Here is a 72,089-nt window from a genome sequence, read left to right as displayed (position 1 = left end):
CTTCAGTATCCCACTCTCTGAAGTTAGTCAGCCTTTGTTTGCCTTTGAGTGGCAGGAGCCAGGGGGAGGAAGAAATGGGCAACTTACCTGGACTAGACTGGCACAGGGCTTCAAGAACTCTCCCACCTTATTCAATAAAGCCCTAAGCCAGGACCTGGAGCCCTTTCACAGGAGCCACCCCCACGTGACACTGCTGCAGTATGTGGATGACCTGTTGCTGGCCACAGAAACCCGTGAGGAGTGCGAAGAAGCCATGGGGAACTTGCTGGCTGAATTAGGCACACTGGGATATCGAGCCAGCGCCAAGAAAGCCCACATCTGTCAGAGGTCAGTGGTCTACCTGGGGTATAAAATATCTAATGGAGCCAGGTGGCTAACGCAGGCCATGAAACAAACTATCCTGACTATCCCCATCCCTTCCTCACCCTGGGGAGTGAGGGAATTTCTTGGCTCAGCCGGGTTCTGCAGGCTCTGGATTCCAGGATACGCAGAAATAGCCCGACCGCTATATGAGGCGACCAAAGAAGGGCCGGGCTGGCAATGGAATCAGGAACAACAAGAGGCTTTTGGCAGACTGAAAGAAGCTCTCCTCCGGGCCCCCGCCCTATCTCTGCCAGACCCAGAAAAACCCTTCATCCTGTTTGTAGATGAAAAGAAGGGAGTGGCTAAAGGAGTCCTGGCTCAGCAGCTGGGCCCAAGGAAGAGACCTGTGGCCTATTTGTCCAAGCGGCTGGACCCAGTGGCCTCTGGGTGGCCACCTTGTCTGCGTATCCTAGCAGCCATCGCTCTACTAGTAAAAGAGGCAGACAAGTTGACTTTTGGCCAGAATCTGAGAGTAACAACCACACATACTGTAGAGGGGATCCTCACGCATCCTCCAGGAAAATAGATGACAAATACAAGACTCACCCACTACCAAGGGCTCCTACTAGATTCTCCACGAATTGTCTTCTCTGACTCGGTGACCCTAAATCCTGCCACCCTTCTGCCGGACCCAGATATGTCGACCCCCATCCATGACTGTAGAGACATCCTTTCCGAAATTATACAGGTGCGAGCAGACCTGAAAGACACACCGTTACCAAACTGTGAGCTAAATTGGTACACAGATGGGAGCAGCTTTGTGCAGGAAGGGGTCAGGAGAGCAGGGGCAGCAGTAGTGACCCACGAAGGGGAAGTTGTCTGGAGCGCAGCTCTGCCCCCTGGCACCTCAGCACAGAAGGCGGAACTTATTGCTCTCGCTGAGGCCTTGGAAAGAGCCGAAGGCAAGCGGGCCAACATCTACACAGATAGTAGGTATGCTTTTGGCACTATCCACGTCCACGGTGCCATCTACCGAGAAAGAGGATTCTGTTCCGTGGAAGGAAAGGAACTGAGGAATCTACAAGAAGTCCAAAGACTACTAGCTGCTATCGAAAAACCAAAGGCGGTAGCAGTTATACATGTACCGGGCCACCAACCAAAGAAGACACCTGAGGCCATCGGCAACAACCATGCTGATGTGGAAGCTAGGAGGGCGGCCCTCTCAGACTCTCTTGTACTTGTAGCCCTCGAGATACCCATACCTGAACTGCCGGCCCTGCCACCCAAACCTGAGTATTTCCCTCAGGACCTCGAGTGGATTAGGAAACAAGTCTCGGGGAAAGTGTTTGGGGAAGGAAATTGGGGTAGGGACCAAGAAGGTAGATTGATTCTGCCAGAAGCATTAGGACAGTAATATGCTTGCTAATCTGCATAAGTCCACCCATCTAGGCTGGAAAAAGCTGCTCAGCCTTTTCCAGTCTGCACAGTTGGTGTTTCCCCACCAGAATGAGGCAGCTCATCAGATCATGAAAGAATGTAGTAGCTGTGCAATGCTAAGACCAGCCGCAAGAGAGCTGCACCCGGCAGGTACTCGGGAAAGGGGGAGGGCTCCAGGGAGGAATTGGGAAATAGACTTCACCGAAGTAAAACCAGGGAAGTATGGATATAAGTATTTGCTGGTTATGGTGGATACCTTCTCGGGGTGGGTGGAGGCTTTCCCAACCAAGCATGAGACCAGCCAGGTGGTAGCAAAAAAAATAATTGAAGAGATCATCCCCAGATATGGGGTCCCTGAAGCCATAGGTTCCGATAACGGCCCGGCTTTCGTTAGCAAAGTCCTGCAGGGACTAGCCCTGGCTTTGGGGGTGGATTGGAAGTTACATTGTGCTTACAACCCACAAAGCTCTGGGCAGGTAGAGAGAATGAATCGGACCTTGAAGGAGACCCTTTCTAAATTGTTATTGGAGACTGGCGGGGACTGGGTGACCCTCCTTCCCTTAGCCATCTTCCGTGCTCGGAACTCCCCCTATGTACATGGTTTAACTCCATTTGAGGTAATGTATGGGGCCCCTCCACCCATAACTCGGCGAGTGCAGCTTCCTGGTGCAGAGGACCCGGCCCCTGACTATCTGAATGTGCTGCAAGCTCTTGTTAAAGTGCAGCAGGAAATCTGGCCCCTGATCAGAGTATATTACGAGGGCGGGAAAATTCCGAGCCCGGAATATGGCATAGTCCCAGGGGATATGGTATGGGTCAAGAGACACCAAGTGAGGACTCTTGAGCCCAGGTGGAAGGGACCTTATGTTGTATTGTTTACCACCCCCACTGCTCTCAAGGTTGATGGTATCGCTCCCTGGGTGCATCACACCCATGTTCGGAAGGTCCTGCTTCATAAAGATCCAGGGGCCCGCAAGGAAGAGTGGAAGGTGCAGCAGCATCCTGCGAATCCCCTAAAACTACACCTAAGCCGAAGATGAAGGGGATCCTGCTGATAAGCACCTTAATATGGACCTTCAAGGGAACCACACTCGAAGGCACCAACCCCCCTCAGCCATGGGACCTGACCTGGATGCTGGTTAACGGCGAAACTGGGGAGGTCATCAGTACCACAGAACACACTGCGCCACTCGGAACCTGGTGGCCTGACCTGTTTTTCTGCCTTCGACAAATCAACCAAGGTTACCCTTTGGGGACAGCCCAACGTCCCTCAAAACTTGGCTCACTCCCATGGATTTTATGCTTGCCCAGAAGCAGGTAAAGGAGAGTCATGTGGGTGGGGGCCCTTCTGGTGTGCCAGCATAGGGGACTGTGTGACCTCGAACAATGGGGATCGGAGATGGCCAGTTACAAAAAAGGATGCTGTCAAATTTTCTTATGTCAACCAGGGCATCCCTTGTCACGTGCCTATGGACAAGGCTTGTGACCGAAGGGACCAGGATTGGGTACGAATTCAATTCACCGAGACGGGCAAAAAGACTGAGGTATCGCGTTGGATAAAAGGACTAAAATGGGAGATAAAGTACTATAAATATGGGGGACATGGGGAACATGAAGGCTCAATCCTCACCATCAAATTAGCCATGTCAACTCCCAGCACTGCCGTAGGTCCCAACCCGGTTGTACATCCCCAGACACCTTCGATCCAGGACAAGGGCCTGGGCCAAAGGGACGAGAAAATGTCGACCGGATGTACACCTGAGCCTCACGCCCGGCTCAGCTCCCCAAGGGGCGCCCTGGTGGGCACTGACAGCTACATCCACCGGCCAACCGCCGGAACACATGCCCCGGACCCACCTGTAGTAGTAGCTGGGGCCGTAGCCGTAATAGCCATGGGGCAAGTCGTCGGAGCCGCCATAGCCTGGCCCATAGCCCTGCTGGTACCCGTAGCCCTGGTTCCAGTAGGTGCTGTAGCCCTGATTCCAGAGCCCTCAAGAGGACCAGGTCTGGGTCCCTCCGGGTCAGATAACCCCATGTGGGAAATGGTGCAGGCAGTAGCAGAGATTCTTAACCACACCACTCCCTCCCTCACCGATCCCTGTTGGCTATGCTACCCAGGTTCACCCCCCTTCTATGAGGCAATCAGGATAAATGGCTCCTACACTATCAGCAACTCCCATCCCACTTACTGGGACGGGAAACCGTGGGGACTTACGATTGCTCAGGTTTCAGTCGCTGGTACGTGTGTAGGCACAGTCTCGACGGCCCAGGGCCAGTTATGCTCTTCCTACGCTTACACCATGTGGGAGCAGGAAAAGTGGATTATACCCTCCTCGGGCTGGTGGCTCTGCTCTAAGACAGGCCTCACTCCGGCCCTATCCACCTCTGTGTTCAATGCTAACAGTGAGTTTTCTGTGCTGGTGGCCATTCTACCTCGCCTAATGTATCATTCTCATGAATCTCTCCTTTCTTATTGGGAAGAAAGGCCAAGCCCCCACCGGAGCAAGAGGGAGGTTGTTACCGCCCTGACCATTGGGGCCCTCTTCTCCCTAGGGATAGCAGGGGCAGGCACTGGGGTCGCAGCCCTTGTAATTCGGGAAAAAGGGCTCACAGCCCTGAGGCTGGCAGCTGACAGGGACCTAGAACAACTCTGACAGTCAATATCAGACCTGGAGCAATCCCTCACCTCCTTGTCAGAGGTGGTCCTACAAAACCGAAGGGGCCTGGACCTCTTGTTTTTAAAGGAAGGTGGACTGTGTGTAGCCCTAAAGGAAGAGTGCTGTTTCTATGTAGATAAGACAGGTGCAGTCAGAGATTCCTTAGCCAAACTAAAAACGGATCTAGAGAAGAGGCGTAAAGAATATGAAAGTAACGAAAGCTGGTTTGAGTCTTGGTTCAAATACAAGCCTTGGTTCACTACCCTCCTCTCGGCCATTGCGGGGCCATTAGTCATTCTGTTGTTGTTGCTTACAATCGGTCCGTGCATAATAAACAGGCTGCTTAAGTTTGTACGGGAGAGGATTAACACCATCCAACTTCTGGTCCTTCGTCAAAAGTATCAGGTCCTAAGTGCCGCTGTGGAAGATTCCTCAGTCTGATCAAGAAAAGGGGGGAATGTAAAGAAGTGCAAAGAGCAGCAAAAGTCAGGAAAAAGAACTAATAAAACCTAGCTAAACCCTAGAGCAAGAGCCACCCAGTTTTCGTAGAAACTGCCTGAAGCTAACACGCCTGCCCTAAGTTAGATAACCAGAGGTGGGCAGTCGCCTCGGGACATAACCCGTGATAAGTCCCGTAGACACGCTTGTGTGAGCTAGAGATTACGGGAAGCGGTTAGGTAACTGGGGCGTTCTCGTTTCAACTCCATTGGTTAAAATATAGAATATATAGAATGTGTTTTAAAATTATTGGTTGTAGAAATGCGCGGGCTTCGGTGCAACGGCTGTGAAAACCCTATATAATCCATACCTAAAGTTGCCTAGGGGTCGACAGCTCGGACCCGACCTGCGTGTCAGGGGAGGTGCTGTCGGCCCCAGCTAGCTGGCTGAATAAAGACTTTGCTTGGATTTGCATCTCCGTGCCTGTGTGGTTTGTTCTCTGGAGAAGCCCCGGAGTCTTGGACCCTAACACTACAAACTGAATATTTTGTGTGACTCCCAAATTCACATGTTGAAGTCATAAGCCCAGTGTGATGATGTTTATAAATAGGGCCTTTGGAAAGTAATTAGTGTTATATTAGGTAATGAGGAGGGGACTCTGGTCCCATGGGATCACTGACCTAAGAAGAGACACTAAAGAGCTTCCTTCCTCCCATCCCTCTGACTCCTTGATCTCGGACTTCCCAGCCTTCAGAATTGTGAGAAATAAATTTCAGTTGTTTAAGTCACTCAGTCTATGATGTTGGCAGAAAATCCAATCTGAGATCTCCCTGCATGCTAAGTGGGACCTGAACCTCGGAGAGGGCTCTTGTTTCTGATTGAAAAAGAGTTCATGAGCAGGTCAACCAGTACAAGCAAAGAGTGTAATTAAAGCAAAGTACACACAAAAAGAGGGAGTGAAGGCATGCTCCAGAGATGAGCAGCATGGTGGGAGGCGGGGCTGGGTTGTCTTATAGCTAGAATTTAAACAGGGAGTGGAATAGTCACCTGGATAGGTGGGGTTTTCTTGGAATAGGGAGGTGATTTCCGCATAATAGAGTGACAGCCTCTTTTTGTCCTTATATGGTCTGCCTCAGAACTGTCATGGTGCCAAGGAGTGTGACTTTCAGTACTCCAAGGAGCCTGTGTTTTCCTCCTCCCCCCTGCCCTGCTCATATCTGGCTATCTACCAACTGTAACAATGGTATTTAATTATAGCAACCCTAAAATATTAATACAGATTTTTGGTAGAAGGAGTGGGGCCCTTGGTCTCCCAAAATTCATGTCCACACATACAAAAATACATTAATTTCATCCCCCAAAGTCTTAATTCACTCCTGCATCCACTCTAAAATCTAAGGCTCAAAGTATCACTTAAATATCTAAATCAAGTAGGGGTGAGACTTGAGATATAATTCATCCTGGGGCAAAATTCCTGTCTAGCTGTGAACCTGTGAAACCAGACATATCATGTGCTTCCAAATTACAATGTTGTGACAGGCATATTGCAGACATTCCTATTCTAAATGGGAGAAATGAAAGGGTATCTCGCCACGACCCTCCTTATCCCAGAATGACTCAGGAGACACAGGCCCATGCAAGAGATATTATTATCTGAAAGAGAAAATGGCTGCCCCCAGAGAGAGGAAGCAGCAGCTCGTGGGTGAGGAAGTGCGTTTTTAAGGAGTAAGGGTAGGTGTGTTCTGGGTTGGAGATTGGATCTTAAGGGGTGAGCAACCATCTGGTTGGTGGTGATTGGATCTTAAGGGGTGGGGGGTCTTAGCGTCCCAGAATTTGCCTTCATTCCCATGTTTTTCTTTTCTTAATAGGGCCTCTGGGGAATTGGGCATAGAATCTCTTTCTCTAGCTTCCTGCTGAAAGGGGGTGCAGATTCTGGGGCTAGTGAGGCCATTGCTGTAGAGTTGGGGAAGGGCGGGCATCTTGAGATGATTCATGATATAATCTAGCTGGTTTCATTATTCTTCGTGAGAAGGCCTTGATAGCCCTGGAGGAGTAACTGGTTGACAGTATAGTTAGAAATTTTCAAAATTTGATTTTGAATGAATTTTTCAAATAGGTTAATGAAGCAGGGAAGGAAAAGGAGAATAATAATAATAAAGGTAATAGGGGTTAGGAGGGGCAGGAGCCAACTGAAGGGGTAAGGGAATGGATTGTTAGGGGAGTTTTCTAGGAGTTTGGAGGCTTGTTCATGGAGGTGTTTTGTGTCGTACTGGACAAGACTGGATTTGTTGGTGTAGAAGCAGCATTGTTCTTGGAGTAGGGCATATATGCCACCTGATGCAGCTGTAAGGAGGTCCTGTTTGGGTTGTAGAGTAGATTACTGGAGGATTTGTACCTGTGGAGTTGAAGGTGGTCCCATTGGGATGGAGGAGAATCATGAAGAATGCAATTTTTAGGTCAAGGACAGAAAAGTGAGTGGTGGAAGCAGGAATGGTGGACAATAAAGTATAGGGGTTAGGGACTACTGGATGGATTAGAAAAACAGCTGCACTGATAATTCTTAAATCTTGAACTAGCCTATAAGAGCCATTAGGTTTTTTGATAGCCAGTATCAGGGTGCTGCAAGGGGAATTGGCTGGGCTCTCAAAAGGCCCTTTCATAGAAGGGGTATTGAGATTATGAGGAGAAGGAGGTAGGGTCTTTGAGTTTGATGGTTATGGATGGCAACTGGCGATAGAGGAGGTAGAGGTGTCCCAGACTGTGGGGTTTACTTGCCAAGGGGGTAAGGGAAAAGGGGAGGGAGGTGCATCTGGAATGGTTTGGAGAGCAAGTAGAAAAGGGATCGAAGGCAAGTCAGGGTTGAGGAGTGGGCCAAAGGTAAAGGAGATAAGAGCCCCTAGCTTGGGTAAAAGGTCTCTTCCCATAAGGGGAACCGGACAACAGGGAATCACTAAAAATGAGTGAGAGTAATGCCCTTAAAGAGGCAGTGAAGCATGGGAGTTTGTAAAGCTTGATAAGGTGTGCCCTATACCCCGACTATAGAGGACTGTTGAGAGGGAGGTAGGTCCCCAAAACTCCTTCAGGACTGAGTAGGTGGCCCCAGTGTCCAAAAGGAAAGAGATGGGCCTACCCACTACCACAATGGTTACCCTGGGCTCCTGTACAGTGATGGTAGTGGTCAGGTGGAGAAGTCCCAGGCCCCCTCAATCATCAGTTGCCAGACCCAGAAGGTCTATGTGTGGAGTGTTACAGCTGGATGGCCTGGCACCAATCAGTGTGCGAGGACAGTCAACAACCCACTGTCCCACCTGATGGCACTTAAGGCATGGACCAGGGGGCTTCTGGGGATTTGGGCAGGCTTAGCCCAATGACCCGTTTGACCACATTTGAAGCATGGACCAGGAGGTCCTCCTGGCTGCTTCTTAGGAAGTGAGGATACCCGAGCACCACTGGTTCAGATAAGTTGAAAGGCCTTAGTCAGCATTTGATATTTTTGTTTACGGGCCTTTTCATCTCTTCCATTATATACTTTGAAGGCCACTGCCAGGACTTCTGCCTGAGGAGTTAAGGGTCCCTTCTCTAGACATTTAAGTTTAGCCTTAATGTTGGGGAAACTCTGGGTGAAGAAGTAGGTCATTAATAATTGTCTCCCATCTGGGGTCTCAGGGTCTAGGTTTGTATACTGTAAAAGAGCTTTGGTGAGGCGGTCTAGGAACATTGAGGGATTCTCATTTTTATCCTGAATAACCTCTTGGAGTTTTTCATAGTTAATGGCTTTATTGGCTGACTTCCTGAGACCCGCCATTAGGCAGGTGATGAACTGATCTCGACTGGTGACTCCCCCTGCCGTATTATAGTCCCAATTAGGGTCTCGGTCAGGAACCGCCTCAGCACCAAGTGGATGAGCTGGAGTAGTTTGGTGAACCTCATCGGCATGAGTTCTAGCCTGTTCCCAGACTTGCCTACACTCCTCAGGCAAAAGTGTGTTGGATAGGATCATGTGAATATCATGAAAGGTAAGATCATATGACTGAGTTAGGTACTGGAACTCTTTTATGTAAGTAGCTGGGTTGGAGGTGAAAGAGCCAATCTTTTCTCAATTTGAGATAGGTCGGAGAGAGAGAAAGGGACATGGACCCGGACGATGCCCTCTGTACCCGCTAGTTCCTGTAGTAGGGTTAGGATCTGGGTTCAAGAGTGAATGACTGGAGGGCTTGGCGTGGGACTGGGTGAGGGAAGGGGAACTGGTTGTGGAGGAGGAGGTGCTATGGCTCTTGCAATGGCACTAGGGGAGCTGGGAGGGTTGGGATTTTGATCTTGCAGAGAAGAAGGTTGGGGCGGGAGAGGAACTGGTGGTGAGGGGGAGCTGTAGGGCTTTGAGATCGGTAGGGAGGAGGTTCATCAGCAGGGTCAAAGTCAGAGGACGTGGTGGGAATTGGTGGGTGCTGTGGTGAAGTTTTTTTAGAGCAAGGAGAAGATGTTTAGGATTGCAAGGGAGACAGAGAGCGGGCTTGGTTCAGAGGTAGGAGAAAGCCTGGATATATGGGATCTCTTTCCCATTTGCCCATGCACTCACAGAATTTGTGTAAGTCATGGAGAATTTTAGGATCTAAAGAGCCATTGGGAGGTCATTTAGACGGACTGTCCAAGGAATATTGTGGTCAAATCTCACTACAATAGCGAATAAGCTTAAAAGGTTTGAGATCTGGAGTGAGGTGGAGGGGTTTTAGATTATTGAGTAAGCAGTAAGCACCCTAGTGGTGAATCTGCGGGAATGGAGGGGCCAGATTCCATGGTGAGAATGAGACTGTTCACAAGTCACTGAGGTGTCCCAGAGTGATTGAGAAGGTTGCAGAGAAGACCAGACACAGTTAGGGGGTCGTCACAACCTCTAACCGAGTGGTCGAGACAAAAACGCCAAGTAGGTTTGATACCTGGTACCAGGATTTTGTTAGATGAGGATATCAAACCCCAAAGGGTAGAGATTCTCACCATGGGAAAAGGCAGAAGGTGAGGAAAGGTCAACTATGGGGATCAACAGTGACTCTGAAAGTTGTGGTTGCAGGTGCCCCTGTCCTGGAGGAGCCATTAGGGGTGCCAGACACTCAATGGTCACTTCCCAGGTTCCAAAGGGAGATTTAAGTTGACCATGAAGGGGAGACTTAACAAATTGAAGGCCGGTGTTGGGCGAGAAGACTAGTGACCAGGAAAATGGATGGTGAGCCCGTGGAGGAGGATCGGGCAGTGAGGGTTCCCAAAGAAGCTCAGATTCGCGGAGGAAGAGCAAAGTCAATGGGAGAACCTCATCCAAGTCACGGCACCAATGAAAAGCTATCTCGCTGTGACCCTCCTTACCCCAGAATGACTCAGGAGACACGGGCCCACGCAAGAGATTTTATTATCTGAAAGAGAAAGTGGCTGCCCCCAGAGAGAGGGAGCAGCAGCTCGTGGGTGAGGAAGCACGTTTTTAAGGATTAGGGGTAGGGTGTGTTCTGCGTTGGTGATTGGGTCTTAAGGGGTGGGGGTCTTAGTGTGCCAGAATTTGCCTTCAAGAAACAGGAAAAAAGTAAGGGTGATGGATCATAAGCAAGTCCAGATTTTAGCAATTCCACTAGATCTTAGGGCTCAGGAATAATTCTCTGTGGTTCTACACTCTACCCTCCAGGCCAATTGTGGTGGTAGTGTCACCTTGGTAGATGCAGCTCTTTGAAGGGTGGCCCTGCCCCTGAGGCACTGGATGGAACCATCCTGGTGGGACCCACCCTTTCAAACAGAGGAGGAACAAGCCCTGACCCTTGAGTCAGTGGTGGAAATGTCAGCCCTGATTTCTGAATAGCCTCCAGGGTCATTCTTCCCTCTTCTTAAAGGAAAAAAGCATGTTCGTAGCCAAATAGCTCTATGTCCCATCCTGTAAAATCCAGTAAGTCCAACAGTCTCCATTCTGTCCTATTTTATTAGTCCTCTTTAGTCCCAGCTGGCATTGTTTCTGCTGGTATAATCCCGTCTCTATTCCTGTCTTCTGCTGAGATGGCTGATTAAAGTCCAGGAGCTGCACTCAAGGTTGTTCAGCCACACCCTTTATATTCTCTTCAGAAGAAGTTTTCTCTCCTTTTTTTCCCCCCAAATGGGTTAATAATTTTCCACTTTCCAATTCTAGCTCTTTTTTTTTTTTTTATTGAAGGGTAGTTGACACACAGTATTACATTAGTTTCAGGTGTACAAGACAGTGATTCAACATTTATATACATGATAATTCTAGGTACCAGCTATCACCATACCAAGTTGTTACAATATTTTGACTATATTCCTTATGTTATACATTACATCCCGGTTACTTCTTTAATTTACAATTGGAAGTGTGTTTATATATATATATATATATATATATATATATATATATATATAGTGTGTGTGTGTGTGTGAGGGCATCTCTCATATTTATTGATCAAATGGTTGTTAACAACAATAAAATTCTGTATAGGGGGGTCAATACTCAATGCACAATCATTAATCCACCGCAAGCCTAATTTTCGTCAGTCTCCAATCTTCTGATGTATAACGAACAAGTTCTTACATGGAGTACAAATTCTTACATAGTGAATAACTTACATGGTGAACATTACAAGGGCAGTCATCACAGAAGCTGTCGGTTTTGTTCATGCATTATGAACTATAAACAGTCATTTCAAATATGAATATTCATTTGATTTTTATACTTGATTTATATGTGGATACATTTCTCTATTATTATTATTTTAAATAAAATGCTGAAGTGGTAGGTAGATACGAGATAAAGGTAGAAAACAGAGTTTAGTGTTGTAAGAGAGCAAATGTAGATGATCGGGTGTGTGCCTGTAGACTATGTGTTAATCCGAGCTAGACAAGGGCAATAAAACATCCATGTATGCAGAAGATTTCTCTCAGAACATGAGGGGGGAGGTTCTAAGCCTCACCTCTGCTGATCCCCATGTTCTCATCTGATGGCCCCCTGCGACTGTGCCTGTCTTAGGTTGTTCCTCCCTTGAGGAATCTTACCTGTCTCTGGCTAAAAAGTCATCTTTCGGGGCCATACAGGGAAATCTTAAGTTGGTAAGCGAGAGAGAAGCCTTATTGTTTGAAAAGGTTAGCTTTTTACTTCTTTGCATATTTATGCCCTGTGGCTTCTATGCCCAGCATTTGTCTTGAGGTATCTTTACCACTTGGAAGAATTATGATACTCAGTAAATTTGACATGTGGCATGAGTTCTATTTAAAGGTTGTAATTAGGTAGGAAGAAGAAAAGCTATAGAAGTAGCAGGCAGAAGAAAACCTGGGAAGATTGATTATTTCTTTGACATATCTTCTTATAGAGTAACTTCAGCATGGATAGGTTTTAAACTACTAATTAAATTGTGTGCACACATTAACATAATAGGAGTACAGTTATGTAACCAAAGCATACCTGTAATTACCAGCCATCTCCAGTGAAACCAAGAAAACCAGTTAGGCACCTTAGGCATTTGTGAAAACTTATCTATGATATGGTGGATATTGTCCAACTGAACTTGAACAGTCCGAGAGAATTCAGATAAATTAAAACAACCCATTCCTGGGGACTGTTCACATCCCATATGTTCTTTTAACAGTAAATAGTCTGTGGTTGTAAGATTTTGGAGTGCTACAATTTGCACTGCTCCTGATTCTTGGTTGAGTTCCAACAGTATAGATCCAGTCAAATTTGTTGTTTTACTGTATGCACAGGCCAGCTTAGATATCTCCTTCTTCATTTCCATGGCAAGTCCAGGAACTGGTGGGATGAGTGCATCTACACCTGTGGCAGTGCGTGGATATTTGTTGGGGTTTTTTTTTTGGCTGATCATCTTCTGTCATGAGTCTTCCTGAGAGTGCTGATGTTGGAAGTTCTTTTTCATATCGTACCTTAGTTCATTTTCTGGGTAGCCAAATTAGGCTTTGATCCTCTGTATAAACACAAACAGACCCTTTGCCTACACTTTTATATGCCCTTTATATCATTGTGTAGAACTCATTGGAGGTCACCACAGAGGAACTGCTTTTTTTTTTTTTCAATCATTAATCTACACTTACATGATGAATACTTTGTTTATTAGGCTCTCCCCTATACCAGGTCCCCCCTATATACTCCTTTACAGTCACTGTCCATCAGCAGAGCAAAATGTTGTAGAATCAATACTTGTCTTCTCTGTGTTGTACAGCCCTCCCCTTTCTCCCACCCCCCATGGATGCTAATCTTAATACCCCTCTTTTTCTCCCCTCCCTTATCCCTCCCTACCCACCCATCCACCCCAGTCCCTTTCCCTTTGGTACCTGTTAGTCCATTCTTGAGTTCTGTGATTCTGCTGCTGTTTTGTTCCTTCAGTTTTTCGTTTGTTCTTATACTCCGCAGATGAGTGAAATCATTTGGTATTTCTCTTTCTCTGCTTGGCTTGTTTCACTACGGATAATACCCTCCAGCTCCATCCATGTTGCTGCAAATGGTAGGATTTGCCCTTTTCTTATGGCTGAGTAGTATTCCATTGTGTATATGTACCACATCTTCTTTATCCATTCATCTATAGATGGACATTTAGGTTGCTTCCAATTCTTGGCTGTTGTAAATAGTGCTGCGATAAACATAGGGGTACATTGGTCTTTCTCATACTTGATTGCTGCATTCTTAGGGTAAATTCCTAGGAGTGGAATTCCTGGGTCAAATGGTATGTCTGTTTTGAGCATTTTGATGTACCTCCATACTGCTTTCCACAATGGTTGAACTAATTTACATTCCCACCAGCAGTGTAGGAGGGTTCCCCTTTCTCCACAGCCTCGCCAACATTTGTTGTTGTTTGTCTTTTGGATGGCAGCCATCCTTAATGGTGTGAGGTGATACCTCATTGTAGTTTTAATTTGCATTTCTCTGATAATTAGCGATGTGGAGCATCTTTTCATGTGTCTGTTGGCCATCTGTATTTTTTTGGAGAACCATCACTTCAGTTCCTCTGCCCATTTTTTAATTGGGTTATTTGTTTTTTGTTTGTTGAGGCGTGTGAGCTCTTTATATATTCTGGACGTCAAGCCTTTATCGGATGTGTCATTTTCAAATATATTCTCCCATACTGTAGGGTTCCTTTTTGTTCTATTGATGGTGTCTTTTGCTGTACAGAAGCTTTTCAGCATAATATAGTCCCACTTGTTCATTTTTGCTGTTGTTTTCCTTGCCCAGGGAGATATGTTCAAGAAGAGGTCACTCATGTTTATGTCTAAGAGGTTTTTGCCTATGTTTCCTTCCAAGAGTTTAATGGTTTCGTGACTTACATTCAGGTCTTTGATCCATTTTGAGTTTACTTTTGTATACGGGGTTAGACAATGGTCCAGTTTCATTCTCCTACATGTAGCTGTCCAGTTTTGCCAGCACCATCTGTTGAAGAGACTGTCATTTTGCCATTGTATGTCCATGGCTCCTTTATCAAATATTAATTGACCATATATGTCTGGGTTAATGTCTGGATTGTCTAGTCTGTTCCACTGGTCTGTGGCTCTGTTCTTGTGCCAGTAGCAAATTGTCTTGATTACTATGGCTTTATAATAGAGCTTGAAGTTGGAGAGTGAGATCCCCCCTACTTTATTCTTCTTTCTCAGGATTGCTTTGCCTATTCGGGGTCTTTGGTGGTTCCATATGAATTTTTGAATTTGTTCCAGTTCACTGAAGAATGTTGCTGGTAGTTTCATAGGGATTGCGTGAAATCTGTATATTGCTTTGGGCAGGATGGCCATTTTGACGATATTAATTCTTCCTAGCCAAGAGCATGGGATGCATTTCCATCTGTTAGTGTCCCCTTTAATTTCTCTTAAGAGTGACTTTTAGTTTTCAGAGTATAAGTCTTTCACTTCTTTGGTTAGGTTTATTCTTAGGTATTTTATTTTTTTTGATGCAATTGTGAATGGAGTTGTTTTCCTGATTTCTCTTTCTGTTGGTTCATTGTTGGTGTATAGGAAAGCCACAGATTTCTGTGTGTTGATTTTGTATCCTGCAAATTTGCTGTATTCCGATATCAGTTCTAGTAGTTTTGGGGTGGAGTCTTTAGGGTTTTCTATGTACAGTATCATGTCATCTGCAAATAGTGACAGTTTAACTTCTTCTTTACCAATCTGGATTCCTTGTATTTTTTTGTTTTGTCTGATTGCTGTGGCTAGGACCTCCAGTACTATGTTAAATAACAGTGGGGAGAGTGGGCATCCCTGTCTAGTTCCCGATCTCAGCGGAAATGCTTTCAGCTTCTCGCTGTTCAATATAATGTTGGCTGTGGGTTTTTCATAGATGGCCTTTATTATGTTGAGGTACTTACCCTCTATTCCCATTTTGCTGAGAGTTTTTATCATGAATGGATGTTGAACTTTGTCAAATGCTTTTTCAGCATCTATGGAGATGATCATGTGGTTTTTGTCTTTCTTTTTGTTGATGTGGTGGATGATGTTGATGGACTTTCGAATGTTGTGCCATCCTTGCATCCCTGGGATGAATCCCACTTGGTCATGGTGTATGATCCTTTTGATGTATTTTTGAATTCGATTTGCTAAAATTTTGTTGAGTATTTTTGCGTCTACGTTCATCAGGGATATTGGTCTGTAGTTTTCTTTTTTGGTGGTGTCTTTGCCTGGTTTTGGTATTAGGGTGATGTTAGCTTCATAGAATGAGTTTGGGAGTATCCCCTCCTCTTCTATTTCTTGGAAAACTTTAAGGAGAATGGGTATTATGTCTTCCCTGTATGTCTGATAAAATTCCGAGGTAAATCCATCTGGCCCGGGGGTTTTGTTGTTTGGTAGTTTTTTGATTACTGCTTCATTTTCGTTGCTGGTAATTGGTCTGTTTAGATTTTCTGTTTCTTTTTGGGTCAGTCTTGGAAGGTTGTATTTTTCTAGGAAGTTGTCCATTTCTCCTAGGTTTCCCAGCTTGTTAGCATATAGGTTTTCATAGTAGTCTCTAATAATTCTTTGTATTTCTGCGGGGTCCGTCGTGATTTTTCCTTTCTCGTTTCTGATACTGTTGATTTGTGTTGACTCTCTTTTCCTCTTAATAAGTCTGGCTAGAGGTTTATCTATTTTGTTTATTTTCTCGAAGAACCAGCTCTTGGTTTCATTGATTTTTGCTATTGTTTTATTCTTCTCAATTTTATTTATTTCTTCTCTGATCTTTATTATGTCCCTCCTTCTGCTGAACTTAGGCCTCATTTGTTCTTCTTTTTCCAATTTCGATAATTGTGACATTAGACCGTTCATTTGGGATTGCTCTTCCTTTCTTAAATATGCTTGGATTGCTATATACTTTCCTCTTAAGACTGCTTTTGCTGTGTCCCACAGAAGTTGGGGCTTAGTGTTGTTGTTGTCATTTGTTTCCATATATTGCTGAATCTCCATTTTGATTTGGTCATTGATCCATTGATTATTTAGGAGCGTGTTGTTTAGCCTCCATGTGTTTGTGAGCCTTTTTGCTTTCTTTGAACAGTTTATTTCTAGTTTAATGCCTTTGTGGTCTGAAAAGTTGGTTGGTAGGATTTCAATCTTTTGGAATTTACTGAGGCTCTTTTTCTGTCCTAGTATGTGGTCTATTCTGGAGAATGTTCCACGTGCACTTGAGAAGAATGTGTATCCTGTTGCTTTTGGATGTAGAGTTCTGTAGATGTCTATTAGGTCCATCTGGTCTAGTGTGTTGTTCAGTGCCTCTGTGTCCTTACTTATTTTGTGTCTGGTGGATCTGTCCTTTGGAGTGAGTGGTGTGTTGAAGTCTCCTAGAATGAATGCATTGCATTCTATTTCCTCCTTTAGTTCTGTTAATATTTGTTTCAGGAATGTTGGTGCTCCTGTATTGGGTGCATATATATTTATAATGGTTATATCCTCTTGATGGACTGAGCCCTTTATCATTATGTAATGTCCTTCTTTGTCTTTTGTTACTATCTTTATTTTGAAGTCTGTTTTGTCTGATACCAGAATTGCAACACCTGCTTTCTTCTCTCTGTTGTTTGCTTTACATATCTTTTTCCATCCCTTGACTTTAAGTCTGTACGTGTCTTTGGGTTTGAGGTAAGTCTCTTGTAAGCAGCATATGGATGGATCTTGTTTTTTTATCCATTCTATTACTCTGTGTCTTTTGATTGGTGCATTCAGTCCATTTACATTTAGGGTGATTATTGAGAGGTATGAATTTATTGCCATTGCAGGCTTTAAGTTTGTGGTTACCAAAGGTTTAGGGTTAGCTTCTTTACTATCTTACTGTCTAACTTAACTCGCTTGTTGAGCTATTATAAACACAGTCTGATGATTCTTTATTTCTCTCCCTTCTTATTCCTCCTCCTCCCTTCTTCATATGTTGGGTGTTTTGTTCTGTGCTCTTTTTAGGAGTGCTCCCATCTAGAGCAGTCCCTGTAGGATGCCCTGTAGAGGTGGTTTGTGGGAGGCAAATTCCCTCAACTTTTGCTTGTCTGGGAATTGTTTAGTCCCTCCTTCATATTTAAATGATATTCGTGCTGGATACAGTAGTCTTGGTTCGAGGCCCTTCTGTTTCATTGCATTAAGTATATCATGCCATTCTCTTCTGGCCTGTAGGGTTTCTGTTGGGAAGTCTGATGATAGGCTGATGGGTTTTCCTTTGTAGGTAACCTTTTTTTTCTCTCTGGCTGCCTTTAATACTTTGTCCTTGTCTTTGATCTTTGCCATTTTAATTATTATGTGTCTTGGTGTTGCCCTCCTTGGATCCCTTGTCATGGGAGTTCTGTGTACCTCTGTGGTCTGAAAGGCCATTTCTTCCCCTAGTTTGGGGAAGTTTTCTGCAATTATTTCTTCAAAGACATTTTCTATCCCTTTTTCTCTCTCTACTTCTTCTGGTATACCTATAATTCGTATATTGTTCCTTTTCGATTGGTCACTCAGCTCTGTTAAAATTCTTTCATTCCTGGAGATCCTTTTATCTCTCTCTGCATCAGCTTCTCTGTGTTCCTGTTCTCTGTTTTCTAGTCCATTAATGGTCTCTTGCATCTCGTCCATTCTGTTTTGAAGTCCTTCCATAGCTTGTTTTATTTCTGTATTCTCCTTCCTTAGTTCTTGCATATTTCTCTGCAACTCCATCAGCATGGTTATGACTTTTGTTTTGAATTCTTTTTCAGGAAGACTGGCTAAAGCTATCTCCCCAGGTTCCTTCTCAGGGGAAGATGTAGCAGATGCTGAAGCTGTCTGGGTTAGTTTTGTCTGGATCATATTTTTTTGCCTTTTCATGTTGACAGGTGCTATTGACTGTCGGCTGGGAGGGCCAAAATTTTCACTTGCTACTGGCCTTTCTTTACTGGGACAACTGCGACCCCTAGTGGCTTGTGTTGGGCAATTGCGTGTGGACTGGGTCTTTGTGTCTTGCCTGCCCGGAAGGGAGGAATTTCCCTTTCTGTGGGCGGAGTTTGTCTCAGGCTGCTTCTCTGCTTTCGCAGAGCCCGGTGGGGTAATGGATGGGGGAGCTGTTTGGTATTTACCTCCGTGAGGGGTCTCAGAGCTGTTGCCCAGGGGGTTAGTGCACCTGGTTTTCCCTGTAATTTCCAGCTGCTGGACTATGACCTGTGTTGTTTCCATCAAGCTGTTAAGTCCCTGTCCCTTCAAGACTTTCAAAAAGCCCCCGCTTCTCTTTGTCACAGGGGCATCAGCTTTGGCACCCGCTCAGAGGTCTTGTTGCCCTGTTACCCCAGTATCCAGGGTCCCCCGCCCACGCACTGTGTCTGTGCTCTGGTGGGGGTGGCTGGGGCTGGGAGTTCAGCAGTCTTGGACTCCGTCTCCCTCCCGCTCTGCCTATTGTTCTCCCACCGGGAGCTGGGAGGAGGGGCGCTCGGGTCCCGCCGGGCCGGGGCTTGTATCTTACCCCTTTCACCAGTCGCTGGGTTCTCGCTGGTGTAGCTGCAGTCTGGCCACTGTCCTGCTTCTTCTGGTCTCTCTTTTAGGGCTAGTTGTGTTTGTTGTATTTTCAAAAGTATATATGTTTTTGGGAGGAGATTCCCACTGTCCTACTCACGCCGCCATGTTGGCTCCCTTTCCTTGCTCCTTTTTACTTAACAGTTCTCCTCTCTCCTCTTGCATTTTACTATAAGCAGTAAGGATGACCGAACAGCACCTTCAATACTTTGCTTAGAAATCTACTAAATATCCAATTTCATCACTTGCAAGTTCTCAAAAAACACTAGAACACAATTCAGCCAAGTTCTTTGCCACTTTTTAACAAGGCCCACTTTCCTCCAGTTTCCAAGAACCTGTTCCTCATTTCCATCTAAGCCCTCACTGCAATGGCCTTTAACATCCATAGTTCTACCAACATTTCTGTTTGTTACTATTTATGCACTTCTATAAGAAGATAGAAGCCTTGTTTCCACCTCTACTCATTCTTTCTGAGTCCTCATCAGAATTGCCTTTAATGTCCTTATGCTTACCAACAGTTCCTCCACAGCAATCTTGGCTTTTTCTAGCATGTGCCTCACAACTCTTCAAGCCTCTACCCATCACACAGCTCCAAAGCCACTTCTATATTTTTAGGTATTCTTTGAACAGCACTCCAACTCCTGTTACAAAAATCTGTATTACTCAAGTTTCTCCAGAGAAAGAGAACCAATAGGATATATATACATACACATATATCTCCTGTTGGACATATATTTATAAAAAAAGATTTATTCTAAGGAATGGACTCATGAGAAGTCCCACAATCTGCAGCTGGCAAACTGAAGACCCAGGTGAGTTGAGGGTATAAGTTCCAGTCTGAAAGCTGGCAACCTTAAGACCCAAGAGCAAATGCCTCATTCAAGTCCAAAGGCAAGAAAAACTCAATGTTGCTGCTCAATGCAGTCAGGCAGTTCAATTTCCCTCTTACTCAAGAGAGTGCCTTTCATGTAGCAATGACAATTGAGGGGACAGAATATTACAATTTTAAAGTTATAAGGACACTTAGGCAGAGGTACCTATGGTTACACATACAGTTCAGTAGTATTAAAATCTAGAATAAAAACTCAGGTCTTCTGTATCCAGTCCCACAGATATTCTATTCTTCCTCATTCAACTACCTCCTAATGCAGACCAGAGAAGACTGAAGAAACCTTCATCTATTGTGTTCCACTAATCTAGGAAGAATAAGAAAACTTCTGGGTTAATGTAACTCTGGGGAGAGGAAATCCCAGGGCAAAATACCTCTAAAATCGAAATCAGTCAAAGGGAGAAATAAAGTTTAAAACCCATTTATTGCTTACAAACTATAGTCCAGGGCCATCTCTTTCCTGCTCTGGCAGAAGCAAGCAAGACCTCCCCCTAACCTCTCAGGTTCAGATAAGCCTGTGGTGGCCCAGGTAATTACCCATTGATATGGAGATCAACTACTGTTCTCCACCCCTGAGGAACACCTGTTGATATGCAGATGCACTAAAGCCAGATATTCTGGAAATATTACAATTTTACCCACAGTTAGGATATACAATATTTCATTTTTTTTAGAATGGAAACTTTTTTTTTAACTTCTCTCCTTTCAAATCTAGAAAAACAGAATTATGCATAGTGTCTACTATTTTAACAAACATTACACTAAAAATACCTTATATATTATTTTAAATCTTTCATATAAAGATGTGAGAGGTGTGTGTTTCATTATCTCACAGCACAGAAATTTATGCATCAAGTCAGTAAGGTCACGGAGCTAGTGAAATTCTTTCATACTCAGTTTTACACGATCATCAGTCAGGAAAGGATGGAGAAAATACAAGAGGGTGAATAGGCCAGAGAATGGAAATGAGATTTTTAACAAAGTATAAAAGGAACAAGAATTAATTCATTTACTGATACACAGCCTTAAAAATAAAACCAAAGCAACACTTTAAATATTAGTTAATTAAACAAAATGTTTCAAGAAACTCTCACATCGATTGCCTTTGGAGAGAGGAACTGGTTGGCTGGGGCCAGAATTTCAAGGGGACTTTTCACAGTAACTTTTAGATTGTGACCCTTTGTAACTTTTAGATTGCAACAATAACAATATATTACCTACTCCAATAAAGAATTTTTTAATTGAAATGTATCAGTTCCTACCAATAGTTTTGTACTTACTAGCATTCTACCTAGGCTGCAGAAAAAAAGAAATTTCAGGGAAGAAAAATACTAACTGTTCTGAAAAGGGAAGGGAGACATTATGCTAAGGGAGAGGAGTTTCTTTTGGGGATGGGAATCAGGAGGGGAGAGAAGCAGATTGCCAAAAAAAAATCACTATTTGATTAACTCAGTTCTGTTGCTATTATTTTTAGTTCACCATTTTAGTCCGTTGCTAAGGAACCCTATTGCTTAAAAGCAATTTACTAACAGGAACCTACATAAAAAAGCAACGATCATGAAAATTTCAATAGCCATTCTAATTAAATCAGTCTATTTTGGTTCCACTTATTTTTCAGTCTCTGTGTATCGTTATGCTGAACATCCTCTGTTGTACCCCGAAGCAAAATGAGCACTTGTAAATTAATGTAAGGGTTTGCAGATCAGTTTACCTGAAATGGGGAGCTAGTTCTAGATCCTGATTCTCTATTAATACTTGTCAATTTTTCTTGAAAATACTATATATTCCTTGCAGAGAAAATTTCTGTATTTTAAGTCTGGGTGCAGAGCATGAGGAAAGGACTTGATAAAGCTTTTAGATATATAAAAGCCATGAATTAAATATTTGACTTGGGGATGAGGCACGAGACCCCAGACGACAGTGCAAAACAAGCAGTGGGCGGATCAGAACACTGAGGTGGGCGCGGGTGCTCCGGAAGCATGAATGTGTCAGAGTCCAGTACAAGGCATAAATACTTAGAGGAAAGCCGCAAGCAGGTGGATCTCTGCCTTTTCACCCACTCAAACGTCATCGCTTTCGTAATCGGTGCATTTGGTGAGCCACAGGGACCCCGTTCAGGCCAACCTAGATTTGTCCGTTTCCAGTCTGAATTCTGCCATCTGCTGTTGCCCTCAGTAACCCCAGATTCGTCCAAACTAAAATCTGCCCTTAGCAAAGAGAATCGGTGATACAACAGGTTCTCTTCAGCTTTTAACTCTTTCCTCGCATATCTTTAAAAGGCCTGCTAATCCGCTGGTTTCCAGAACACGCGGAGAGAAAACCAAACCCAACCCGGGAACCCTAAAAGCCAACGTGGCCATAAGCAGGAAACGAAGGTTCAAATTCCACCAATAATTTGAGCCGCTACCCCGCCCACCAATCCTGCCAGCCAATAACCTTCACCACTTTTCCACCACACCCGTCCCTTCTTTGGGACGCTACAGAGCCTCGTCCTGGCCCTGGTCGCCTCCGCGCCGTACCACCGCTGTATATGCGCCCCTCCTACGCTCCGCTAGAGGAGAAGGCCTTCTGCCCTTTTTTCCTGAAGGCTGAGGGAACGACATCGGCTACCACTGGAAGCTCGAGACCCCAAAAGTTCGTCTCACAAATAGCGGGGCGGAGGGGGGGAAGGAAAGAGAAAGGGCTGCCCAGGACTCCCACTCACTTCGTTTTCCTTAACCCGGAAATGGTTCTCCTCCGTCTCCCCCTCTGCTGTTGAAAAGGGAAGAGAATGACGGCCAGGTCTGGCCCGGCATGCCCTGGGCTTCCGGTGACCTCTGGCCCTTTTCTGTCGTCCGCTCTCGCTTCCTAGTGTGCTCTCTAGCTCACTGTCTTCCTACTCTCCCTCAGTTTTCTTTCGCACGCCGCCTGGTGACTTTGGCGCCCGCGACCAGGAGAGAGGCGGTGGCGTAGGACACTCGTGATGGCCGCCTCTAAGCCTGTGGAGGCGGCGGTGGTCGCAGCGGCTGTGTCCGGCTCTGGGAGTGGGGTGGCCGGTGGCGGCGGCGCGACTGTGGGCCCGGGCACCGGGGGCCTGCCGCGGTGGCAGCTAGCGCTGGCGGTCGGGGCGCCCCTTCTGCTGGGCGCGGGTGCCATGTACCTATGGAGCCGGCAGCGGCGGCGCCGGGAAGCCGGGGGCCGAGGCGACGTCGGCGGCCTGAAGCGCAACAGTGAACGGAAGACCCCCGAGGGCAGGGCCAGTCCCGCCCCGGGCACCGGACACCCCGAAGGCCCCGGTACTCACTTGGAAATGGTGAGAAGCAGCCCCGGGCAATGGAGGTGGAACCCGGTGGGTGCAGCCTTTCCTGGACTGGATGGGTTTCCTATCGGACGGAAGCTGCCAGGGTGCAGCACATGGGTTTAGGGAAGCTAATCTCTGACTGCCTTTATGGGGAATGGAGAAGCCCGAGGGCACAGGTTGGCGATATTCTTTGACAGTTTACTTTTGGTTTCAGAAAAATAATTTGCTTTTCTTTGTGACACAGCATTTATCCTTAGCGTTTGTGGGTACGGGGATCATTTGCAAGGTGATCATTGTGTTTAGTGAAGGAATCTAGTTCTATTAACGATTGGTACATTGTGATTGATACAACTGACTTTCATTATTTACAAAGTGTAGAACTGAATCGGTAATAACCTTTTAATAACGAGCCACCCCATTTTTAAAAATGTTTTAGGGTGGGTGTTAGGTAAATAGAGTGACTGTTTGTTGACAGTAAAATGGTGTTCAAGTAGCATCTGTTTTTTCTTTTTTCTTTTTTTAAATTTTTTATTAAGGTATGATAGATATACACTCTTATGAAGGTTTCACATGAAAAAACAATGTGGTTACTACATTTACCCATATTATCAAGTCCCCACCCATACCCAAATAGCATCTGTTTTTTCATCTGTGTGAGCTCTTAAACTTTTTGGGTAGAAACATCTTATATTCATTTTTATGTTTTACCTGGACACTTATATGACCAAGACTGACAAGCATGACCCAGATTCTCTGATGTTAGGCCATGCATCAGAGTATCTGGTGAACTGCTTTGTATGGTTTTGGTGAACTGGCTTATTAAATCCTTTTGTTATCTGACAACTGTTACTGGGTATTAGCCTGGCTGCATTAAATAATAGTGGGATAGGGTGGGGTGCAGGATTTTCTCATATTTGGGTTTGTACATTGGTAGTTTCAGAGTAAATCACAGTTCAGAGAAACCTTTCGTCAAATAACTACCAGTTATATATATTTATAAGTCATTTCCACATTATACTACTTAAGTTGAAGACATGTTTTTACCAAGTGGTGACATAAGCTTTAATGGAAGTTTCAATGTGGGAAGTGCCTACTGTATGTCAGGCATTGTGCTATGCCATGAGAGAGCCAGATAATCTTTCTAATGGGAGAGTAAAATATTGCCCTTTTAAGTATAGAAAAGATGCAGTACAGTATGCTGGAGGAACCCATGGACTGAGAACTAGGAGATGTGCACTTTATATTGGGCTTTCTAGCATAGTTATCATGGGAAAGTCATTTCATCTCTTTGCCCTTAGTGTTATCACTGTAAGATAAGAGAATTAAAATATCAGATCTCTTATATTTCTTTCAGCCCTAAAAATTGTGATTCTGTGTGCTGCTGATGGGAATGGTAATCAGGGAGATCTTTGAATTAGTAAGTCATCACTTATCTTATGTCATTTTCACATGTCTGAAATTCTCTGGTCATTTCCTATTTCATTTGTTAGTTTAATTTTAATCGTAGAAGAATAGTAGATGAATGAAAAATACATAAAAGTTCTCAGTTCCATAATAATCACCAAAAATAAGCATAATTTTTATACATGAAACTCGGTTTTGATATTTAATTGCCATTTCAAATATTATCCCACCTCCTCCTGTTTGGCATTTTACAGAATTTGTCAAACATTTTAAATTTCCTAAAATTCTGTTTTCAGTTTTTCAGCATTGTCTGGGTCAACAGTATGATGATTTTTAAATTTCATGGTGTTTTGTAGTTTTATCAGAACAACTTCTTTATTTGCCTGACTGCCTTTAAAAATTAGGCTTTAAGATTGACTTCTTTGTGTAATGTCAGCTGCTTTAAAATGATTTATTTGGACCCAAAATAAAACAAAACACTTGTATATACTGCCGTTTACTTTGTGGAGGTTGTGGGCTTGTACCTGTAATCTCCCTTTCAATTACTAGATGATTCTTAGGTAACACAATAGTAACATTGTCTTTGCCATTTTTAGTGGAAATTGGCAGTTTAACTGATTGTAACCAGTAAATGCTGAAAGACTATTTTTTTCTTTTCTAGGCAGCCCTTAGAATTATTATTGTACTGTAAATATAATTGACCACTGATTGTAATTGACTTACTATCTGTGGTTGGAGAATATGCTTTTTATTTGAATAGTACCTTTAAATTGTCAGCTTAAGTGTGTTTGGTAAATAAAGGATATTTGTTTCAAGTGATAGAAAAGCTGGCACACTCCTGATGCCCTAACTGTTCTTTTTGCACCCAGGCAATAGCTATAATTTGTAAGGGAAAGGACAGACACTGTTCAGAGTTTGATACCATTGAATAAAGTGGAAAATCAGTGGTTTTGTATGTTGGCTTATATTTGCCTTAATGTAGAATGAACTAATAAAACTACTAGGCTTCTATCAGGTTTGAGATTTTCATGTGCAATGTAGACTATATCCAATTATCTTTTTTCTGTAATAGCAAACACTTGTAAAGCAAAAACAAAAAACTCGTGTTTTTTTTTAATTAATGGGAATTTTAGGATTTCACTAAAGAAAATCCTCTACATTTTACAGCATTTGAGATTGAGGTACTTGAACTTTAAATCCTATTCCATTTGGGGCCATTATTTTTTAAAAATCTACCATTTTGCTTCAGTACCTTTTTAAAAAAACTTGAAGAATTACAGATTTTCAAAATTGGAAAAGTTCTTTGAACATCATCTTATCCATACGGCTTCTTAGTCTCTGAGCCTGAGTTATCATAAAGGACCAACCCCCCCACATAACCACTAAGCATGGTATCCTGGCTGTACAAAAGTCTCAAGTGTTCCTTTTTTTAAAATAACCTGTTTTTTTTTTCTTTATGTGTGTTTGTTAAAAAGTATTATTGACTTTATAGTAGCTTCTTGTCCAGTTTTTTAATTTGATTTTTAAAAATATTTATTCTAGAATTCAAATATTTTTAGGAGTTGCACAGGAGTTATACCACATGAAATATTTAGAAACCACTAATGTAAGCCTTCTAGAATGAGAATGGAGAAATGTATGTAAACATTTTAATAAAGGGATCAAAGACTGAGCAACCTGCTGCTATCAGTCATCTTTGAAATGAGATAATGCTGTCCTCCCAAATGATTGGTTTCTAGTCATTTTTTAAAAATCGGGGTCACCAATGACGTTTCTATATAATTAAGTGCAATGAACACCTCATTTTTTATTTTATCCTTGGCAATATTTCACATTGCCTTCTTCTAATTTCATAACTTTTCCTGTGGCTACTGAGACTACTCTGAATTTCTTTGCATTTTAAAAACTTGCTGATACCTCCCCTTCTGATTCTTGTCAGTCTCCTTTCCAGGCCCTTTTCTCTGCCTCTTTTTGGTGACTGTGGTTCTTACCATAGGCATTCTTATGCTCTGTACCTGCACTGGATGCTTGCTAACCGTGCGGCAGCTTTTCTTATCACTTATATACTGATGGTCCACTAGTTTCTTACTGATAGCCCAGACCTCTCAAAAGGCCCAAATTTGAAGGGGATCTTCACTTCATTGACTGCCTCACAACTATTTGATACTCAGACTCCTATTTTTCCTGAGACTACCCCTTACCATTATTGTGCCTCATCTAACTGGTTTCTAAGCCAGAAACTTAGATATCATACTTTTTGCTCCTCTCATGTTCTCCACATCCAATCTAGAAGAATATCCAGAAAATTTTTGCCTTAAATATCTGGCTACCACATTCCTACTGCCCTTAATTCTTGACTAAATAACTGCTACTCTCATTATTGTCTTCCTTCAATTTATTTGTCACTACCAGCATAAATTCTGACTATCACATGCTTAAAACCTTTAAGTGCTGTTCCATTCACTGCCCACAATATAAAGTTCAAACTCATCAAGACTTAAAACCCTTCACGAACTTGATCCTGCTTACCTCTTCAGCTTCATCTGTTGCCACTTGTGGTTGTTTCTCCCCTTTGGATGTTCTTTGAACGGTGCACAGTACCCCTACCTTCTTATCCTTCAAGTCAGGTCAGTTAGCCTTTTCTGGAACCTTTCTCAGCCTATGCACACCATTATGTGATTACATAACAATTGAACTTTATCCTCCCATGGTAGTAATTACGTGGTACTCTTCATGTTTTTCCCACTGTACTCGAATCTGTGAAGTCTGGGACTGGCTGGCTCTATGTTTCTCACCACTGTATTTTTAGAACCTAATACAGTGCCTGCCACATAGCAGGTAGAGTGAATGAGCCAGTGAAGCTTTATTCTTTGACATCAGTTAAGTTTATATGTGTACGTATTTTGATTTCACAAGTTGGGTATTTTTTCAAAATATCCAGTTTTTTTTTTATTCTACCAGTTGATCCTAGAAATTGGTTTGCCTCATTTAGGCATTCTTTTTATAAATCACTTGGTCTTCCATGAACTACGACCATATTACTACAGAAACAGTATTCTTAAAAGAGGGTTCTTAGGTAAAAAGTGTTATGTATTCTGATTTAGTAGGTGGGGCTGGTTGTAGATTTAAAATTTTTCAGAACAAAACATGGGAAAGGACTTTCTTACTAGGTATTTTCTTACCATTCTAGGTTTGATTCATATAAATTTAACAGTTGGTCAATTAAGTATTAAAAAATATTTCTCACTCAGTATAGGTGTTCCAGAGTTGATTGTTACTTTTGTAAAGCTAGGATTCAAATTTGAAAATAAAGCTTTTGGAATTTGGAAAACTTGAGTGAATAAACTCATTTAAAGAGGAACATTATTGAACCATCTTGTATATATTTTAAGTTTTCTAAATGCAATTGTGGTAATGTTAATAACTATTTTATTTTCTCATACACAGATTAATGTACCTAATTGTAACTAATTTTCTTTCACAGTGATCATCTGAAAAATCTTTTATAAATACTTGCTAAGAATTTGTAATGATACCTTACTGCCAAATGTTTATCCTTGAAAGCTTTCTTCTGTAATGTAGGCATGTTACATTGCAGGACTTGTTTTAGAGCTCCTTTGCTGGTATCCTGAACTTCTGCATGCTAAATAGCTCTGTTAGGGTTGTTTTCCTCCTTGGGGTATATTCCTGACTATCCTTTGTTAGTCATCTTTGTTCTAGAGCAGATTTTTCTAAGTAACCTTCACTGATTATCAAACCCTGATTGTTCTCCTACTTTGTATTCCACTAAATTTACTGTGATTATACTGTAATACCTGTCATTTTGGCCTTTTAAAACTTGTTTTCCAGAGTAAATTAGCCTCTGTGAGACATGGGAGGCACGTGCCTAGGTTTTGCTTATTTGGCACGTTTCAGCAGTGTTTGTTGAAGAGAGGAAGGATATGTATTTACTATGTTTCTTATTGTTTCCTTTTAGATACATTACCTGACTTACTGTTTTGAAACCCTTGTATCTTATCCAAATAGTTTTGGATATCTGTGTGTGTGTGTATGTGTATGTGTGTGTGTGCAGTTCCTATCTTTGGACTAATAATTTTCTGGTTATTAGCTATACAATTTACTGATCACCTAGTGTACATTTTCTTAATGTGAACTATGGTTTCTGTGCTTTGATCAGTGGTAGTTCTTTTGAGAGGCTGCCGGTTTACTTGTTTGTTTCCTGTGCTGCCTCCAGTGTTTCCTTCAGGATGAAGACTCCTATAAGTCAGTGTAGAGTGGAGTCACATCAAATACGCTTTTAACTAAAATGAATTCAAGTATATTGATTGGCAAAAAGAAATAAAAAGATATAATTTTGTTGATGAACTTTTGTCTTTTCACTAAATGACCTTTGCCCTGGATTCAGTAATCAAGGTATTATACCTGAATCTGTTTCCTTTGTTTCAGTTCCATTGTGAATCTGGGTATGACTCTGGTGAGACTCATATTCTTCATAAAACATGGTTGACAATCCATGCAGTATAGAGATAAAATTTACAGCAATTTGGAGTTAAGATTTCTTGAATTTGAACCATGCCTTGGGCGGCAAGTTTCTCAATCTCTCTGGGCTTAAGTTGTATGTAAAATGGGGATGATAATAGTACCTACCTTGTATCTCCAGTATGGTGCTCTTCTAACAAATTTTCAGAAATAATTTTGACAAATTTCAGGATTCCTTATAAGATATGGCTCCAAATATTTGTTGAATTCATTGAGCACAATTACACGGAGTCATGGAATTATATGAAGAGATGGGAAGTTAATTCAAATCCTGGATGGAAAAAAACTAAGTTTTCTAGTAGATGATTCTAAGTGTGTGACAGGCAGAAATGAATGTCTTTCCTAATGAATGAATTCCCTTTTTTTTTTTTGGTATCATTAATGTACAATCACATGAGCAACATTATGGTTACTAGACTCCCCCCATCATCAAGTCCCCACCACATACCCCATTACAGTCACTGTCCATCAGCATAGTAAGATGCTGTAGAATCACTACTTGTCTTCTCTGTGTTGTACAGCCCTACCGGTGACCCTACATTATGTCTGCTAATCGTAATGCCCGTTTTTCCCCCTTATCCCTCCCTTCCCACCCATCCTCCCCAGTCCCTTTCCCTTTGGTAACTGTTAGTCCATTCGTGGGTTCTGTGATTCTGCTGCTGTTTTGTTCCTTCAGTTTTTTTCTTTGTTTTTATACCCCACATATGAACGAAATCATCTGATACTTGTCTTTTTCCACCTGGCTTATTTCACTGAGCATAATACCCTCTAGCTCCATCCATGTTGTTGCAAATGGTAGGATTTGTTTTCTTCTTATGGCTGAATAATATTCCATTGTGTATGTGTACCATGTCTTCTTTATCCATTCATCTACTGATGGACATTTAGGTTGCTTCCATGTCTTGGCTATTGTAAATAGTGCTGCAATAAACCTAGGGGTGCATATGTCTTTTTCAAACTGGAGTGCTGCATTCTTAGGGTAAATTCCTTGGAGTGGAATTCGTGGGTCAAATGGTATTTCTATTTTTAGTTCTTTGAGGACCCTCCATACTGCTCTCCACAATGGTTGAACTAATTTACATTCCCACTAGCAGTGTAGGAGGGTTCCCCTTTCTCCACATCCTCACCAACGTTTGTTGTTGTCTGTCTTTTGGATGGTGGCCATCCTTACTGGTATAAGGTGATATCTCATTGTGGTTTTAATTTGCATTTCTCTGATGACTAGTGATGTGGAGCATCTTTTCATATGCCTGTTGGCCATCTGAATTTCTTCTTTGGAGAAGTGTCTGTTCAGATCCTGTGCCCATTTTTTTATTGGATTATTTGCTTTTTGTTTGTTGAGGTGCATGAGCTCTATATATTTTGGATGTCAATCCTTTATTGGATATGTCATTTATGAATATATTCTCCCATACTGTAGGATGTCTTTTTGTTCTATTGATGGTGTCCTTTGCTGTACAGCTTTTCAGCTTGATGTAGTCCCACTTGTTCATTTTTGCTTTTGTTTCCCTTGTCCAGGGAGATATTTTCATGAATATGTTGCTCATGTTTATGTCTAAGAGATTTTTGTCTATGTTTTTTTCTAAGAGTTTTATGGTTTCATGACTTACATTCAGGTCTTTGATACATTTTGAATTTACTTTTGTGTATGGGGTTAAACAATGACCCAGTTTCATTCTCTTCCATGTAGCTGTCCAGTTTTGCCAACACCAGCTGTTGAAGAGGCTGTCCTTTCCCCATTGTATATCCATGGCTCCCTTATCGTATATTAATTGACCATATATATTTGGATTAATATCTGGAGTCTTTCTTCTGTTCCACTGGTCTGTGGCTCTGTGCTTGTGCCAGTACCAAATTGTCTTGATTACTGTGGCTTTGTAGTAGAGCTTGAAGTTGGGAAGCAAGATCCTCCTGGCTTTATTCTTCCTTCTCAGGATTGCTTTGGCTATTCAGGGTCTTTTGTGGTTCCATATGAATTTTAGAACTATTTGTTCCAGTTCATTGAAGAATGCTATTGGTATTTCGATAGGGATTGCATTGAATCTGTAGATTGCTTTAGGCAGGATGGCCATTTTGACAATATTAATTCTTCCTACCCAAGAGCATGGGATGAATTTCCATTTGTTAGTGTCCTATTTAATTTCTCTTAAGAGTGTCTTGTAGTTTTCAGCGTATAAGTCTTTCACTCTGTTGGTTAGGTTTATTCCTAGGTATTTTATTCTTTTAGATGCAATTGTGAATGGAATTGTTTTCCTGATTTCTTTATCTGTTAGCTCATCATTAGTGTATAGGAAAACAGATTTCTGTGTATTAATTTGGTATCCTGCAACTTTGCTGAATTCAGGTATTCTAGTAGTTTTGGAGTGGATTCTTTACGGTTTTTTATGTACAATATCATGTCATCTGCAATAGTAACAGTTTGACTTCTTCTTTATCAATCTGGATGCCTTTAATTTCTTTGTGTTGTCTGATTGCCGTGACTAGGACCTCCAGTACTGTGTCGAATAACAGTGGGTAAAATGGGCATCACTATCTTGTTCCTGATCTTAGATGAAAAGCTTTCAGCTTCTTGCTGTTAAGTATGATGTTGGCTGTGGGTTTGTCATATATGGCCTTTATTATGTTGAGGTACTTGCCCTCTATACCCATTTTGTTGAGAGTTTTTATCATGAATGGATGTTGAATTTTGTCGAATGCTTTTTCAGCATCTATGGAGATGATCATGTGGTTTTTGTCCTTCTTTTTGTTGATGTGGTGGACGATGTTGATGGATTTTCAAATGTTGTACCATCCTTGCATCCCTGAGATGAATTCCACTTGATTCTTGATGTATTTTTTAATTCAATTTGCTAATATTTTGTTGAGTATTTTTGCATCTATGTTCATCAAGGATATTGGTCTGTAATTTTCTTTTTTGGTGGGGTCTTTGCCTGGTTTTGGTATTAGAGTGATGCCGGCTTCATAGAATGAGTTTGTAAGTATTCCCTCCTTTTCTATTTTTTGGAAAACTTTAAGGACAATGGGTATAACGTCTGATAAAATTCAGTGGTGATTCCGTCTGTCCCGGCAGTTTTGTTCTTGGGTATTTTTTATGTTACCAATTCAATTTTGTTGCTGGTAATTGGTCTGTTTAGATTTTCTGTTCCTTCCTTGGTTAGTCTTGGAAGGTTGTATTTTTCTAGGAAGTTGTCCATTTCTTCTAGGTTTTCCAGCTTGTTAGCATATAGATTTTCATAGTATTCTCTAATAATTCTTTGTATTTCTGTGGGGTCAGTCATGATTTTTCCTTTCTCATTTTTGATTCTGTTTATGTGCGTAGATTCTCTTTTTCTCTTAATAAGTCTGGCTAGGGGTTTTTCTATTTTGTTTATTTTCTCAAAGAACCAGCTCTTGGTTTCATTGATTTTTTTCTGTTTTATTCTTCTCAATTTTATTTATTTCTTCTCTGATCTTTATTATGTCCCTCCTTCTGCTGACTTTGGGCCTCATTTGTTCTTCTTTTTCCAGTTTCAGTAATTGTAACTTTAGACTATTCATTTGGGATTGTTCTTCCTTCTTTAAATAGGCCTGGATTGCAATATACTTTCCTCTTAGAACTGCCTTCACTGCATCCCACAGAAGTTGGGGCTTTATGATGTTGTTGTCATTTGTCTCCATATATTGCTTGATCTCTGTTTTAATTTGGTCATTAATCCATTGATTATTTAGGAGCATGTTGTTAAGCCTCCATGTGTTTGTGAGCCTTTTTGCTTTCTTTGTACAATTTATTTCTAGTTTTATACCTTTGTGGTCTGAAAAGTTGGTTGGTAGGATTTCAATCTTTTTGAATTTACTGAGGTTCTTTTTGTGGCCTAGTATGTGGTCTATTCTGGAAAATGTTCCATGTGCACTTGAGAAGAATGTGTATCCTGCTGCTTTTGGGTGTAGAGTTCTGTAGATGTCTTTTAGGTCATCTAAAACCTGTGCCAGTTACATTAGTGTGTAGTTCAGTGCCTCTGTGTCCTTACTTATTTTCTGTCTGGTGGATCTGTCCTTTGGAGTGAGTGGTGTGTTGAAGTCCCCAAAAAGGAATGCATTGCATTCTGTTTCCTCCTTTAGTTCTGTTAGTATTTGTTTCACATATGCTGGTGCTCCTGTGTTGGGTGCATATATATTTATAATGGTTATATCCTCTTGTTGGACTGCACCCTTTATCATTATGTAATGTCCTTCTTTATCTCTTGTTACTTTCCTTGTTTTGAAGTCTGTTTTGTCTGATACTAGTACTGCAACACCTGCTTTTTTCTCGCTGTTGTTTGCATGAAATATCTTTTTCCATCCCTTCACTTTTAGTCTGTGTATGTCTTTGGGTTTGAGGTGAGTCTCTTGTAAGCAGCATATAGATGGATCTTGCTTTTTTATCCATTCCATTACTCTTGTGTGTTTTGATTGTTACATTCAGTCCATTTACATTTAGGGTGATTATCGATAGATAATTACTTATTGCCATTACAGGCTTTGGATTCATAGTTACCAAAGGTTCAAGGGTAGCTTCTTTGCTATCTAACCATCTAACTTAACTCTCTTATTAAGCTATTATAAACTCAGTCTGATGATTCTTTATTTCTCTCCCTTTTTATTCTTCCTCCTCCATTCTTTATATGTTAGGTGTTGTATTCTGTACTCTTGTGTTTCCTTTGACTGCTTTTGTGGATAGTTGATTTTATTTTTTGCCTTTATTATTTGATTGGTCTGCTTTCTTTGGTGTGATTTTATTTTCTCTGGTGACATGTATTTAGCCTTAGGAGTGCTTCCATCTAGAATATTCCCTTTTAAATATCCTGTAGAGGTGGTTTGTGGGATGCAAATTCCCTCAACTTTTGCTTCTCTGGGAATTGTTTAATCCCTCCTTCAAATTTAAATGATAATCGTGGTAGATACAGTATTCTTGGTTCAAGGCCCTTCTGTTTCATTGCATTAAATATATCATGCCATTCTCTTCTGGCCTGTAAGGTTTCTGTTGAGAAGTCTGATGATAGCCTGATAGGTTTTCCTTTGTAGGTGATCTTTTTTCTCTCTCTGGCTGCCTTTAATACTCTGTCCTTGTCTTTTGATCTTTGCCATTTTAATTATTATATGTCTTGGTGTTGTCCTTCTTGGGTCCCTTGTGTTGGGAGATCTGTGGACTTCCATGGTCTGAGAGATTATTTCCTTCCCCAGCTTGGGAAAGTGTTCAGCAATTATTTCTTCAAAGACACTTTCTATCCCTTTTTCTTTCTCTTCTTTTTCTGGTATTCCTATAATGCTGATATTCTTCCGTTTGGATTGGCCACACAGTTTTCTTAATATTCTTCCATTCCTAGAGATCCTTTTTTCGCTCTCTGCCCAAGCTTCTCTATTCCTGTTCTCTGATTTCTATTCCATTAACAGTCTCTTGCAGCTCATCCAGTCTGCTCTTAAGACCTTCTATCGATTGTTTTATTTCTGTTATCTCCTTCCGGACTTCATCCCTTAGCTCTTGCATATTTCTCTGCAGGTCCGTCAGCATGGTTATGACTTCTATTTTGAATTCTTTTTCAGAAAGATTGGTTATATCTATCTCACCAGTCCCTCTCTGGGGCTGTCTGAGTGATTTTTGACTGGACCAGATTCTTTTGCCTTTTCATGGTGACAGAAGTGGTCGCAGGCAGGTAGCATGTGTGTCAGCTGGGAGTACAAAGTCCCTTCCTGCCTGTTGGTCGCCTTGCCTTTCTCTGCTGCCTGTGTCGGTTACCTGCACACTGCGAGGCATTCTCTGGGACAATCTCCTGAGCTACCTTGGGTGGGGCCATGCTCAGGCTAGCCTATTGCACTGCAGGGGGTCGCTGCTGTGCCGGGTGTGTTCTCCTGTGAGAACGGCGCTCCTTCATGCCTTCCGGACCTTTTTCCGGCTTCTGCTGCCTGTGCTAGTTACCCGCACAGTAGGAGGCAGTCTCTGGGACAATCTCCTGAGATGCCATGGGTGGGGCCACCCTCAGGCTAGCCTAGAGCTCCGCGGGGGGTCACAACTGTGCCAGGTGTGTTCTCTGGGGAGAATGGCGCCCCTTTGTGCCTTCCAGACCTTGCTCTGGCTTCCGCTGCCTGTGCCAGTTACCCGCACACCGGAAGCAGACTCTGGGACAATCTCCTGAGCTGCCGTGGGCAGGGCAGCCCTCAGGATATCCCAGCGCACTGTGGGTTTGGCAGACATGCTGGGTGTGTTCTCCTGCGAGAACGGTTCCCCTTCATGCCTTCTGGACCTTGCTTTGGCTTACTCCGTCTGTCCCGGTTAGCTGCGTGCTGGGAGGAGACTCTGTGTGGTTGCTGTGGGCAGGGCTGTTCCCCAGCTGCTTGCAGTGCTGGCCTGGGTGAACAAATGGCAGGCTGCTTATCACCTTGAGGAGCTTCGGGCCTGCTTTACCCCCCAGGGGGCTAGGGGGCCTGAAGTGCCTCAAGATTCCCAGCCTGTTGGGCTGAGTGTGCTGGGATGACTTTGTCCAGCTGTTGAGCCCTTGTCCCTCCAAGACTTCCAAAAAGTGCCCACTTTTCTTTTGTCCCAGGGGAGCCGGCTGTGGGGAACCACTCACAGTCTCCATCTCGGATTTTACTTTTCTGTTTCTCTAATATCCAATACACCATGCAATGTGTGTCTGTGCTCCCTGTGCACATTACTAGGGCTGGATATTTAGCAGTCCTGTGCTTCCACTCCCTCCCCACTTTGACTCTTTTTCTCATGCCAGTGAGCTGGGGTGGGGGGAGTGCTCGCAGATGTAGATGTAGCCTGGCTGTTGTACTGTATCTTCTGGTCTCTCTTTTAGGAATAGTTGTATTTGTTGTATTTTCAAAAATATATATGGTTTTGGGAGGAGATTTCTGTTGCCCTACTCACACCGCCATCTTGAGCCCCCTCTGTGCTTTGAATGCCCTTTCTTTTTCATAATTCATCTGTATTCTTACCAGCAGTCACAAAATTTAAATTTATGCCCATGTGTTGTTTGTGGAAATTGAATACATAGTACCTTATCTTTTCAAACTGTTTTTTTTTTTAAGGAAGAAATTTAGTATTTTTGACCTGCTAGAGTAGCAAGAGTGGCTAGAGTGGCTTAAAGGAAGTATGGACTTACGAGTTTGGAAGTTGGAGGATTTTGACCAGGGAATGACATAATTCAGCTTGTTAAAAAGATCTTTCAGATCATGAGAAACTAATTTGTTGTAAGAAATGCAGAGGAAAGATGCATTTCACAGAATTTTAATGTAAAGTATTATGGAGTGTTCAGAACCTTAGAAAGACTACCAAAACTAAAAGTGATTTCCATTGACATAAATGGCTTTGTAGTTTTTTAAATCTTCTTAGTAGATTTGAGATATGCAAATAGACCACATGAAAAGGTAACTAGCATTTCAGGCTGTTTTCCTTGTGTTTTAGATTCTAGTGTCTTCATTTCTCATCTTTAAAATATGCTTTCAAAACTGTCCTTTGTCCTGTTTTCCAACTTCAACCTTTAATTCTTGAGAAAGTAGACTGAGGCTGGTGAAGTAAGTGAAAAGCAATGCAAAGGATTCTTGAAGGATGGAATTAAAATCCCTTATAAAGAATTGATAGTTGTATATTTTCTAACTTAAACTTTTTCCTGTAATGCATTTAATTTCTGCCTGGTCTTGGCCTCAAAGCTTGTGAAAATAGGGTCTAGTTTATGATATAGCAGAAAGCTGTTGCAGATTGATAAGCTGGTATGCTAAACAGCTTTTTGTCCTAAATTTCATCAGTTGGCTGAAATAATTAGCTTTTCTGTATTGCCTCTTTAGTGATGGTATTCATTGTCTGCATTTTTATTAATGAAGAGAAGTGGTTGGACTGAAAGTAATGGAGGCATGGAGAGCAGTGAGTAAAGGTGGTAAGGATATTAATTGAATATGCTGTCTGAAAATGGAGTTTGGTTACTTTCTGGAGTGGTAGTGAAGGAGCAATGGCAGAACATTTGGAATTTGGTGATTTGCCTGTGTAATTTGATCCTTTTCCACACAGTGTCAGTCAGAGCATCATTTTTTTTTCCATAGTACAATAACAAGAAAATTAACCAGACTCTGATTTGGCCTAGGAGTTAAAGAATTTGTAATTTTTAAAACAAAGCCATTATAAAACTTGACTAAATGGAGGAAAATAGCATATTTCAAGGTTCAGTTGGTTTTAGGTTGATTTATACTTTGCTGAATAAAATTAACAAATATCCATCTTTCTTCGGAGAGGAAGCCTTGTGTTCTTTATCTCCAGATTTCTCTCTGTTCTTTTACCTTGTCAGCCCGCAATGATTGCCTCTCCTTTTGTATTTTGTGTGATATCATTTAGCCTTAAACTGCTAGTAGATAGGAAAGGGTTCATTGCCTGTTGTGCTAGTGAAGCAAGGTTGTTACTCTGCCCAGATAATGTTCTTTTTATTTAATCTGCAAATCTTCAGTAAAAATACTAAATAAATCTCAAGTGTTTGTAGTCAAACATATTTCTCCCATCCATTTAATATGCCAGATTATTTTCTATATAAACAGTCACTGGCATTTCATGGTATTTATTAGTCAATCTCAATGATTTAGAAACATTGTAAACTTTTTGCAAGAAAGCAAAAGAATGTTTTTCTTTTCTTTATATTTAATGTAAAAGTAATAGGGTTTTATCATCTTGAAGTTTTATTAGACACATTAAGCTTTGTAACTATGTTTTCTTGATGGATTGCAACTTTTATCTATAAAATTGTCCTGTGTTCTGAGGCTTTTAATGATACTTTGTCTGATACTGACTTCTTTTTGTTAGTATTTTCCTTCTATAACTCTTATACATTCTTTTTTTAACCTGTGATTTTAAGTCATGCCTTACAGGCAGTGTGTAATTTTTTCTTTAAATAGTTTGAAAATTTCTTAATATGGAGGTTTATGCCACATTTATTGTTGTTATTGACATGTTTGATGATTCCTGCCATATGTACCCTGCTTTTTTGTTTCCTTTACCTTCTTCCTGCTTGTTGTTTTGATTTCTGCCCTGCTTCAGGATTTGTTTTTAGTAGTAAGTTGTACCACCTACATTGCTGCTCTTGTGTTCAAGCTTAAAAGCTAGTTTGGCTAGGTATAAGATTTTACATTCAAGATAATCTTTCTAAAGAACTTTTAGATTGCTACTTTTTTTTTAATACATAATGTTGGTGACAGTCTGATCCCAGTTTAATTGCTTTTCCATAAAAACTTGCAGGATTTTTGTTGTGAAATTTCAGGATATGTCCAAAAATATGTGACATTTTTCTTCAACTCCAAGAATTTCTAATATTTCCTTAGACACTCCTTTCTGTGCCTTTCCTTCTAAACTTCAGATAGATAGATGTTGGAACTTCAGGATTTTTACTCCATGTCATTTAACTTTTCCTCCAAACTTATCATCTGCCTATTCTGTTTTCATTGCGCTTCATTGACAGACTTATTTGGCTCCACCTTCTACTTGTTAATTTGTCAGTAATGCCCATTCTAATATACAGTCCATCCATTGAATTAATTATAATAACCCTTTTTAATTATCAAGATGTTTGTTGGTGCTCTTTAAAAGCAGCCTTTAAAAAAAAAAGATAGCCTGTCATTCCTCTGATGTTAAATTTTCTGTTTGGTTTATCCTACTTTTTCAAATACTAGTTTTCTATTTGGGGGCCTCTAATGGTATTGATTCTCCTTTATGCTAGGAATTTTTGACAATGTGTCTTGGAAGACAGTCAAGGTATGCCTGTCATTTGTCTCTTTGGTGTAGGGGGATCTTCACTTCTGGATGACACAGCCCTACTCCAGTCTGACTTCTGCTTCTCTCAGTGGAGTAGTAGGACTGTTGAGGTTGCTTCAACTGCAGTTTTCCAGCAGTCAACTTGACAGTCTTGCCCACCACCCCAATCCACAGCTGCATAAGAGATTCTTAGTTGTCTTCTTTTATGGATGTTTTATGTCAAGCGTTTTCACTGTCAAAGTTTTTGGAAGATGATTCAAGCTGTTGACAAGTGGAAGATTTTATGTTCATCTGTTAATTTTTTTGTGCTTTATTTGGGTTCTTTCGTTCTTCCACATCCTAGTTTTACAATATGCATGTGCCTTGTTGACAATGTGTGGCTTTAATTATTCGATATTCTGAACTTGGAGTTTCCTACAAGTCCTTCTTTATACTCTGTATTTTATAAAAATTATAGTCAAACTAAAGGAGAAAGGAAAAGAGATAAATAAGAAGGAAAAAGGAGCAAAGAAAAATGAAGAAGAGTAAGGGAGAAAAGAGCCGATAGAAAAAGTGTTGTTGTCTCATCTCTTTGTGACTGAGGTGCCCTGGGTCCTAATTAACTTAGCTTAAACTATTTGTGGGGGTACTTCTTCTGCTTGGCCAGTGCTTACCCGTTGGAGATACATGGATTCTTTCATAATCACATGTTTGTTAAAGCTGGATGGTGTTGACAATAAAGTTTTGGGCTAAAACATGCCACAAAGCTCTTGGACCTAGTAGCTAGAACCTGGATAACCAGATTTGTCTACAGAGTTACCTTTTAAATATTAATTGAAATATTCACAACTGTCCCCAGTGGGTTTTAACTACCAGCTCTTCCATATTGTACACATGAAATGTGTAAGTTGGGTCCTCCACGAGACAGGCTCTGAGACAAAGATAAGAGTGCAAAAAACACTTACCTTTATTAATGAGCAAGGAGTAAATTTGGATAACAGTTCTAATGGAGATGGCGAAGTGCTTCTAGTATCTATCCTGCATGTTCACTAACAGCCTAATAGAAAAATTGCAACACCCATGGATAAGTGGTTTTTCAGAACAAGGAAGCCACAGGGCCAGTAAACATGAAAAGATTTTCAAATTTCATTAACAGAAAAATGCAAAGTATAATAATATTGAATATTACTTTATACCAGGGTTTTTCAGCCTTGGCACTATTGACATTTTGGATCTGAAAATTCTTTATTTTGGGGGAGGCTGTCCTGTGCATTGTAGAATGTTAGCAGCATTCCTGGTGTTTACCCACTAGACACCAGTAGCACCCCCTTCCCCACCCCCAGTTCTGACAATCAAAAATTTCTCTAGACATTGGAAAATGTACCCTAGCAGGAAAAACCACCCAATTGAGAACTATTGTGTTATACCCATTAGACTAACAGAAATTTAAACACCACTGTCATATCTCTTTCTGGCAGGAATGGTAGGAAAGTGGCGCTTTAAAGCACTAGTCTTTTTTTGAAGTCTTGAGTGTTTTTAAAATTAAAACTATATAAACCCTTTGGTTCAGCAATCCTTCTCCTGAGATTCTATCCCATGAAGACACTTACATGAAACGGCTTGCCTTGTACATAGCCATTCTACCTTCCCATCTTTGTCAGTTAATCATTTAATCACTTCAATCTGAGTGTATTCCTGAGTATCAACAAGTGTTTAATAATTGTCTCCTCTCATTTCAGAATTCCCTTGATAGAGCCCAAGCAGCCAAGAACAAAGGCAACAAATATTTTAAAGCGGGAAAATATGAACAAGCTATTCAGTGCTATACTGAGGCTATCAGTTTGTGCCCCATAGAGAAGAATGCTGACCTTTCTACATTTTATCAAAACAGAGCTGCAGCCTTTGAACAGTTGGTATGTATCCTAGGTTTATTCTGTTCTTTTTGTTTCTCTTTATTTGCATAATGTTTCAGTTAATGCCACTCAAATAAGTAATAATTATTTTGAATGTAATTACAGGAATTATTGATTTGTTTTTATATCCTTTAATTACATAACTAACTTTCCAAGAAGAAATTTTAATTCTGGTTGTTAAAAGTATAATCCAAAGTTATATGTATAATAAAATAATCCAGATAAAGTTTCTGGTGATGCCATCCTCCTCAACAGTTTGAAGCAAATGCTTCCATTTTTTGTCTCTATATATGTAATCGTGGCATATATGGAGGGAGGAAGGCCATAGATGAATTCCTATTAAACATATTGTTTGTACCATATTTTTTCAGTTGCCACTATATCTTGGACAGCTTTTAATAGCACACACAGATCTGTTTCATTCTTTCAAAAGGCTGTATGTAGTAACTGTTGTAAAGTTATATAATGGAAAACATATTTCCCATTGATGAACATTTGGACTATTTCCTATTTTCTCTAATGCATTCAGTGTTGCAGTAAATATTTTTAAGTATTTTTTATGTACTTTTGTGGGGGGATAAAATATTACAATAAAATTCTAGAAATGGAAATACGGAGAGATAGTATCAGTACATATACCCAATAATAATATATGAGTATGATTGTTTTCCAGTATTCTCAGGATTACTACCAGTATGAATAATAGCTGCCACTCTAGTAGGAGAAAAATACTCTCTCTTATTGTTTTAGCTTGCATTTTTTGAGATGTTAGCTAAGTTGACCATCATTTTCTATGATTATTGGACATTTGTATTCTCTGCATTTATTCAGCCAAATTTTACTGACTTTCATATGTGGAAGGTTACTATGGTAGGAGCCGGCTTTATAAAAGCAAACAGTTGTGCATAGAACTCAAGGATAGCAAAACTGAACTATTAAAAGACATTTTTGATAAATGCTTTGAAGAAGCACATGATTCTGTAATGGAGGAATTACTGGAGATGGAGTTGGTGCATAAAACAGTGAGTATTAAAGAGAGTATTAAATGGAGGACATGGTAGGTATAATTTCTTTGAGGCAGGAAAGAATTTGGTGTGTTTAAAAATGTATAAAGAATACTGGACTATAGAGAGATAAAATTGAAGCAGTATCAGAAACCAAATGACACAAAGCCTTGCAGTGGTAAGGAGTGTGGATTTAATTCTGAGTGTAATGGGAAATACTTAAGGGTTTTAAGTAGGGCAGGAACACATCTAATATTGCTCTCACTGTTCTGTCAAGAATATATTGGAAGGAGGCAAGAGTGGAGGTAGACAAAATGAAGGGTATTGTAATGGACTTGGTGAGACATGAAGGAAAGCTTCTGTTCTGAAAACAGCTTTCTGTTGCACTAGAAATGAAGGATAAAGAAGAACAGGAGTTTTAATATCAGTGGGGTAAGGAAGGGGTAGGCAGCTAAGTAGAAATTGAATTGAAAAGTATCTCTTTTAAGAGAGTAGTTTAGGCTAAAGAGATAAATTTGGGAGTCATCAGATTTTAGATGTTCTATCATGTCAGGACAATAGATGTGATCACCTCGGGAGAGAGAAGAGAGAAGGCCTTGGAGGTTCCAGTGCAAGATGGGGTTAGAGAGGCAGAATTCAGTGAAGGAAACTGAGAAGTAGCAGCCAGTGAGGTAAGTGGAAATCAAGTTGCATGGCAACTCTTCGGGGTTTGGCAATAAAGAGGAGCTGAGAAATGGGGTAGTAGCTGCAGAGAATTAAGCTATCAAAGGAGGGTTTTTAAAAGATGGAAAATACTAGAGCATGCATTTCTATGCTTATGGATATGAATCAGTAGAGAAATAGATTGATGCAGAATGAGGAGAGCTAACAGAGTGAAGTCAAGTCGGGAGAGTGTGGATCCAGATCACAAACGGAAGGTTGGCTTTTGATGGAGAGGGGCACCTCCTTAGTTTGAATAGGAGAAAAAGAGATTATACAGACTTAGGTAGGTTTGTAGATTTGGTGGTAGAAAGATGGCCTAAGTATGTCCTTTGCCAATTAAAAAAAAATCAGGTTGCTTACTGTTATTACAGATATTTACATGAACTATTTTAATGTATAGTGGGTATTAACTCTTTGATGTATTGGTGATATATTTTTTTCTACTGTGGGATTCTTAATAGTCCATTAAGTTTGGAAAACTGATTTCTGTTAAAAACAGTGCTTCCTTTAGTTTGACTTCTTTTAATACTTTCAATTACAGCAAAAATGGAAAGAGGTGGCACAAGATTGTACAAAGGCTGTTGAACTTAATCCCAAATATGTGAAAGCTCTGTTTAGACGTGCAAAAGCCCATGAGAAACTTGACAATAAGAAGGAATGTTTAGAAGGTGAGGGTATTTTTGTGTTTACATATGAAAATTACTAAAGGCTTTGTAGTTACTGGTAAATTAAGTAGAAAAATCAGTTGTATTTAAAATTTTGACTCTTCCCTAATCAACAGTTTGTTTTTTAATTTAAATGGAGATTACTAATATTTTAGTATTGTCTCTGTTCCCAACTATGGAATTAAATTAGTATTAAGATTTGGAAATTAATGAGCATCTGTGTTAAGTCAATGAATAAGAAATCAGAAGAGGCTTTAGTAGTGATAATATTTCTAAGATTCTACATATTTTCAGTTAATATCCCTTGTAAGTATGAAATAATTTTGAGATGAATCATTGAAGAAAACATTTGTTTTTTGCCCTTGGGATTTTCATACATTAGAAATTATTTAATTGGTATAAAGCACCAAGTGAATTTGCCATTCTCAGTAAAAACTATAAATATTCTATAGCCTCTAGTTGACCCTATCTGTTGCCAAAACTTCAGTTAGACTATAGGCCACTGGCTTTTAAAGTACATTCTTCTAGGTCATATGGAGCAAAAGCTAAGTGTAATTTCTACAATCTAAAAGTGCCTTCCACTACAATTTTTTTCATATTACTTCCTTTCTTTATTATTAAACTTTGTTAAAACCAACTTTAGTTTTTAATTAAAAATTTCTCTTTATATTGAGGTACATGCTATAAAATGCACAAATCTTAAGTGTACAGCTTGATGAATTTTGGTGTATGTAATGTAATCATCACCCAGATCAAGGTACCAAACATTCTCACTACTTTTTTTCCCCCTCACCTATTTCCCTCATTCCCTCTGCCATCCCCCTATAGTAACCACCACTACATATTTAAATCTGCTTTAAAAGCATCAATAATCAGAAGACTTAGTTATAATCATTTTTTTTAATTTATTTTATTAAGGTATTATTGTTATACACTCTTACGAAGGTTTCACATGAAAAAACAATATGGTTACTACATTCACCTCTGTTACCGTGTTCTCCTATACCCCATTGCAGTCACTGCCCATCAGTGTGGTAAGATGCTGCAGAATCACTATTTCCCTTCTCTGTGCTACACTGTCTTCCCCTTGCATAATCATTTTTTAAAAGTAACATTATTACTTAAAAGGAAAAAGCTGTTTTATTTTTTAAATCTGGATTACCAAGTAAGAGTGGTTTAGAAAACATTTTAGAAAAATTTGAGGTTTTGTGAGTCATATACTTTGGTGGTAGGTGGAAGTAGTGTTGCTTTGGAAAAGAGAATTCTGAGTTTTGAACCAGACCTTGAAGTTATTAACAGATAATTGTAGAGATGAGATTAAGTGGATTTTAGATAGGCAAAGTGGGATAGGAAAAGACACTGACATTGGCACTAGCCAGGTTAACAGGGGAACATTACAAATTGACTAGTTTATAGGAGCAGGGAGCTGGAATTGTGGGAAATAGAGTTCAGAAAAAAGGAATAGCCATTGTTTGACTACTTTGAATAAAAGGTTGAGAAGTTAAGGGAGTGCTGATCTTTTAATTTCAAACCATTGTACCTTAAGCTGTGGCATAACCAGATTAAATGGCTTTTTTGAAGCAGATTTAATTGAGAGATATGTGGCAAAATAGCTTTTCAGACAAAGAAGAACTCTTGAGGCCCATAAAAAAGACCGGACATGAGAGAGCCACATTATGTCAATTTGGCCAGAAGAGAAAATTCCTAGATTCCTTACTTGCTATGTAGAATGTTAGAGTGATATAAGACATCACAAATCACAAATCATGCAGTACAATCCCTTTCATTTCACAGGTGAGGAAAGTAAATCCCAGAGAAGTGGAGTAACTTTCTGAGATTTTAGTTTGGTCACAGAGTATAGAAAACTAAAGTGTTAAGAATCAATTTATTAGAAATGAAATTGATAGCCACATGAGGCATCAGGGTAGTAAGATGCTGTGAATTCTTTTGGTAACGTGCTCATTCTATGCTGGTAATCATCTTGGCAATAATGTCATCCTTACTCTTGCTTTTTCCATCATTTCTAGATGTCACTGCTGTGTGTATATTAGAAGGGTTCCAAAATCAACAAAGCATGCTGTTAGCTGATAAAGTTCTTAAACTTCTTGGAAAAGAGAAAGCCAAAGAAAAATACAAGGTAAATTAATCTGATTTGGTTAATAGAGGGAGTATACATTGTGAAGGGTCATTTCTGATTTATATTGCTTAAATTTGGGCATGATCACAATGGTAACAACTGAAATCAGATCTGGATTGTACTTTTTTTTCCTGTAATCTCTTGGGCTTTTTTGGCTTATCTTTTCAAAATAAGAACATAGGCTATGCCCAATATTGTACCTGGAGAATACTAGAAGAATATTCATCTATATAAGGGGTTGCCAAACAAGTGGCCTGTGGGCCAAATCTAGTCTGCCTATTTTTATAAATTACATTTTATTGGAATGCAGCCACTCATACATTGTATTGGGCTGCTTTTAAGCTAAAACAGCAGAGTTGAATGATGGTGACAGACTGGTCCATAAAGCCTGAAATATTTACTATCTAATTTTTTACAGAAAAAATTTGCTAACCCCTGTTCTATATCATTGGTTTTTTGTTTTTTATATCATATACAATCACATGAGCAACATTGTGATTACTAGATCCCCTCCATTATCAAGTCCCCACCACATACCCCATTATAGTCATTGTCCATTAGGGTAGTAAGATGCTATAGAGTCACTACTTGTCTTCTTTGTGCTATACTGCCTTCCCCATCTATCATTAGTTTTGAAAGGTATACTGTATAAATTGGCATGGGTTTTGGGCAGTTAGTAGCAGATGGTTTTAATTTAAGAAATATTTATTGAACAGTGCTCCATAGTGGGCATTTTAGAAGGCAAAGTACAACGACATGGTTCTTGCCCTTATAGATTACAATTTAGTCAGACCATTAATAAGTATAAAAGGTGAAATATGATGAAGTGTCACGGGATATGAGTGCCCTGGGAGTACCACAGGCATCACTAAACATTCCTGTAGATTTTCTGCTAAATTTCAGAAATATGGAGGCAGTTGTTCCTTTTTTCTTTAATAATAATTTATTCTTCTCTTAGGTTGATTTTTAATAAGCTGCATGTATGTTTTATTTTGCATTTCTGAATATTAGCAGAGTTAAAACAGATTTCTTCACTGTAGGATTTTTGTGTGCTAGGATGTGTTGTGAATCTTCAGGGGAAGTATAGCTCAGGAGTGGTTCTCAGCCCTTTTTTATTTTCCTCCTTCAAATACAAAGACATTCAGTCTACCAGAGTAACATGTGACATTCTTAAATAACATTCTTAACCTCTTTTATTTGCCTTGAGCATCTCATAGAACTGGTGTTCCTGAAAACGCTTGTAAAATGTCTCACAAATTGAACCTCAACAGAACCTATTGTTTCTTGTTATTGTTGAGCTGGGTGGACTACAGCATAGTAAGAAACTATAAGATAACCTACATTTACAAAGGTTCCAAGTCAGTTTGTACCTATATTTTCTTATCTGTTTGTATGCCACTTTGTAAATACCCAAATTACTTTTCATATTGTTTTTATTTTTACAACAACCCTGTAAGATAAATAAGGTGAGTATTTTTATTGTCATTGTAGAGGTGAGAAAACTTCATGACCTGTGCAAGGTCACATAGTTAATAAGTGGCAGAGCTGGAATTTGTATCTTTGATACATTCCTTTGATACTTTAGTCCATTCTTGTAACATTGTTTTCCTTTTAAATTTGTAACTCCTTGTCGAGGACAGGGAGATGATAGCTTCATTTCTAAACTGAAATAGGAAACTAAAAGACAGTAATGAATTACTCAGCCTCTAAGTGCTATTTAAATTTTTATTTATGCCTTTCCTATAAATTGGTAAAATGATTGCCACTATCTCTTCCTACTCAGTCTTTAGTGAAATACTGAAGTCAGGCATGTTTGTCATGTGATGGGTGACCATGTGATTTAAAATACTTATTTATGTAATCCTAAATTAAGACATATTCAATCTCTCCCCAAATGAGCAAAAAATAAATAAATAATGGGTTTTCCTTAGATTTCCTCTTTGGTTTTCTTCGTTCCCAGTCTCATCTATCCTAGATTAGATCATTTATGAAGCTAGGGTTGTTGTTTTTTCCTCCTTCAAGACGTTAAATCTACCAAAGCAATAGAAATTACATTCGTTATACATAAAATTGAGAATATGTATTTCCATCTTTAAATCTTTGGGTTGAATTTTGTAGATAACGGCTCCACCATATATTATGAGAGTCCTTTGGCTGTGCTATTCCATCTTCCCTCTTTCAAAACTTCATCATCTTAATTGTTCTATGAGGAGAAACAAAATACTGCTGTAATTATGGATTGGGTTGCCAAGACAAAAAGTAATAATTAAAACAGGAAATGTGATTTCATTCTGACTTTTAATGGCACTTACTATAATGGAGGTCTGCAGATGCAATACAACTGGAGGACAGATGAAAACCCACGGTAAATGGACTTGACGTTTCAGTACCCATGAAAGATTGGGCTTGAGTGGTAAATTAGATGCTAATCTTCTGGGATAGACACCAGAAGGAGATAATTTTAACTCAGCAGTTAACTTGCCTCCTGTGTTCCAGATTTCACTGTTTATTTTACTTTTAAGTACATCTTTGGGGAGGGGAAAGGCTCTCATTTAAAACCTGCTTTGAGCAGCTGAGACTGGCAACTTTACCATTTCTTCTCTCTTGTTCTGTGGTTTGGAGTCTAATATTCTTCAGTTATTTGAAAATGAAATTTCAATTTTTTAAACAGTTGTTCTCAGTATTTTACAAATGTACCTGCTTCTTTGGTCAGTGTTTTCTCATTTTGGTGTGTTTAAACATGGTTAAATTTCAGAATCGTGAGCCTCTGATGCCATCTCCACAGTTCATCAAATCTTATTTCAGTTCTTTCACGGATGATATAATTTCACAGCCCATGCTTAAAGGAGAGAAGTCTGATGAAGACAAAGACAAGGAAGGGGAAGCCTCAGAAGTGAGAGAAAAGTAAGTGTGCCAGGAATGGTATCTGCTCAATGTTTTGGAGGAGACTTTTTGGGTTATTTTTTTTGCTGCCATAGAGCCCAAGTGGGGCTCTGAGTCATCTCAAAAACAAAACTACCTATCTACAGATGAACATAAAAAATAAATGTTATGTAACATTATTGTAACAAAAATACTTCTCTTCTCACATGTACCTGTTATACCCTGAGAGTTAATTCTCTTGTGATTCAAGTTTTTATTGCTAGGGGTCTGCCCTTCCTTTATGGTCCTGTATGATGCTCTAGAGGCTCCCATTGAGTCGAGTTGTTGACTATCTTTGAATAGAGGTACTAACTTAAAAATAATTGTGTAGCTCAATCCAAATATTTTAGTGCAGGGAAGTTTATAAATTATAAACTATGAGATATTTAGGAGTGCCTGGAAGAAGGACTTTTTAAAGTTTTCTGCTAGCCTAGGAAAATACCATATTTTGGGCTTCTTGTGTTTGCTCCTATGGAGAGCTGAAACCAAAGTACAAGATGCTGCATTTACAACCGGAGAACAAGTGATACAATGTAGTGCAGAAGCCATCTAGTTTGCTTTTCTGTTTAAATTGGTCAGTATTGTGGTTTGCTGTGAAGGCTAGCTCTCCTCTGTAAGAGAAGGTACATTATTATTACCAACATGACATTTTTGAAAGAGTTTGAAGAAAAGGGAATATTGTTCCTGTAGCAGAGCATAGTTTTACATCTATAGCATATTGAAGGTTTGGACTGCTTTTGATTTTTTATCTCCCAATTTTTCTGCCATTGTTGGCCATCTTTTAAGGGAAGTACTATTCATGATTGTACCAAGATTTACAAATTTTAGTTAGTTGATGCTCAATATTTTCATAAAATTAGTTGGGACGTAAATATTTAAGATGATGTCAGTAATTTCTTCTGGTTAGTAAATAGTCCTTGTCCCAGAAAAACTACTGTAAAAGTTAATACCACTATTATAAAGCTTTATTGAGGAATAAGACATGGCTACTGTTCACAAGGACACTAAGTGGAAATGGACTCAAGTTTTTGAACTCCATTTTACTCTGAGCCTTAGTTTAATCAGTTTTTAAAATGGCACTAATTATACCTTTGAGGGTTATTGTGAGATTTAGAGGTCATGTTTGTGAGCATCTTAGCATGTAGGTTCTCAGTAAGTAGGAACCTTCATTTCCAATCTGATTTAATAATATTTTTTTAGCCTGGTGAGCTGAGGAATAAAACTGGAGTGCAGAGAATATTAGAATGTAATTGTGGTAAAGGTTAGCACAGAGGTCATAAGGTTTTGACCAACACAATTTTTAAGTTACTTGCTGGTTTTCTTTATCTAGATTATGTAACAAATGAAATAAGAAAATATATTTTAATTTATAGTGCCTTATATTTGTAAGACCCCTTAAAGGTCATCTACTGCAAATTTTTTTTCAATTCAAAAAAATCCCCTTCTACAAGCATCCTCAGTAAAAGTCATCATCTTAGAAAAAAAATATTGTGGTCACCACATTTTAAGTAGGGAAGGGTGCTTTCTTTAAAATCTTATTTGATGGAAGAATTCCTTTAAATTTGCTTTGATATTTCCACCTATTCTCTCTAAGTCTGTTCTTTTAGGTAAAACAACACAATTTCTCAGGAGAGCCCTTCAGATATTTCCCTGCCTCCAGTCTTGCTCCTTTATACTCCATTTTCCACAAGGCAGCCAGAGTGATATTTACAAAGCAGAGCTCAAGTCATACCTCTTCCCTTGGCTCCTGTGACCCTAAATTTTCTTGAGTATTTCCTATTTCTCTCTTCTTTCTGTTAGTCATAAAATAACTACTGGGTGATACCAGTGTGCCATAGATAATGAAGGTGAATAAGATAGGATCTTTGCCTGTGTTACAGATCAGTATGTCGTTAGCTCGTCTTTTCACGTATCTGAGTAACCGTAGGTTCCTGCCATTGACTCTGCTGTTTCCTTTTTTAAACTAACTCTCTGTAAGGCATTAAAAGAGCCCAATCAAAATCAAAAATGCTAAACTGTTACCTCCCTGTCCCACTCCAGTTCCACACTAGCTGACTAACCAGTTAAGGGGAAATGGATAGTTGCTTAACTGAGGTATACTAAATGTGGGAACTTTTAGCATTTGATCCTTTCTTAGTAAATAAAGTCCTGTGTTCATTTTTATTTTCAGTTCTGGGTATTTAAAGGCCAAACAGTATATGGAAGAAGAAAACTATGATAAAATCATAAGTGAATGTTCAAAAGAAATAGATGCTCAAGGCAAATACATGGCAGAAGCATTGTTACTACGAGCCACCTTCTACTTGCTTATTGGCAACGCCAATGCAGCCAAACCAGATTTAGATAAGGTGATCAGTTTGAAAGAAGCTAATGTGAAGGTACGTTTAAAAGTTTTGTGTGTGTGTGTGTGTGTGCATAAAAATAAAAATGAAACTTTTAAGACATGTTTTGCCAGATTTTTTTCATTTCAGTTGCCATTCTCCAAAAGGTTGTTTTTGCTTTGGAAGAAACTACACCTAATGGTGATTGAGTTGGTACAGTGAAACTGAAACATAAATATCAATGGTAGTCATCTTTAAAGAATTGTTTTTCCTATAGCATCTAGTAGCTCAAGCTTCCCCTTATATAACCTACTGTATTGCCTATGTGTGGTGAGAGCAGTGTTATAGGTAATACTGTAACATGCAATATGGAGTACAGGATTATAAAATGCATTTAATAAAAGTAAACACACTTGATATATTCTGAAAGATTTTGTGTTATGTGAAATAAAAGACAGGTTCTAAAAATGGTATAGAAAGATATTGAAGCACACAAAAAGTTTTTGCGGTTGTATGGTTGGAACAGCTTTTCATTTTCCAAGTGTTCTTATGTGTATGTAATTATTTTCATAATTAATTAGGGGGAATCTGTTGAATTATATGGGCCTTCTACACAGTGTAACAAGAAAAAAGCTTAGCCACCAGTTAACTACATTCCTTGCTGGTTTCTTAAAATCTCTGTGGCCTGTTTTCTCATTTAATTAAGTGTACTCTGGCTTTTTTCACCTCCACATGAATCATCCATGTATTCTGTGGAATTGAATGTTGTTTTCAAGGTTTAAGTATTAACAAATTGTCTTAACTTCTTGTAAATAAAAATAGATAACAATTAACTCCATTCAAATGTTCCTTTCAAAATGAGGTTTAAAACTGAAAATACCATAGTAATATTATCTTTAATTTTATTTCCTGCTGATTTCTTGATGATTACAAATACATACTATTATGTGTTATTGTTGTAATTATGGATACATTACTGTTCATTTCGTTAAGGAAAACATTTATATGTACTTTTGCCCTAGAAAAAGAATTCTGGAGAAGAAAGGTATTTCTTGCTTCATGATCACAACTTTTTGTTTTAATGGCAAGTAGTAATGATGCCTATCATATGCACTGTACAAAAAAATTAACTCAGAATGTATCAGAGGGCTAAATGTAAGAGCTAAAACTCTTAGAAGAAAATACAGGAAGAAATTTTTATTCCTTAGTTTAGGCAGTGGTTCCTTAGATATGACACTAAAAGTGTAAGCACTCCAAAAGAAAAGATTCATCAAAATTTAAAACTTTTGTGATAGAAAGGGCATCATCAAGAGAAAATAGATTCCACAGAACGGAAGAAAATATTAATAAATTATGTACTTGTTAAGGGGCTTATATCCAGAATATATGAAGAGCTTCTAACAGTTCAGTAATAAAAGGACAAGCCAGTTTAATAAAGAGGCCAAATACCTGAAAGACATTTCTCCAAATATATACAGTGGTCAATAACATGAAAAGTTGCTCAGCATCACTAGCTGTTAGGGAAATACAAATCAAAATCACAGTGAGATAATCACTTTACACACACTAGGATGGCTATAATTAGAAAGATGGACAGTTGAAAGTATTGGTGAGGATGTGGAGAAATTGGAACTCTTGTATATTGCAGGTAGGAATGTAAAATAGTAAAGTCCTTTTGGAAAGTAGTTTGAGAGTCCCTTAAAAATGTTAAACATCGGGTTATCATATGACCCAGCAATTCCCCTCTTAGGTATAAGGCTAAAAGAATTGATTACACATGTCAACATGAGAACTCGTACATGAATATCCATAGCAGCATTATTCATAATAGCCAAAAAGTGGAAGCACTCAAATGCTGATCAAGAATGGATACATAAAAGTGGTGTATCTCTACAATGGAATATTATTCAGCCATTAAAAAGAATGAAGGACCGACAAATGCTACAACATAGATGCATCTTGAGAATGTTATGCTAAGTGAAAAAAGCAAAACACAAAAAGACCACATATGATTCCATTTATATGAAATGTCCAGAGTATACGAATCCATAGATTGATTGTTTCCAGAGGCTGAGGGTTAGTGGGGGAAATGGCAAGTGACTGCCAATGTATGTCAGGTTTCTTCTGGGGATGATGAAAATGTTCTGGAATTAGGTAATAATAATGGTTGCACAACTCTGTGAATATACTAAAAATGACTGGTACACTTTAAAAGGGTGAGTTTTATGTTAATTATAAATCAATGGAACTGTTATTTTTTTTTAATTGGAATAAAAAGTAGTAATGATGAACCTTTTCTCATTTTGGGTTTTCAGCTTCAAGCAAATGCTCTCATCAAAAGGGGTAGCATGTACATGCAACAGCAGCAGCCTTTGCTGTCGACGCAGGATTTTAACATGGCTGCTGACATCGATCCTCAGAATGCAGATGTTTACCATCACCGGGGACAGGTAAAGTGCTGACCCTGGATTGAGGAAGTTGATACCAGTTTTGAGACTGTCTTAAGATTTCCTGTATCACTTCTGATAGCTGTGAACAACGTATTGCAGTGGTTTACAGTTTGGGTTGTCACTTACTTAATCCCTTCTTAAACATTTGTTCAAAATCTTGTAATTTTGGCATTTATTTATAAAAAAAAGGAAGGCTATAAAAATGGGCTTGCCAGTTCATGTTTGTTTTTCAGATGTTTCTGGCTCATAGGTTTTCAGTTAGTAAAATATTAAAAACATTAGTGAGCATTTTGAGTTAATGGTAGAATCAACAGAATTTTTGTAGGCTTCTTGCTTAAGGAAATAATTAGCCTGGACTAGCCAAACAGTACAAAACAAAAAGCAGTTCCCAATTTCATTCTCATTTGGGGAAAACATGGCTTTTTAATCTGCTTGTTTAACATGGCTTCTTGGAATGCATTTGGATAGAAAGTGTAAGCTGTCCATATACTAGCAGAAAGGCTGCAGATCTTTTTATTGGAGAGTTTTACCTAATATTTCTGTCTGAAGGGTGTTAAACGAAGTGTTGAGATAACCTCATAAAATCATTGACATTTTGATCTTAACTGGTTGTATCTTAAGATTAATTAGAAAGGTAATTATTTGATGCCTGATCTGCTTTGAAATTTAAAGGTACAGAGGAGCTGTTTAGTTTTCTAGAAGCAGTTTCCTAAGAGTGATCAAATTCCAGTGCAAAACTGGTGAGCTCATAGTGCTTTTTAAAAAATTGGACACTAGTTTTAAGGTTTAGAATCTTTCCTTTAAAATTGTAAGATATTCTTCATTCAGTTTCTAGAAGGTAACTCTATATTGAGTAACTACTATATGCTTAGCATTCTGAGCTGTGATAAGGGCCACAGTGTGTACTGAACTGGTGCACCTATTATTCTGAGTTGTGTTTATGTATGTATTTTTTTCCTTAGCTGAAAATACTGCTTGATCAAGTTGAAGAAGCAGTGGCAGATTTTGATGAATGTATTAGGTTAAGACCTGAGTCTGCTTTGGCACAAGCCCAGAAATGTTTTGCATTGGTAGGTTCCACTTTCTTTTTTAAAATTTTCCTAAAAATCACTTTTATTTACATTGCTAACAAAGATAAATAAATCACTGTCTACAGAAGTTATTATCCCTCCAAAGGAAGACTGCAGGAGGAAAATGTGTTAGTTCAGAGAAACAAGTGTATATGCTAATTGAGGTACTACTCCTATATTTCTCTAGATCTTTTATTTGAGTTCATCTTGATAGATGTTTGTCCCTGACTGAACAGCACTGTTTTTCCTGCTTCTCTATCATAAACTAGTACAAACAACAAAAGCATTTTGAGGAAATACTCAGTGATCATGGTATCACATACCTGCTCTCTCACCATCTACAAATAGCCTTTGTACAGCTATTGATATTCAGAAACAGAGCTAAGAAACAGGTGAAATAAGTCCATTTCTAGTGAACTGAGGTACTTCCAGTCAGTCCCATAGCCTGAGGCCTGAAACCACTTCCTTTTAAAGAAAGAAATTGGGTCACAAACACATTTATATTATAGATGAAAAATGTTATTGGATGAAGGAGCTTTGTAAACACTTTCAGTAAAGTGATAATACGGTTTTATTAGATTTAATTTTCCCCCATTTATATGCAAAGTTAACTTCGTACATGTTAGTATGCTTTCTTCTAAAGTACTGGACATCCTGAAATTGTATAGTGGCAACAAAGGTCCTAATTGTACATAGCCTTTGGGTCCCTGCTCTGGAGATGTTCCTTTGGAACTCCTCCAGCTGAAGCAAATTATGTTAGCAAGTCACTGCTTTTATAGAAAGATTTATGTAATTGTGTGTGACTTTTGTAATATATTAACATTCTATGGGTTTTTGAGTTCTTGATTTTACAGATCTGTTCTGATTTTTAAAATAGTATCGCCAAGCATATACGGGAAATAATTCTTCACAAATCCAAGCAGCTATGAAAGGTTTTGAAGAAGTCATAAAGAAATTTCCAAAGTGTGCTGAAGGCTTTGCACTATATGCCCAGGTAAATGTGATTTTGCATATTTTATCAGTTGCCATTCCTTTTTTAATAAGCTGCATTCATATGCTGAATCCCAGTAAGAAAATCAGAAAACAGTGCTTCTCTGGTTACAGCTTCTGTGGAAGTAGATGATTTCATTTCTGCTTTGATTCTCCTGACTCCCAGGATGGTCTTCAGTCAACTCAGGAGGGACTCCTATGGTACAATAATTAGAAAACCATGGCCCTAAATTCATAACAGAGAAGCTTAAGTGGAGTATTTCCCTCATGTTTTCATTTGGATTCTATTTGCAAAATTTAATTATCTTAGGAAAATGCAGTTGGAGGGGAAGATGTCCATAGAAAGGGTTTTCTATTTGATCATTATCTTTTTAATGGTTAGATATATGACAGCTCCTTTTAATTTCTAAATGGTTTGTCTAAAATTCTTGAAGTGTTCCCTGGTTTAGGATCAAAGCTAAGGAAAACAATTTAAGTATGAATTACTTTAACTTTTTAACTGTAGTCTGAAGTCTTTGAAAACATTAATTTTCAATCAATTTCAAAGAAAACAATTAGCTTCTTATAGCCACAGTTATACTTCTTTCTCCAACTAAATAACATCTGAAAGTTGCTTTTGGTGTCTACATAAACTAGCCATCTCAGTATCTTTTCTGTGTATTTTTTTTTTATTCCAAATGTTTTTCCCACCCAAACATCACAGAAATGCTAAATATTTGAAAATGACCATTTGTGTAGACTAACATCTCCAAACCATCCTTTAGGTTGCTTGTATTGTTTTTAATTTCCTTCACGCTCTCTTTAGTCAAGTTATAAGAAGTTCCACAGGGAGAAACTTTTTTGAGGGTTTACTGAGAAGGAACTATGAGAAGATTGGTTTGTGTTGGATCTATTCTTGAAAACCCTAAATATCACTGCATTGTTAGGGATTGAAATTCTAGGATATGAAGTACAACCCAGAAATTCTTTAGCTTCAGTTTGAAATCATCTTATCTATTCAGTCTTTGTTCTTACGACTGTGACAATAAAGAAATGAAAACTGGTTGCTGATTATACGTGCTAATTGTGAAACAGAGACCAAATAGAAAAATTTATAGTATATATAGAAGATACGACAAATGCACATTATAACTTTATGACATTTGTACTGAATAGGCACACTCGGATTTATGCCTTATATTAGGAATAAACCAGAAGGGTGACAACACCATCCTTACCACTAAAATGAAATTCCGAAGGGCTTTTTTGGGGCAGAGGCAGCTAAAAGAACAAAGGCCACTGAATAGCTTTTAAAGAACCTAATACTAGGTACAATCTTGCAGAGGCTTTGTAATTGCAGTTATTTCCCTCTCACTGTGCTGCTTTCAAAATAGGTTTGAACTTACTTGACCTGTCTTCTCATCAGCACTAACATTATTAACAATCTGCACTAAAATTACTGTCTTCTGGTCTCTCTCCTGATTTTTATTTATTTATTTATTTTTCTCTCCTGATTTTTGCTTCACTATTATGTAGTTATATATTTACACACACACACACAGCTGTACGTAGTGACATAACTTTTCAACTCTCAAGCTTAAGCTTAGATGCTGGCCAACTCTCAGAGTTACAGTTGGAGCCTGATCTGGTATCCACATAACCAAGGTTTCCATGTCTGCCATGGGATTTGTCTTAAAATAGTTGATTGTAGCTGTTTTTTTTTTTTTCTCTCACCACTCATTTTGAAGGAATGACTCTGGTAACAGTTAACATACTTACTTGAAATTATCATTCTAAATGAGTATTGTTTTTAAAGTAATTCCCTTAGGATGTATTATGATAAACTATGAGTAAGTGAGAATCTAGAACTGACAGGAGTGGGATTTTCTGTATTCTACAGTTCAGTAGATAGCTGTTGTTGCATGTAACTACTTGGCAAAAAGAAACAGCATAGCATTATATATAATGTTACATAGAAAAGAAACAGTAATTAAGGGGCAACATTTTAAATAAGTTTGTAACCCAAAAATACCACAATCTGTTAATGAATGGATAGTTTTAATAATTAATAAGCAATGTACTTTTAACTGTGTAGGTTAGCAGTTACCTTAATATAACTGAATTATACCCTCACAGGCATTAACAGATCAACAGCAGTTTGGTAAAGCTGATGAAATGTATGATAAATGTATTGATTTGGAACCAGATAATGCCACAACATATGTTCATAAAGGGTATGTATTTTTGTGGTTCTGTTTGTTCCAGTAAGAAACTAAATTTCTTAAGATGGATTCCTTTGGTCATTTAGGAAGGGGGCTGTGGCATAGTATTAGTAAGTTGGCTGTTTTTTTTAATGCTGTGGAGCTTTTCTGTTAATTTTGTAAGTTTTACTTGTGTTTCATTCTTATACAGCAATTAGTAAGTATACTATTTTCATTCTAACTTACGGATTTTGGTTCTGAACACTCTTACTTGTATCATAACAGGAAACTTGTGAAATAAGTTTTTCCTGTCCTTGTATACTTGAAATACCATTAAAAAAAAAACCCTTGGCTTAAATTTATACAAAGTAAAAAATTAAGCTATATAAGTTAGTAACAGAGTCTAGACTTTTTGGACATTTTTTTTCACCTTGAGGAATTGAGACTACTAAACCAAATTGAGGGGAAAAAAGTTCTTATGTTGATTACATACTGTTTTAGGTTTCATTTTTCCTTGTAAATTATGAATTCACTGAGGGCAGAAGTTGAGTCATCACTTTTATTCCTGTTGATATTGGACTATGGTCACATCTGACTGCCTTTCTGCATTTGCAGTTTACTTCAACTTCAGTGGAAGCAAGATCTCGATAGAGGTTTGGAGCTTATCAGCAAGGCTATTGAAATTGACAATAAATGTGATTTTGCATATGAAACCATGGGAACTATTGAAGTACAAAGGTAAGTTCCAAAGTCTGTTCTTTAAAAAATTAAGGTACCTCCATAGATGATAATTTTTTCATTCTTACTATAGTATGTTATTACAGAATATCCACTAAATTTCATTTTAATGTTATGCCTTTTGAGGCAAACTTCCATCAAAACTACACAACTTTGATGTTCCTTGTTTTATTTTTCCAGTTTAAAAATCGCACTGACAAAAATCAAGTCAACCATATGCATTGGAAAGGGAAACTTGATCTAATATCTGTTGTGTGTGTTTCTCTTTTCACCTGCAAAGTATTGGTAGCCTGTTTGCCAGCAGATCTGGATCCTGTACAAAGAAGTTACCAGTCAAGTGACAATGCAAGTTGCAGTATCATCTCTCAGCTCCCAAGTTTTCTTAAAAGGGAGTTGAATAAGATACTTTGTGACTCTGATTTAACTGTAACTTTTTGTTTTGTGTAAATGTTTATCCAGAGTTACAGTTGAGATCTACCATTAACAGGTGTATGCCATAGAATTTAGTGTAGTGTACCATCTTAATACTGGCATTGTTGTCCATTTGAGTACATATACTAGGCCAAGTACTTAACTTTAGGTAATCTCCCAAATATTATTTCAGTTGATCTTTATCCCAGTCTTTATAGAAGTGGAGATTATATGATCCTCAGTTTAATTGAAGGGTGTAGAAACTAATGCCCAGACTGGTTAACAAGGGTACATGGTAAGCCATTAGTAGAAACAAGGTTGAGCCCACTATTTCACAGATGCCAAAGTAACTGTTCTTCTCACTATCCCTTGTCAGGAGCCAGTACAATTCTCTGTAATGCAGCCAATCCTGGGGTCCTCTCTCTTTGCTGCCCAGTAGGCAGACTATACATAGGTTGTTGATTTCTGTGATACTTTTGAACCATTCTATATTGACAATTGCATGTAAATATTAAATATTTAATTGCCAAATTGTTAATGTGAATAAAATATTCTCATACTAGAATGGGATGGGGTGGTAGTTCTTTTTTTTTTTTTTTTAGCAAAGCTGTGTATTTTTCTTAGACTAACATATGTATAAAACTACTTAGGCTATTGAAATTGACAATAATGTGATTTTGCATATGATTTCTCATGCATTTAATTTCTCATAGGACCCCTGGGTTAAGGACCCCTGATCTATGGGATTTGATGGATTTTGTGTTGAATGTACTCTTAAGAAATCCATTCTAAATCCTGCCATACAAACACATAAATGAATGTGAATGAACGATACTGCCTATTACCCTAGGATTTAGCAAACCTACTGTCCAATATCTGAATGTGCACTTTGAAAGAAGTTACTATTTAAGAAAATTAAGTCTGTCATGTAACCATATATTGTATTAGGAGGTTAAATAGTTATGCCAGAGACTTATTGTAGAGTCTAATTGGCATATGTATAGTGGGGAATTGATAAATATTTAAGATTACATGCATGTATGCACATATACATAACTAATACTAGTTATGTAACATAGTTCTTGGTTCTTAGCAAATATAAAAACTCCAACCACCCTTACACTGTAAGAAATAAATTTTTATGACCAAACATATTCATTCTTTTACTTTAAAAAAAGGTACTAATTACAGGCATTGTGCTAGATTCTGGAGAATTGAGAGATGTCTGTTAAGGATCTAATAAGACTGTGGTATAAACATATATATATTCATCAGATTGTGCACAGAATAACAGTAGAACTATGGGAACATTGGGAGGGGGGGCAGCCAATTCCCATAGGGAAGAAGGAGAAAATACATTCATGAGGATACTACATTTGAACTGGACTTTAGAAAACTGAGGATTTGACTAGAATCAGGCAGAGAGGTAACAAATAATCTGAGCATTATGTACAAGTGTGATGTATGGCATAGTCAAGGAACCTCAGACCTATATGACTGGAGTGGAGGTATATGGCGGTAAGAGATGAGGAAAGAAGAGGGACATATGCAGATCTGTGGAGGGAAGGCCCGAGTACTGTTAATGTTCTCTGAGGCTGTCACTACTTTCTCAAGGAGCCCCGTCATAAGAGTAGAAACACCAGGACTTAGGAACTAGACAGGATTATGATTTTAAATAAGGTGTTTAATTTCTGTGGTCTTATATTCTTATTAGAACAAATCACTAGAGGTATAATGTAAGGAAATAATATAATGTATTTGTAGTTGTAACTAACATTCATTGAATGCTATTTTATAAAGAGTGGTCAGACTCCATGTAGCACAATTTAAAAACTTCATCACATTCTGTGAAGTGCTTATTGAAACAGACATTGAAATATTTTGTTCTTTTAGAGGAAACATGGAAAAAGCCATTGACATGTTCAACAAAGCTATTAACCTGGCCAAATCAGAAACGGAGATGGCTCATCTGTATTCACTCTGTGATGCTGCCCATGCCCAGACAGAAGTTGCAAAGAAGTACGGATTAAAACCACCAACATTATAAAATGGGGGGGTAGGTTTATCCCCTCTTCAACTGAACCCTAAGGACACTGTCATGAACTGTGTTGAATGGTGGAACTTAGTATTTCTGTTTGTGCTGTTGTCATTCGTTACATCTGTTGAAGTATTTAGGTGTTGTAGGAGTGGCTGTTGAAGGAAGTACACAGTGTTGCAGCTTTTATTCCTGTGCAACAAAAGCTTAGAACTTATTAAAGGGACATTAAAATTAAGTTGCAAAGAGTACAAATGATAATTGGCCATGCAAATAAAAACTGATTAGTTGACTTGGCTTTTTTTTTTTTGGTGGTGGGGAGATAATTTTCTCTGTGTGTGTGTGTGTGTGTGTGTGTGTGTGTGTGTGTGTAATATCTAAGTATTTTACAGCATGTTGGTTTTTAAATTAACATAGTAAGTGCTGAGAGCATACATTTTAAATTAACATAGTAAGAAACATAGGTTTCTTTTAGATTCAGTTTAATCCCTTTCAGCTGATTTTTTTTTACGTGAGTTGCTTAAATGGGGATTTTATTTTTAAGGCATCAAAATTAGACCCATTAAACCAGGACATGTACAATGCCTCTGACTGTGCAGAACATTAGAGAGACTCAATGGCAACTCTTAAGCCTTTTGACACCTTTCAACTCTAATGGATAGTGTACATTGTTCTTAAAGTCCACAACAGCTGATCTTCATACAGTAAATTATGCAGAAGCAAAATATTCTGATATATGTGCTGGAAGGTTTGAGTATTAATGGGAGACTGGACCAGTCAAGAGGTAAGATGAAATGGAAGTGTGTTTATGATTGTTTGTGGCTAGTTTCTGTAATAGGTACTGTTTAATAGTATATGTTTTCAAAAAAGTATAGGTTGGTCCTGTGTAAAAAGATGAAGTGTGATAAGTGGAAATATTTAATTTGCTTCAAATTTCTAGTGAAGAAAATGTGGCTGAAGGTTCCAAAAGCAAGATAGTCTTGGATCTAGAAATAACATTTCCTGAAGTGACAAGTTTAGTGCCTCAACCATGGGTGTGTGTGCTTAAGAATTTTGGGTATTTTCAAAGATGCTGAGGACACATGGAGTGCTTTTTAGTGTTGAAGTAACCTTGGTTTCTAAGGCCTGACTGACTGCCCATGTCTTAGTCTTCACTAGGGATACTGAAAGCAGATTTGTTGTTTTGTCCATTTTATCTTTACCTCACTCTTTTACTTAGAAATCACTTTATGGTTTTCTTTCAACTGTCATTTTATAGACCATCCTTTTGCTTATATGATGTACTTTTCTGGTTGGGGGACAGGTTTTGTTCTCAAGCAGTCTCTTGAGATATATGGGGTTGGTAAAGGTTTATTTAAATCTGAGGTATAATAAAAGTACAAATTTTCAGTTATACTTTTAAATTAAATCTAATTAAAGGAGCATTTTACCCTTCTTTAAAAGGGTGCTTTATCCTATTGAAACCAAAAATATTGTCTACAAATATTTTTTTTAGAAACTCTTAGAAAAGATTCCCTTCCAAAGTCAGAGACTGGAAGATATGAAGGGGCAGTTGATATAATTTAAGATGACTTGGATAATGGTAAGTTTGAGAGCTCTGCATTTTAGTTTTTAAATTATGTACCTACTATCATGGTCCCTGAATACAGAAATGTTCTACATCTCTGAATAACCTCTGATGTAAAGTTTTTATTTGCATGGCTGTATTTACATTAACACTGATATTTCCTTCTACTCCTCTTCCTTCCTACCCTTTAAGGTTGGGTAGAAAAACACACAAAGGAAACTGAAGCATGCGCCATTCAATACTGTCATTCCAAATCCTCATGGACTATTGCCTGTTCAAAAAATATTTGAGACTGCACTGAAAGCTGCATTTGTCTGTATCGTTTCTTTTGTAAATGACCTCATGTAAATTCACCAAATAAATACTACATTCAGGCTTTTCTATCTGTTCTTTAAATAGAAAGATAGGTAGTTTATTCATTTATTGTAGTATTGGGTGAATTATAGTCATTCTCTTATGAGCTCAAACTAACTTTGAAAATAGGGACATACTGGATATATTAGTATAAAAAGCAAACTAAATTTCTGGTATCAATGGTGGAGTTTGCTGAGAGCATACATTTTCCTACTAGTGAAACAAAGTTATAAGAAAAGCTACTAGAGCCAACTTAACTTTCTAAGCAAGCCTTACCCATACTTGTGTGGCAACCTGAACCTTGTGACCTGCATGCCAGTCAGACCCAAACCTTGTGACTAAGTTTATCTTCAACAGAGTTCATCAGTGAGTCTTGGTCAGTTTTCAGTCATTCTTGAGTCTTACTGAAAGGATGTCTGGAATAATTATGCTATAAATAGGGAATAGATCCCAAAACATCAGTAAAAAGCTTTGGTTTTAAAATACAATTCAAATAGGCTAATACCTATCCTTCTTGAAGTGTTCCAAACATTGAAGATGGAGGAATGCTTCTAAATTCATTCTATGAGAACAGCATTAACCCTGTTACAAAAACCAGAAAAAGACACTATAAAAAAGAAAGTTACAGACCAATATCCCTGGTGAAACACAGATAAAAATTCCTCAACAAAATATTAGCAAACCAAATTAAAAAATACATTAAAAAGATCATTTGCCATGACCAAGTGAGATTTATTCCAGGGATAAAGGATGGTTCAATATCCACAAATCAGTCAATATGATACACTACATTAACAGGAGAAAGGAATAAAAACCATATAATCATCCTAAAAGATGATGAAAGTACATTTGACAAAACTCAGCATCCATTCATGATAAAAACTCAACAAAGTGGGTATAGAGGGAACACAGAACATACTAAAGGCCACTTATGGCAACCCACACTTAACATCATACTCGATGGTGAAAAGCTGAAAGCTTTTCTTTTTAGATCAGGAACAAGACAAGGATGCCCATTCTCACCACTTGCATTCAACATTTAGTACTAGAAGTCCTAGCTATAGAAATCAGATAAAAAGAAAAGACATCCCAGTTGGCAAGAAGTAAAATTGTCACTATTTGGAGATGACTTGATACTATACATAGAAAACCCTAAACACTCCTTCAAAAAACTTTTAAGAATAAATGACCTCAGTAAAGTCACAGAATACAAAAATCAGTATGCAGAAGTTTGTTGCATTTCTATATACAAATAAATTAAGAAATCAATTGTTTTGATGTACAATTGCATCAAAAGAATAAAATACCTAGGAATAAATGTAACCAAGGAGGTGAAAGACCTGTACTCTGAAAAGCATAAGACATTGATAAAATAAATGAAGGCAACACAAGTAAATGGAAAAACATTCCATGCTCACAGATAGGAAGAATTAATACTGTTAAGGTGGCCATTCTATCCAAAGAAGTAAACAAATGCCATCTCTATCAAAACACCTATAGCATTTTTCACTGAAGTAAAACAAATACTAAAATTTGTATGAAACCACAAAAGTTCCTAAAAATCCAAAGTAATCATGAGAAAGAAGAATGAAGCTGGTGGTATCATATTTCCTGGTTTTAAACTATACTGCAAAGTTATAGTAATCAAAACAATATGGCATTAGCAGAAGAACGGACAAAGATAAATGGAACAGAACGGAGAGTCCAGAAATCCACACTTACATGGTCAGTTAACATGCCAAAGAGGACAAGAATATACAGTGGAGAAAAAATAGTCTCCTCAATATTTGGTGCTGGGAAAACTGGACCACTTCTTACACCATACACAAAAATAAACTCAAAGACCTAAACATAAAACCTGAAACCATGAAACTCCTAAGAAGAAAACACAGGCAGTAAATTTGAATACTGGCATTAACAATTTTTTTCTTGGTGTGTCTCCCCAGACAAGGAAAACAAAAGCAAAAGTATGTGGACTTCATCAAGCTAAAAAACTTATGTACAGCAAAACAAACCATTAACAAAGTGAAAAGGCAACCTATTGAATGGGAATATATTTGCAGATGATATATCCAACAAGGGATTAATATCCAAAATATATAAAGCCATCAACACCAATGAAACAAGTAATCTGATTAAGAACCGGCAGAGGATTATTTATCCCAGCAATTCCACTGTTGGAAATTTATGCAAAGAAAAGATACATGTACTTCTATGCTTATCATGTCATTACTTACTATAGTCAAAATATGGGAGCAACCTAAAAGTCCCATCAATAGATGAATGGATAAAGAGCTTGTGGCTCATATACAATGGAATATTACTCAGCCATAAAAGAAAATGAAACCTTGCCACTTGTAACATGGATGAAGCTGAATAATATGCTAAGTGAAATAAGTCAGAGCAAGACAAATATCATGTGATTTCACTTGTATGGAATCTAAAGGTGAACAAACAAAACAGACTCATATAAACAGAACAGACCAGTGGTTGCCATAGGAAAGAGGGTAGGGGGATGGGTGAAATAGGTGAAGGGAGCAAAAATAATTATTAAGAATGTTATCTTGATCTGGGTAATGGTTATTGTACCATTAGTGTACATATCAAAATTCATCTAGCTGTATATTAAGATTTGTACATACATATATATAAACACACACACATGTATATGTATAACATCAGTAAAGAAATGGAAAAGAAAGACTATCTGATAGTATTTTAAATTTGGTGAAAAGTATAAACCCAAGGACACAAGAATCACAAAGAACTCCCAAGCACAAGACACAAGAAAACATTAAAGTACATCATAAATTCTGTAAAATAAGTGATGATGAGAAAATCTTAAAAGTACACAGGGGAAAAATAAGACATTATAAAGAGAATTAAGGGATAAGAATGACAATACACTTTACCTCTGAGTGCAAGCCAGAAGACAGTGATGCAGCATATTGAACGTAATATGCTGTTCAAAGGAAAAAAAATGGTGAACCTAGAATTCTATAATCAGTAAAAATGTTTTTAAAAAGTAAAAACTTTCCAGACATTCAAAAGCTGAAAGACTTAATCACCAGCAGACCTATGCTACCAGAAATGTTAAAGTCCTTCAAGCAGAGGGAAAATGGATCTACTCTAAATGAGGAGTACTAAAGATGGTAAATATGTTGGTAAACATAAAAGACTTTTATCTACTTTTTAAATCTCTTTAAAAGATTACTACATATTTCAAAACAAAAATAGCCATGTATGATGGGGTTCATACTTATGCTGGAGTACAATGCATGACACTACAAAGGGAGGGTCAAATATGCTGCCATAAGCCTCTTAAATGCTGAGTGATGAATTGCTTGAAGGTAGAGTGTGATATATTAAGGATGTATACTATAAACCTTAAAACAATTAAAATAGCACAGGAAAGAATTACAGTTTATAATCCAACAAAGGAGATAGTCACAGAACAATATTCAGTTAATCAAAGAAAAAGGAGAAAACAAGGAAAAAAGATGGTAGATTTACATCCAACAACAGTTGTCATGTTAAGCATAAATGGCTTCAACATCCCAATTAAAAGGCAGAGAATGTCAAATTGGATAAAAATGCATGACACAGCTGTATGCTCTGTATCAAAACAAATATTAAAGACACAAATAGGTTTAAATTAAAAAGAATGATAGAAAAAGATCTATTATGGTAATAATCAACAGAAAGCTGCCAGTATCAGAAGGTTGCTCTAGAGCAAAAAGTAACAGGTAAGGATTATTTCATAATGGAAAAAGGGTCAGTTCATCAAAATTATATATGAGAGTCCTAAATATTTAGGCATGTAATGAGAGAGCTTCAAAATACAGGAAGCAAAAACTGACAGAATGGTAATAAGAAATCCACAAATCCATAATTATACTCGGAGATATTAATACACCTCTTATAACAATAGAAAAACTAGACAGAAAATCAGTATAGAGAAGACAAAAATACTTAAAAAATCAGATAGAGAAGACTTAAAAATACTATCACCCAATGTGGCCTAGTTGACATGTACAGAACACTCTACCTAACAACAGCAGAATATACATTCCTTTCAACCGCATATGGAACATTCACAAGATAGAGCACACTCTGGACCACAAAACAAGCCTCAACAAATTCAGAGGATTCAAATTACACAAGCTGTGTTATCTGGCCAAAATAGAATTATGCTAGAAATTAATAATGCAAAGATTTGGAAAATCCCCAAATTTTCAAAAACTAAACATTAACAAACTTGGATCAAAAAAAGACGTCAAAATGGGACAATATTTTACCTTGAGTGAAAATGAAAACAGCATATCAAAAATTGGGGGTGTAATTAAAGCAATATTTAGAGGGAAATTTATAGCACTGAACACCAATGTTGGAAAGGAAAAAAAGTTTTCAATCAATGACCACTAGCACACTTCAAGGAACTGGAAAAATAAGAGAAAATGAAACTCAAAGTAGAGGAAAATAACACCAGACAACCCTAATAGATAAAATCCATGGAATCAAAAGCTGGTTCTACAAAAAGATCAATAAAATTGATAAACCTCCAACCACAATAATCAAAATTAAGAGACAAGCTACAAGTTACCATGCAATTCTCTTAAACCACTGAAGAGAAGGAACTACTGTCCAAGTAATTTTAGAAGCCAGCAGACCCTAATACCAAAACCAGACAGAGGTATTATAAGAAAACTATGGACCAATATCCCTTATGAACAAAGATGCAAAAATTCTTAGAGTGTTAGAAAATCAAATCCAAAAATGTATAAAAAAGGACTCTAATACATCATGGTCCAAGTTTACCCCAGGAACAAAAGGTTGGTTTACCATTCCAAAATCAATAAAATTCACAATATAAATAGAAGAAGAAAAAAGATACATTTGTTTCAATAAAGACAAGACATCTGAAAAAAACACAGCATCCTTTCCTGACAACTCTCAGCACACTAGGAATAGAAGGGAATTTCTCCAACCTGATAGAAGGCATCTAAAAAACTGCTTTCTCTAAGATTCAGACCAATGCAAATAGGTCGTCTCCATTGTATTCAACATTGTACAGCTTCTCGCCAATGCCACAGGTCAGGAAAAATAAAGGAATCAGATTGGAAAGGAAGACATTTATTTTATAAGCTAACTTTATTTGCAGACATGATGATCTATTTAAAAAATCATAAGGATCTGCAAAAAAAAGCTGCTAGAATAAGTGACGTTAGCAGGGTTGGATGTAAGATCAAATACAGAAATTATATTTTGTATACTAGCAATGAGAAATTAGAGATTGAAGTGTACAAAATCAATTCTACAGCATAGTCTTTGGGGATAACTTTGACAAAAGATTTGTGTTACCATTACACCAAAACTAATAAACATTGCCAAGAGAAAGTCATGAAGGCCTAAATAACTGAGAAGACATCTTACGTTCATTAGTCAGTGGTTCAATATTGTTAAGATGTCAGCTTTCCACCAAAATGCTCTATACATTCAATTCAATCCTCCAAAAAATCCCATGGGCTTTTTTTCCTGTAGATATTTACAACCTCATTCTGAAACTTATATGGAAATACAAGACTTAGAATAGTCAAAACAATTTTGAAAAAAAGTTGGAGGACTACAACTACCTGACTTTATGAATTATAAAATTATAAAGGTACGGTAATCAGCATAGTAAGTTGCTGATATAAAAATAGACAAATGAAGAGATGGGATTAAAGATGGCATGAGAGGTGAGACAGAGACCTCCTCATAAAACCACATATAATATGAAAATATAATTAATACAACTAATCCTGAAAGAGCAACAGGAAAGAAGGCTGCACCAGACTGCATACACCTGGAGAAAAGAGACCTCATGGAACAGGGTAATGTACCAAAGCTGTGACCCGGTGGGATCCAAGCCCTTCACCCAGCCCAGCTCACTGGCGGGAGGAAGAACAACAGAGCAGGGAGGGAGTGGAGGCCTGGGTCTGCTGAACACCCAGCCCTGGAGATCTGCTCTGGGAGCACAAACCTACATTGCTTGGTGCTCTGGTAATTAGCGGAGTTGGATAGCTAAGACAGGTGGAATACCTGGAGAGACAGAGATTCCAGCTACTTGTGGAAAACAGGACTTCATATCCAGCTGATCTGGGCAGGCAGTCTGAGAGACTTTCTAACAGCAAGAGGGCTGCTAAAGGGGCAAGGATTGCACAGAGCTTACTGCTCAGGAGAGAGGACAGGTAGACAAAATTGTCCGGATGCACTCTGCCCAGCAGGTTGGGAACTTAAACAATCTTCAGGCACTCCATCCACATGGCTGGCTACACAGCTCTAAGGCCCCCAACTGTGATAAACAGCCCACCGTGTCTTCCTCCCAGCTAGCCTGAACCTGGCACGCAAACCGGCAGCCCCTGCTCTGGCACCAGGACAGCCACAGGGAGGCCCCGCCTACAGCAACTATAAACACAAAGCATAAAGGCTTACACCTGTGTGTTTCTGGAGACAGGCATAACAGCTGGGAAGCAGGAAACAGCTCTTTCCTCCTCCCCAGGCACCACCACTCCCCTGCAACCCCAACATCATTCCAGGGGCTGAGCAGCTCCAGAGAGTAGAGCTTCTGGGCACTAGAGGCACCACATACAAATATGAAATGTCAAAGGAACCTGGTTCAAAGCAAAATCTCAACACCAGAGAAAGGACCAAATGGTACTGAATTAATAAATCTTCCTGAGAAAGATTTCAAAATAAAAATCATAAACATGCTCCTGGAGGTAAAGAAAAATATTCAAGAAATCAGGAATGAACTTAGGACGGAGATCCAATCGTTGAAGAACAGAACAGAGGGTATTAAAATCAGATTAGATATGGTGGAGAAGATAAATGAAATAGAAGTAGGAAAGAGGAATACAAAGAAGCTGAGGCACAGAGAGGAAAAAAGGACCTCTAGGAATGAAAGAATAGTAAGAGAACTGTGTGACCAATCTGAATGGAACAATATTTGTATTATAGGGAAAGCAGAAGAAGAAAAGAGGGAAAAGGGGGATAGAAAGTGTCTTTGATGAAGTAATTGCTGAAAACTTCCCCAACATGGGGAAAGAGATAGTCTCTCAGGCCATGGGGGTGCACAGGTCTCCCAAAACAAGGGACCCAAGGAGGACAAGACATATAAAAATTAAAATGGCAAAGATCAAGGATAAGGACAGACTATTAAAAGCAGCAAGAGAGGGAGATTCTCAAGATGGCAGCATGAGTAGGGTGGCAGAAATCTCCTCCCAAAACCACATATATTTTGAAAATACAGCAAATACAACTATTCCTCAAAGAGTGACCAGAAGGTACAGTACACCAGCCAGGCTACATCTACATCTGCGAGAATGCAACATCTCATGAAATGGGTAAGATACAAAGCTGTGACCTGGCAGAACCCGAGTATTCCCCCCAACCCAATTCACTGGCTGGAGGAAAAGAGAGTGGGGAGGGAGTGGAAGCACAGGACTGCTAAATAACCAGCCCTAGTAATCTGCACTGGGAGCACAGACACACACTGCATGGTGTATTGGATATTAGAGGAATGAAAAAGCAAAATCCGAGACTTAAGACTGCAAACAGGTTCCCACAGCCGGCTGCCCTGGAACAAAGGAAAAGCTGGTGCTTTAAAAGTCTTAAAGGGATAAGGGTTTAACAGGTGGACAAAATTGTCCTGGCACACTCAGCCCAACAGGCTGCCAACTTTAAGGAACTTCAGGTGCCCTAGCCCCCTGAATGGTAATGCACCGAAGCCCCTCATGGTGATAAGCAGCCAGCCATTCATTCTCCCACCGGCACTGCAAGTGAACCAGATGACCCGCCATTGCTGCGGAGCAACCGGGGAGCAGCCCTGCACACAGCAACCACACAGAGGCTTCTCCAAGCACATGGCTAACTGGGTCAGACCCAGAAGCTGCACCCTGTCCACAGTCAGTTGACACAGACAGCAGAAACTGGTGCAGAGTCCAGAAGGCACAAAGGGGCTTTATTCTCATGGAGAACATGCACTGCTCGCCTGTAAACCCGCCAGTGCCCTAGGCCATACCAAGGGCTGCCCCACCCACAGCAGCTCAGGGAATTAACCCAGAGGCTCCCCCCTGCGCATGGCTGACTGGGACAGGCAGAGGAAGCTGGCACAGAGTCCAGGAAGCACATAGGCGTCTGTTCTTGCAGCAAACACACGCTGCTCACCTGCAACCACCGCCAGCGCCCTAGGCCATCGCAAGGACCACCCTGCCCACGGCACCTCAGGGGATTAAGCCAGAGACTGCTCCTTGCCCCCGCCTGACTGCACAGGCAGAGGAAGCTGGCATGGAGTCCATGAAGCACATAGGGACTCTGGTCTTGGGGTGAACATGCACTAATCACCTGCAACCACTGCCAATGTCCTAGGCCATCCCGAGGGCTGCTCTGCCCACAGCAGCTCAGGGGATTAACCCAGAGGCTTTCCCCTGCAGCCGCCTGACCAGCACAGGCAGAGGAAACTGGCATGGAATCCACAAAGCATGTAGGGGCTCTGTTCTCATGGCGGACATGTGCTGATCATGTGCAACCACATCCAGTGCCCTAGCCCTAGGCCATCCCGAGGGCTGCCCCACCAATGGCAGCTCAATGGATTAACCCAGATGCTGCCCCCTGCGTGCAGCTGACCAGCACAGGCAGAGGAAACCAGAGTGGAGTCCAGAAAGCATGTAAGGGCTCTGTTCTCCCAGTGAATATGCGCTGCTTACCTGCAACCACTGCTGTGCCAAGGCCATCCTGAGGGCCACTCCACCCATGGTGGTTCAGGGTATCAAGCCAGGGCTGCTCCCTTTGTGCGGTTGCCTGGCACAGGCAGCAGAGACTGGCACGGAGTCCTGAAAGCATGAAGGGTCGCCATTCTCACTGGAGAACACAGGCCATTCACCTGTGACCCTCGCCAGTGCCCTAGACCATCCCAAGGACTGCCCTGCCCAAGGCAGTTCAAGGGATTAACCCAGAGGCTACTCCCTGTGTGCAGTTGACCAGCACAGGCAGTGGACACAGGCAACGTGACCAGAAAGCAGGAAGGGACTGTGTTCTCCCAGCTGACATATGCACCACTAGCAAGCGATCACTTCCATTGCCATGAAAAGGCAGAAGAACCTGGTTCAGCCCAAAATCCCTCAAACACCAGAGAGAGGGCCTAGTGAGACTGAAATCACCAATCTTCCTGAAAAAGAATTCAAAATAAAAGTCATAAGAATGCTGATGGACCTATAGAGAAATAGGAAAGAGCTAACAAATGAATTCCGGAGGGAGATAACAGAAATGAAACAAACAATGGAAAGACTTAAGAGCAGACTGGATGAGGTGCAAGAGACTATTATTGAAATAGAAATCAGAGAACAGCAATACAGAGAAGCTGAGGAAGAGAGAGATAAAAGGACCTCTAGAAATGAAAGAATATTAAGGGAACTGTGTGACCAATCTAAACAGAACAACATTCACATTATAGGGGTACCAGAAGAAGAAGAGAGACAAAAAGGGATAGAGAGTGTCTTTGAAGAAATAATGGCTGAAAACTTCCCCAAACTGGGGGCGGAAATAATCGATCAGACCACGGAAGTGCAAAGAACTTGCAACAGAAGTGACCCAAGGAGGACAACACCAAGACACATAATAATTAAAATGGCAAAGATCAAGGACAAGGACAGAGTTTTAAAGGCAGTTAGAGAGAGGCAAAAGGTCACCTACAAAGGAAAACCCATCAGGCTGTCATCAGACTTCTCAACAGAAACCTTACAGGCCAGAAGAGAATGGCATGATATATTTAACGCAATAAAACAGAAGGGCCTTGAACCAAGAATACTGTATCCAGCACGATTATCATTTAAATTTGAAGGAGGGATTAAACAATTTCCAGATAAATAAAAGTTGAGGGAATTTACCCCCCACAAACCATCTCTACAGTGTATTTTAAAGGGACTGCTCTAGATGGAAGTGCTCATAAGGCTAACTAGATGTCACCAGAGAA

At 39.3% G+C, this 72,089-nt stretch overlaps 1 protein-coding gene and 1 long non-coding RNA gene across 3 annotated transcripts; one reads left to right on the top strand and one right to left on the bottom strand.

Annotated features, from left to right (window-relative positions):
- The first annotated feature begins 22,331 nt into the window (after positions 1-22,331).
- TOMM70 (translocase of outer mitochondrial membrane 70) lies at positions 22,332-62,099 on the top strand. Its single transcript, XM_036916514.2, has 12 exons — positions 22,332-22,960; positions 40,358-40,531; positions 42,779-42,905; positions 44,930-45,039; positions 47,795-47,943; positions 50,132-50,339; positions 52,598-52,732; positions 53,695-53,802; positions 54,680-54,796; positions 56,908-57,005; positions 57,588-57,710; positions 60,015-62,099. Exons 1-12 carry the CDS (start codon positions 22,631-22,633, stop codon positions 60,166-60,168), a joined length of 1,833 nt encoding a protein of 610 aa, XP_036772409.2. The 5' UTR covers positions 22,332-22,630; the 3' UTR covers positions 60,169-62,099.
- LOC130683770 (uncharacterized) lies at positions 45,488-52,591 on the bottom strand. Of its 2 annotated transcripts, none has more exons than XR_008997702.1 (2): positions 51,732-52,591; positions 45,488-47,242 (listed from the first exon to the last, which is right to left on the bottom strand). It is a non-coding gene; the product is annotated as an uncharacterized LOC130683770 (long non-coding RNA). The 2 variants fall into 2 exon arrangements; XR_008997703.1 differs by lacking the exon at positions 51,732-52,591 and adding an exon at positions 47,737-47,869.
- Positions 62,100-72,089: the final 9,990 nt, after the last annotated feature.

The sequence above is a fragment of the Manis pentadactyla genome, chromosome 1 (assembly GCF_030020395.1).
Source record: "Manis pentadactyla isolate mManPen7 chromosome 1, mManPen7.hap1, whole genome shotgun sequence".
NCBI lineage: Eukaryota > Metazoa > Chordata > Mammalia > Pholidota > Manidae > Manis > Manis pentadactyla.
This window is presented reverse-complemented; position numbering and strand designations above follow the sequence as displayed.

Excerpts from the sequence above, each read along its gene's own strand:
- TOMM70 (XM_036916514.2), top strand. The coding sequence starts at position 22,631 with ATGGCCGCCTCTAAGCCTGTGGAGGCGGCGGTGGTCGCAGCGGCTGTG. Across the intron at positions 47,944-50,131 it reads GCCTCAGAAGTGAGAGAAAA|TTCTGGGTATTTAAAGGCCA; the intron begins GTAAGTGTGCCA and ends TTTTATTTTCAG. Across the intron at positions 57,711-60,014 it reads GGAACTATTGAAGTACAAAG|AGGAAACATGGAAAAAGCCA; the intron begins GTAAGTTCCAAA and ends TTGTTCTTTTAG.